The sequence below is a fragment of the Myripristis murdjan genome, chromosome 4 (genome assembly GCF_902150065.1).
Source record: "Myripristis murdjan chromosome 4, fMyrMur1.1, whole genome shotgun sequence".
NCBI classification, from domain to species: Eukaryota; Metazoa; Chordata; class Actinopteri; order Holocentriformes; family Holocentridae; genus Myripristis; species Myripristis murdjan.
Genome location: NC_043983.1, coordinates 33,851,884 through 33,923,972, shown reverse-complemented (window position 1 = coordinate 33,923,972; position 72,089 = coordinate 33,851,884). Strand labels below are relative to the sequence as shown.

At 43.1% G+C, this 72,089-nt stretch overlaps 1 long non-coding RNA gene across 1 annotated transcript; it reads left to right on the top strand.

Annotated features, from left to right (window-relative positions):
* Positions 1–31,934: 31,934 nt before the first annotated feature.
* On the top strand, positions 31,935–55,605 carry LOC115357510 (uncharacterized). Its single transcript, XR_003928119.1, has 3 exons — positions 31,935–31,945; positions 42,439–42,445; positions 55,499–55,605. It is a non-coding gene; the product is annotated as an uncharacterized LOC115357510 (long non-coding RNA).
* Positions 55,606–72,089: the final 16,484 nt, after the last annotated feature.

Sequence of the window (72,089 nt, the reverse complement as noted above, 5' to 3'; positions counted from 1 at the left end):
CGAGTTGAGAGAGCTGCTATAAACCTTTGATAATCCTTTTAATAGGAAAATATCAGCACCTAATAACCATGGAAACTCTTAATCTGATGGCTTCTCTCTGTTTGGAATAAATCTGTTCTTTCTTCCAAATTTCAAGGAGGGACAGAAACACGGCGACGCCAAAACAAAACCGGACTGCGGCTGATGACAACTTTTTTTGTTGTTGTTGTAAAGATTGAAATCTGTAAAGGATTGTTGAAAGGCTGGAAACCACGAGACGAACGAAGACAGAACTGCCAGCAAACCATCGAGCTAATCAAAAAGCTGCTGGAGAAGTCTGAAGGCTTCCTGTTACAAGAATAAAAGCCCAAACCAGCCGATCAGGTTGATGGGGGCGCCACCGCTGGCCCACATCACTCCGCCTGGATTATATTCACATTTCCAGTCTAGAGCTTTGCATGTAAACTCGCATCTGATCGGGTCGGTTTATTCAGCCTCCATGGAAACAGTGAAGCTGGAGGCTCCGATCAGAGAGATTCAGTCGATATGAGGAAACATCATCCATGAACAGATAACAATGTCAGGGTCAACAGTAAGAGATCCTCAACATATAAATGATATAATATACAGATAATATCATTATACTGGGCTTCAGTGGAGAGGGTTTAGTGTGATGATGATGATGGTGATGATGATGATGATGATGATGATGATGATGATGACGGTCTAAATGATGGTATTTTCCACCCTGAAAAATAAAACTCTGAGGAAAACTGGATTTTTTTTCCTCACCTCTGATACTGAGCACTGAGGTTTTTTTTTTTTTTTTTTTTTTTTTTTTTGTCTTGTGATGCCAATTATTTAAAAATATGTTTTAGTCCAATTTTCCTCTCTGGTCTCGATAATCCTCTTCTCTTTTCTTAGCCCACTTTCTCTGTCTTTCTATCTCCCTGTCTCATTCACTTTACCTCTCTCTCTCTCTCTCTCTCTCTCTCTCTCGCTCGCTCTCTGTCCGCTTGGTATGATGATGATGATGGGTGAGAAGGCGGATGCCGAGGAAACATTCCTGGTTTTCCAGCTGGGATCAGAGGCCGGGAACGTCGGGAGACAGCGGTTTTCCTGTTAATGTAAATGGAAGTCCACGAGTCCTGCGGATTTTAATTAGAGAGCAAATCTGGAGCACCGAGAAGAGAATGTATCATCAATAATTCATAAAAGCTCTTTATCCAACAAAACATGAACTCACACATGCCACTTGCCGACACACACACACACACACACATATACACACACGCATGCAGTGTTTCTCAAAGGCAATCAGCAAATTCACTGAAACATGTATAAGTGTGCTCAAGCTCACAATAACTTGCTCATACATACTCACATACTCATGGACGCACACACACACACACACACACACTCAGCACAACACTCAGACTGTCAAGCAGGCTGCTCCTCTCAGAGCTTTCTGTGACAGAGGAAACACAATCTTGGCAGGGCGCTGAATCAATTAGCTGTTATGCTGTGATTTTCATATCTGAATAAATCAGCAGGCGAGAGGCAGCAGCTCTGCATTTTCTCCTCCCCGCTACGGTGGATTTCCAGTCGGGGTGTGAGTGTGTGTGTGTGTGTGTGTGTGTGTTTGCTATACCTGCTGCTTCCTCAGACTCACACACTCAGGTACACTTTCGCTAAAGTTGCCATGTGACGGCAGTCTGCACATTTTCTGCTTGAGCAAAGAGTTTTCGTCTCGCTAAGGCTTTGTTTGCACCCGGCCCTCCTCGCTGCCACGGCGTCCAGCACCGCAGCGTGGCGTAAGATGGTGACGTAGAATAAAGAGTGAGAAAGGTGCGCAGAGGGAAGTGGTTGGGGTCGATGGTGGGCGTGTAAGAAACAGGACCTTCATTCAAGAAACTCAAATTCAAGTCCTGCTTCCAGCAAGACCGAGACTGTGCTCATTTCTGTTTTGCTGCCTAAACTGAACCGTTGACAAAGGATTAAAATACCTGGTGCTCACAGTTGTTGGGTGATAAACTCCAGGTGAGTGCAAGCTGCTCTGGAAGTCAAACAGGTGATCAGCTAGAGAGGAGGAGCCCCATGGCCTTCAGACACATCAAGCCAAGGATGTAAGTTAAAAAGCCTTTACTGGTTTGGGCCTGTCCTAGTTAAAATCACACAATGAAGATAAGGAGGACTGGGTTTTCCCCAGAGGAACATCTGGTCAGGCCCGGCCTTATATGGCCTGTATAAGGAATCACAGCGTCCCAGTCTGACTGACTCCCCTCTCCAGCCTCGTCCTGAGGAAGACGGAGCGCAGGTCTCAGTGCGAGTGTGCCCATGGAGCTCCTCTTCTCTAAACATAACCCTTCCCTAACCTTAACCAAGTGGTTTTGTTGCCTAAGCCTAACCATGTGACACTGTCATATAAGCGAGAAGGCCCACCTGGGACCTGGTGGACGACCTGGGAGTGTGAATGTGTTGGTTCACCGGACCTGTTAGGGGAGACCGGGGTAAGTTGAGCCAAAGGGTAAGTTGAGCCATCCCCTGTTGCTAGGAAACGATAAAAAACATTGATCATTTGACCAAATATTTAAGAGGAAGGCATCATTTCATGGAGTCTGTGAAGGTAAGAACCACATGGGTAAAGTGGTTAGACATTTATTTCATTTCATTTCCATTTTAGCTGTGGGGACTAAAAAAGCCAAAATGGTAGCTCTGGGGTAAGCTGAGCCATTTGGCCAGGGGTAAGTTGAGCCGGAGCCCCATACACTTAATAAGTGTATTTTGGCTGTAGCCTAAATGTCTTAAATATTAAGTAAATATGAAATATTAATTAAATAAATAAATAAATAAAATAATAAATATTAATTACTTATTAAGTGTATGGGGTAAGTGTATTTAGGTTCAGTGTTCATATGTTCATAACTGACCTTACTGTCAGCAAGGACACCAAGAAACTAGTTTTCTAGTGTTTTCTTTCCAAAAACACGGCTGTTAATGTTCCCTTCCCAAGCGCACTTTAAGGCATGTTAAAACAGCTGTTTATTGTACCTGTTGAAATGTGTTAAATAAATAAAAATACACATGAATGTGAAGAATGACTGTTATTAGGGAGGAAGAAGGTGGGGGGTGGGTGGGGGTGGGTATGGCTCAACTTACCCCGCTCCTATGCTCAACTTACCCCATACACAGAGTAAGTTGTGCCATGAGACCACTTTTTTTGGACATGCTATATTATGGAAACAGTTATGTTTACACTCGTTCTGTTTGTTTGAAGAGATGCACAACATCCTGAAATATATGCAGATATATTAGTTAGCGACAAAACTATGATTGCCTTGATGTTGTACCTAGATCTCTAGTGTGTTGTACTTAGATCTTATTCTTTATTTTTTATTTATTTAATCTGTAATCTGTGGATACTGCTGAAAAACTGCAAATTTCCTTTGGGATGAATAAAGTATCTATCTATCTAGTGATCCTAAATATGAAAAATGGCTCATCTTACCCCAGTCTCCCCTAGCACTGAGATTTTCTTGAGCATTAACAAATTTCAATTTCCCAAAAAATGACCCCATAAGACATACAAGCAGCTCACTGTGACCTCTAGTTACATTTTACAGTTAAGCGTTCTCATGTAAATAACAAGAACGTCGCCTGTCAGGAAGTGAGGCGACGTGTCGAAGTTTAACAAGCCAGAAAAAAATGTAGTGAGGCGGCCGGGTCTCAGTGCAGAGACCGGAGACCGAGTCCTGTGTGACCTGAGTCCCAGAGGTGGAAGTAACTAATTACATTTATTCATGACACTGTAACTGAGTAGCCTTTTTGTGGATTTATACTTTTTTGAGTATTTTTCAAAGTCAATAATTTAACTTTTACTTAAAGGCAGAATGAGTGGGATTTGTCGGCTGCAGTGTGGAAACACAACGTACAAAGTCGGACCCAGTTTTCGTCGCCATCCTAGGACAAATTTGGCCCCACCGGCACCAACCGGTCCAACAGGCCCACGGGGCATCGCTCTTCATCCTCCTCCTCTCCCTCAGTGCTCAGCAGATGAAAGCCAAACCCAGATTCCCTCTCGCTGTGGAACGAACTTTATCCACTCGCTTTTTCCCCGCGGTTCATGTCTGAGATTTTTGTCGCTTCCTATTGGTTGCGGTGCTGTCGATGTGACACCACGCTGCGCTGTGATTGGTCGAAGTCCCGGTCTCAGCACACATCGGCACCAACGCCTCCTCGTGCTGCTTGTGTTGACAGGAAACACAAGGAAATTAAATTAATACAGGAAAACTCAAAAAAAAAAAAAAAAAAGCTGAATGATAAGAATGCCACATGCAGGTGTGTTTAACTCGTCTGTGTGTGTGTGTGTGTGTGTGTGTGTGTGTTTAGCCTGATCCCAGTGAACTCTCCTCAACCCCGCGCCAGCCACCAGGATAATCCAGCATGACTGAATTATGCACCAGGCCATGTGCTGTTTACTGTAGCTAGTGTGTGTGTGTGTGTGTGTGTGTGTGTGTGTGCGTGTGTGTGTGTGTGTGCTCCTGTATCATTATCCCTGTGAGAACCAGTTTGAGTTTCAGACCTTCAGGATGTTTTGGTCGGCTCTCAGGTCTTCAAGCGATTAGCTGAGGAGGATTAGGACTTGGGTTTAGGGTTAACATCGGAATTAGGATTAGGATTAAGTTTAGGTTTGGGTTAAAAGAATATGGAAGTTTGTTAAAGCACTGCACATGTGTGGTTTTCTCAGCATAAACACAGAAAGTCATTCACATCAGTCACTTCTGTGGTCGCATTTTGATTTTTTTTTTTTTTTTTTTTTTAATTTCAGTTTCAGTTTCCCTCCGTTCAAACTGAGACTCAGAAACAAAAATTAAACCTGAAAATGCACTGCAAATGGTTTGCATAATAAAGTTGCAACTTTGTCTTTTTTTTTTTTTTTTAATTGTCATAAAAGTTGTATTTTTCCTTATTTCCTCATGCCTCTTCAAAATCTGTTGCTGCCATGTTTGATGCTGCAGTTTCCCAATTTGGGATCAATAAAATTCATCTATCTATCTATCTATCTATCTATCTTGTGCTAAACAAGGATGTAAAGTTGAACTCCAAGAGATTTTATTCTTGATTCCACTTTGATTCTTATTTTCTAAAAATAAACTGAACTGGATTCGGCTCCAACGACATCCTTGACTGCAAACCGGAAAACAGGAAAACAGTTTCACTAAAATGAGTTTATTTAAAAAACAAAACAAAACAAAAAAACCCACACATACTCACATTTACAACACGATATGAATATTTTTGCCTCGACGCTGAACTTTGAGTTGATTTCGATTTGACTCCCCTGCGAGGAGTCAGGAGCAGGTTTTGCTCCTCGTGTTCTGTTTGGTTCATTTTCTTATTCACGGCTTTGGATTATAGTCAAGGTTCATGGTTTTTTTTGCTTTCAGACATTTTGGCCCCGTATCGCCCTCACACCTCACTGCAAGGTGTCTACATTGCCTGAACAAATTCAGATTAGGACTAAAATTATAATTTCAAACAAACCCAGGCAGGTGAGCTCGCTGTTGATCACCTCAAACCCTCAGTGTGAGAAACACACCGCAGAGAACGAGGACAAACTGGAGGTGAGCGACAGAGACTTCCCGTGGCTTCACGACGTCCCGGCCGACGTGTCAGCAACATCCCTGGAGATTATATGCCCGCGGTGTGAGGGATTATGGTGAAGTCAGTCAGCTGCAGGTCCTCACACGGACGGCGATACAGAGGCTGGTGTTAATGTGGCCGCTCACATACTGTACATCACACAGCCAGCACGCCTGCTCTGATGTGTGTGTGTGTGTGTGTGTGTGTGTGTGTGTGTGCGTGTGTGTGTGTGTGTGTCAGGATGAAAGGATCCCAGGACACTGGGTGACATTAAGGCAGTGCAGCGATGCAGCTGCTGCATGCAAAATGAACGACGGTGTCGAAAGCAATCAGGCGTCCTCTCAGGTGGAGCGGCGGCACGAATACTGATGAGGCGCCGCCGATCGCTCCGCCGCCGAGCGTGTGAGCGCGCCGGCAGCCAACACATATTTACTCACACACACACACACACACACACACACACACACACACACACACGCAGAACCAGCCTCTCAGTGACAGGGGATGCATCGCCTGTCAACTGCATTTTATTAAAAAAAAAAAAAAAAAAAAAAGTTGAAAATACTGAAAAGTGGATTAGTGATATTTGCTGGGTTGAAGTGAAAAAACAAAACAAAACAAAAAACAATCAACCAAAAACTGGAGAGAGCCAAGAAGTGACTGGTATGGATCAGCGCTGCACACCGCCAAAGGAACGGTGAAATATTTAGTTTCTTATTTAGCATTTCTGCGGAGTTCAGTCTGCGTCGCCTGAAACATGTGAGAGCTGCTCAGAGTCACTTCCTGTGGTAAAACAGAGTTTAACTTCAGCTCCCCCTGCAGGCGTAAAGGTGCATTCACATCAAACACAACGTGAACTGTTGCATCGAGGACTTATGTGGCAAATACGGCCACAAATTATTCACTTGAGTTGAAAAATTTCGACTGATTCTATAACTAATAACATGTGAGCTAACAGCTAACATGTTAACCACTGGTTTCCTATAGCTAACAGCGTGTTAGCTACATACCTGTCAAGTATCCCGTTTTGGCCGGGATTTTCCAGTATTTTACCCTCCTTTCCCGGCCCCCTCCCGTATTAGTAATTTCCCGTAAATTTCCCATATTTAACCTGCATTCATTAAAAATAATAATAATACCCCGAGGCGAGCGGCCCATTCCCAGTCTGACCTCTGCCACCCGCTACAGTAACCTACTGCATGTACTGTACATGTCAGCTCATGTCTTCCTGGCTGCAGACTCGCTCGTTAAAACTCGAGGCGTTTCTCAATACCAAGTTCACCAAGTTCAGACTTGTGGACTTTTGAAGTTGGGACTTGTCGAGGTTGACTTGGAAGAACAGACTTGGAGGACGGACGGTCGCTTTGCAGCGACTCGATGACTTCTCCATCTCAACTGTCTTTTATATCTTTAATATGTCCTGCAGTGTTTATAATAAAAAAAGATTATAAACACTAGTCTGCCCGTTTTTTTTTTTTTAATAAATAAATTCCATTTAATTTAGCTAATTTAATTTAAATAAATTACAGCCTACAGCTCAGAGAGCTACTATTGATATATATTTGATTTCCCCGATTTGATTTGAACACTGAGCCGTGTTCTGTTTGGATGACTTCACTCACATGTGAAAATAAGTTTTGAATCCCCAGGTGAACAGCTGGTTTGACTCAGGAGGAATCAGCTGATGGAAAGGGACCTGAGGATGTTTTCTGCACTCACTGATACAAAAAAACAACATTTTAATGAAAAGGCACGTATTTGACTTTGCTGTCCCTTTAACTTTGACTTTGTTGTCCCTTTAAATTTAACTGTTGTCCTGTTTGTGGACGGTGATGAGGACCGAGGACAGCCGTGGATGCTGAGAAATGTGTGTGTGTGTGTGTGTGTGTGTGTGTTTGTGTGAGCGGGTGTAACAGAAACAGTGGCTGTGCGTGGCTGAGTGGCTGTGAGGAGGCAGCGATATTAGACGCAGATATCTCTATCTGTTTGTTTGTTCCGTCTGTTTCCTCCTCTGACAATACAAACTTTTCCCTGGGATGTAATTAATTAGGAGCGCGTGTTGTAATAATGTCGACGTCTAAATGTTTTATTCCGTGCATTATAATCAGCTTTATTATCCCGGCCCCTCATCACGGCTCCCCAATTCAATTTTACCCCTCGCTTCCCCCACCGCCAGCCCAAGGCCCCGAACAACGGCAGGATGAACGATTCCGCTTTGTGCGCCACGACTTCCTCATCAGGCGATAAGATTGCGCTGATTAAAGCGATTACTTCTGCCTGACGTGTCAGTAAATCTGCTTTATGGTTTGTGTTGTTGGAGACCGCGGAGCCGCACAAAGATTCTCTGAGCGATGGCCTTGTTTTGCTGTTGCTGTTTTTAGGCTGGCGGTGCGTACGTCATGAGGCCGGGGCCCGCCGCCGCGCCGCTGTCAGGCCTCAGGAGTTGTGGTTGGCCTCTCTCTCTCTCTCTCTCTGTCTCAGCCTGCCTCGCTCGCCCCTCTCTCCCCACTCTGTCTCGGTATATCTTTCTTTTTCTCCGGTGCTTTCCGAGGGCAGGAGCGACTTCCGAAGGCGAAAGCTCCTGGAGGAAACCGTCTGAGGCTGGAGAACTATGAGATGATCAGATCAGGTGACATCAGGCTGATCTGACCAATCAGAGGCGAGGGGCTGGGACCGATGGACATCAGGGATTTCATCTGAAAAAATAAGCAAAAGAAAAAAGAAACAGCCTCTACTAATTGTTACTGAAGAAAGCAAAATGACAGCATCAGCCTTTTTAATTATTTGTTTTATGATTTTTTTTTTTTTTTTTTTATCGATTTGCCAAAGATTCTCGTAGTCCAGTAATTTTAGCCCAAAATTGGGGTCAACCTAGGACAAATTGCAAGAGAAGCAAACTCAACTGATTTTGTATCCAAACCTTGAATTAAAAGGTTACTATATAACAGTGAATTAAAAGGTTACTATATATATAGTAACCTTTTAATTCACTGTTTAAATATCTGCTCTGGCATTTATTCCTTATATTCCTTATTAGCGCATATCAAATCAGATAATGTGTGATATGCATGTGTAAACAGAATAATTCAAAGAACTTGTAATTGACTTTTTTTTCTTGTCTTTGTGTGTGTAATCAACTTGTGAATTTTTATAGTGATATCTGAAAGTAAAATGTTGAACCCCTTTCCCCTGTGTGTTAAAAACAGTGTTTTTTGGTAATATGTGGTCATAAATAGGTGATTTTCAAAACTTTCCACCAATGGGATTTCTTGGGACTTTTTTTTTCCCCTCACTCAGGACAAACTGAGGATACAAAATCAGTTGAGTTTGCTTCTCTTGCAATTTGTCCTAGGTTTTTTCATAAAATGACTGGACTATGGCCACAAGATCCCCTCTAACCAGGGCCGCAAACCCAACTCCGCCTCTGGGGGGGTCAAGTCCTCAACTTTCAACTGAGAAATCAAAGCAGATGTGCAGAAAAACTTCTTTTTTTTTTTTTTTTACAGTGAACATGTGATTCATGGATCCTTTGTGTGTCATTCACTGATGACTGGCTGTTGTTTGATTCCTGGAGGCCACACATTCAGCAAATAAAAAACGGGTTCAAGCTCTGTTTTTCTATTGAATCTGGGGGGGGACATTATTTCCGGCATCTGTAGGTGCTTTATTATGTTTTCCATGGCCTCAGATACTGTGCAGCGCGGTGCATTCAAGTCTATCAGACAGCAGAGCTCCTCCTCATCAGAGCACCTTGAATACGCTCCAGTCACTTTGCACTGCAACAGTTTTATCTATCAGCCCAATACGGCTCTCGTCTTTTTCTTGATATAGCTCTTTAATAAAAAAAAAAAAAAAAAAAAAGTCGGAGTCCCTGAGGTCTGAACTGAATTTTTGCAGTTTATTCCGCTCATTCAACACGGAGTAAACTGCAGAATGAGTTGAGGCCGAGCGAGCCGCCGCGTTTCTACCGAGTTTATTCTGATAATGAAGCGTCGACGAGGAGCTGCCATGACTTTTTTATTTTTTATTTAAGCTGAAAAGGAAAAACAGCCTGCGACCCGGAGAAACTGCTGATTAGATGCTGGATTAGCAGACCGAGCAGAATTTTTAAGATTTTAATTTCTATAGGGAGCCTGGACAGGGTTTTACTTGCTTCTTTTTTCACATATATATTTAAATATTCTGCTGATTGTGTTTTAATCGTACGTGACTGACTGATTTTGAGTTTACTTTGACATTGGACATTTTTTTTTTTTTTTTTACACATCCTCGGTTTAAAACTTTCAACACGCTGCCTGCTTTCGCGGTGGTAATCTCAGTGGAATTAACCAGATTAAGTAAAGGTTAAATCAAAAATAATGCACACACACACACACTTCATATGCGTTCCCTGCCACACACTTACACATGCAAAATGCACAGCGCCGTGATGAAGAAAGGAAGGAGGGCGCCTTACTGATGAGTGTGATTGATCATGTGATTGATCATGTGACTGAGCGCGGTGAGGGATTACAGTCAGATTGTGCTATCAGCGATTTACGTGACCGGTTCCACGTCCAGTTCATCAAAGCTGCTTCCACCCGCCGCCCCCGACACCTGCTGTCAGTTTACGTTAGAGGGATGCTGAACCAAGATACGTGCTCTTTCATTAAAATGTTAAATGTCATGACCCGGTGGAGAGCAGATCATACAGCTGAGATAATCTGAAGCCCCTCTGTATGCAGAGAGAGGCCTGTCAGTCAGACCGGTGGGTTTGGAGGCAGCACAAAACCCGATCCGGTCAGGAGCCGTCGGGTCAAGCTCGGACAAAGATTTAGGGATTATGTTCAGCTTCAGGTCGGCGTGAAAAATCATAAATCTACTGTGTGTTTTGGGTAACGTCCTGTGTAAATGCTGGAGTTTATGTGATGACACTGAAGGCAACACGTCGGCTGTTTCCGGCGGTAAATTTATCCTAATGATGGAGGACGAGCAAAATGTGAGGCTCGGACACGAAAACAAAGAACGCCCGTCGGGTTCGGGTCGGGGCTCGGTCGAGTTCAGACAAAATGATGCGTCCCGATCTGCACTCCACAGCACAAGAGCTCATTTTTGTGCTGTTAATTATCTCTTTGCCTCCCTCGTTGCTTATAGCTAACCCCCGTTTCCTTGCGTCAGCACAGCCTGTCTCGAGCCTCTCTTCCTTCCTCAGCAGCAACAACTATTCTAGCCTTGGATTAAACTCCTTACATTCACCTGAGTCTCCGTTTGTCTGCATTTGGGTCCTCCAGTGAGCTCACCTGACAAGGCGAGGGCGAGCAAAGCGCTTCAGTCCTCTCTCTTCGCTCTTTCAGCTCTTAGGACCGAGACATTTTCTCTTTGGCCATAAGGACGTAAGGAAATTAGTGTCACTGTAATTTCTACAACAAAATTGAGTTTGGCGCTCTCATAAAAGCAGCAAGGCACAAGATTAAAAGATTACACACAACATAAGACAACTGGTAAAAGCGAAAGCAATAAATAAAATGCTATATATATGTGAAAAAAGTAAGTATAAGGCAGCATACAGTGCAGATTAAATAATTTCTCTTTGCTGGCCAGCTGGTTGGTCTCCTCGGTCCAGACGAGACTGCGAGGGGAACTCGTCCTGCTGGATGGGATTACTGCAGACTACACAGCCCCAAAACTTCATTTTCTTACAGCTGTTGACTTTTAAAATATCTCCAAACGTGCATGATGAGGATGAAATATTAAAAAAAGAAAATCACTTTGAACAGGGGATTACCATCCCTTCAGTGTTTTGTTTGGAATAAACAGAGTGCAGACCTGCATTTTTTCACTCTTCTGAGCTATGTGGGAAAAAAAAAAAAAAATCAAAGAGTTTAATTCATTATAACAAATGTTTTGCCCTCGTGGGTTTCATCAGTGTCAATGTAAAACAGAACGAAAGAGAAAAAAACAGAAGCTCTAAGTGGCCACAGGAGGCTCGCAGCTCGATCGCCAGCATCTGTGAGAGGAGGTTTCTATTCCTGAAACAAAACAGCAGATTTATATCTCAATTAAAACATGTCAAGAACATGAGAGGTAGAACATCATGTATAACACTGCAGATACACAAACACATGATCTGCAGGCTGAAGTGTTAAAGACGAACACATGTCAAGACAAAGTGTGTTACAGGTCTGATCAATGTGTGTGTTAGGAGTCGATCCTGTGGGAAACTCTTTTAGTCTCTTTTAAACTCTTTTTAATTTCCTAACCTCAACCATAACCTTTTCCTAACCTTAACCAAGTAGTGTTGGTGGCTAATGTTAGCTAACGATTAGTTAACAAGCTAAAGAGTGTAACATTCACACACGAAGCATCCTTCAAAAAGGAGATTTTGACAACTGAATTGAATTGAATGCCTTTATTGTCATTGTACATTACAATACAACAAGATTAAGAGTGCTACTCCACCATGGTACTCACCTACAATAAAAAAAGAAATAAATACAACAGTATGCAATAAATACAACACATGTACAATAAATAAAACAACTTAAAATGCAGAACAGGTGTTCATGTGCAAGAGGGCAACAGGTGGGGAGGGTTTATTATCTGTGTTCATTTAATGAGGTTATAGCGTATGGATAGAAACTGTTTGTGAATCTGGTGGTTTCTGTCTGGGCTCGAGGTTTTTTCAACAACAAGCCAGGTAGTTAGAAACAAATAAGACCAAATAGTAAAAAAAATAAAAAAAATCTCCATCTTCCATCAGGATGTCATACGGTCATGAAACACCTTAACCGTCAGTTTCAAGCAGGAACTTTATGGAAAATTATAATTTTGTAAAAGTTTCGCCAAACAAAATCAGACCAAATCAACTCTGGTAAAGATTTATCAATGAATCAACAAAAGTACATAAATAAATAAACAGATAACAGTGGGTGGAGCCCTTCAAGTCCCCATGAAATGACGTCACATGACCTCAAACAGAGCGTCTTAAACAGTGACATCATCATCCTGTTCTAGTGGCTGGACATTAAAATTTCAACCCATAAAACCTTCACAAATCTTTAAACATCCTCTCTCATCCACCTCATCCCTTCAAAATAAAATCAGGTTTCTCTCTCAAACTGAGATCCTGTTGATTTGCACTTGTGACTGAGGCTTCCCCAACCCTAACGTCCTGTTTCAAAGTAAGAGTCCCTTTCACGGGGTCTTCAAAGACTTTGCGTGCTTTCCAGTCCATGAGCCAGTTTGTCTCACTTTGGTTGAAAAAAAGTCAAAAATAGCTCATTTTACTTCTTTGAGTCCACGTTTTTGGTCAAACCGAATTCAGAAGGTGCTGGTTTATCAATAAAAAAAATGAATAAATACATAAATAAATCTGTTAGTCATTTGTCCTGGAGCATATATTGTATGCAGACTAACTTTGACAACACAGAATATTAAATACCTCTCCAGTTGCTTCTCTAAAAGTCGTTTGCTGTGGTTATGTAAATTCGGCTTATGAGAGAAGTCTTTGAGAGGCTTTACTAAAATAAATGCATGTACCCTGGTCTTTTGTTGCTCAGTGCTTCTCTTTATGACGAGAATTGACAGGAGGTCTCCAAAAACTGCTAATTGGACCGTCACGAATGTGTTTGACGACAGTGAAGCAGGTTGGGGGTCACGAACAACAACGCTCTCCAGAATTAAGTGGACAGGTTTGAATAGACATGAAACGAGTGTGAAGTCATCAAATTACCGCTTTGGCTGAGCTTTGTGTTGGTGAGAGGAAGGCGGAAAAAAAAAAAAAAGCTGTTGTGCAGCCTGCGAGGAAAACGCCAAAGTAAAAAAGGCTCAAAAGAGAGCAAGAACACCTCCTGTCACCCCGAGTTAACCTCGTCTGTCTGAAGAACGTTTTCGCCTAAAACAGAAGAGCAGCGCCGTTCTGGAGGCAAATCACAATCAATTAAACAAAACGTGACATTTTTGCCTCAGCCGCTCGTTCTCGGTGCTATAAAATAGACTTATGTTACAGCGAATGTCAAAAACTGACTGTCAGTTTGTTCATTTGGAAGAATCAGAATTTGCAGCAGCTGAAGATGGAGGAGGTGACTCGTCCTCTGCAGTCGGATGAAGGTAAGCGTCCTTTGGCTTTTGGCTTTTGGACGTCCCTCCCTGCCTCATGTCCCGTCCCAGCGTCCTGCTAGAAATTACAAAGTTTAATTATAGGAGGAAAGACTTTTACTATGTTCATTTCCACTTGGAATTTCTGATTTGTGAATTTCCAACTTGTGAAAACATCATGTTCATGATTTCAGCCACAAGAAGAAGAAACTCTGCATTTCCGTCATGGGGGAAACCAAAAGTGCACGTCGCAAATTTTGCTTAAGAAGTAAAAAAAAACATTCTTAAATGATGATGATGATGATGATGTCTGATGTCCCTTGAACTTATATATATCAGAGAACTTGTGATTTTTTTTTTTTTTCATAAGTCAGTGCTCATTTTTGATGACTTTTCTGTTTAAATGGACTTAGCATTTAGGTGTGACTCTGTTGGTGATATGGATACCATTCAGAACATGTGCATGCTTTCATTATATTTCTTAAAGGAATACTCCAACATTTTGGGCAAAATACCCTTTTTACAGCTTCCCCAGACTGAGACCAGATGTTGGACACCATTTTCTCCTCTGTACGTCCAGTGGTTCAGTTCCTGTGGTAGCATTTCCTGTTAGCTTAGCATAAAGACTTGAAGTCTTTGGGAGTCGTTAGCCTGGCTCTCTTAAAGTAAGAAAATAAACCTTACAGCAGCTCTGATTCTGTTTTATTTACACAGTGGATTGTGTGTATCTGAAATACAGTGTGTATCTGTACACCAACATCTGGCCTCAGTCTGGGGAAGATGGAAAAAGGGCATTTCACCCAAAACACGGGAGTATTCCTTTATAAGATACCAACTTCATCGAAACACACATAGTCCAGAATGCAGTCTACGTCCTGTCTGTCTAAAGTTTGTGCCACACTTTCAAACATGAGTCTGCTTATGATGTGTTATTTTGCATTTCAAATATTGTATTGTTTACATTCCAAATATAAATTTTTCTCAAATGAGTATACTTTACAAAATATTCCAGCAGATTATTTGAACCCAACCCCCCAACACACACACACACACACACACACACACACACTCAGCTAATTGTATTAAGTTGCATCGTGGAAACTGTGAAAGCTTACCGTACAAACGCCAGCTGCCTTGGCATCGAGGTCATGCCTCTTGCTGTTCTGAGGGCCTGGCTGCTCCGCCGTCACAGGCACATTAAAAAAACACTAAAATGATCAGAGGAAGCAGCATTAAGGTTAATGTTAAGGCCTTTATAAATAACCTTGTCGAAAGTGTGTGACTGTGCACGGATAATCCCGGTGGCATGTTATGAGAGATAGTGTCCGGCAGCCACAGAAATTGTTTTGCGTCTGGATTAACGGAGCAGTCAATATGAACACTGAAGCCGCCATATCATAATACACAAATCATAATACAGTCAGAGTGCAGGGAGATTATAGATAGCAGCTCAGCAAATTCATCCTGGAGGGCAATTTTATGTTTTGAGTGTGTGTGTGTGTGTGTGTGTGTGTGTGTGTGTGTGTGTGTGTGTGTGTGTGTGTGTGAGTGTGTGTGTGTGTGTGTGTGTGTGTGTGGTTAATGGAGAGAAGTAGGACAGAAGATTTATATTTCTGAACAACTGCACGGTGCTCAAAAGTTGCAAAATCTCCAAGAGAAATCATCTTACAGACAAAGTTATCAGCACAGAGCAGCCACTTCGCCTGTTTTCCAGTGTGTAGACAAAAAATAAAAAAACAAGTTTGCAAATGGGTATACAAGAATGGAAGAGACAGACTAAACAATTAATTTCACCTGGCTTGACTCTTGACCCTCTCACTCATGTTCTGCCAATCTTTTGGAAAGCTCAGATGTGATGAAGTTTGTCTGTTCTCTACTCTTTATGTGAAGATGGATTACCACATACAGATGAGACAAATTAAAGGAAAATTCAACCTAAAGTGTCTCAGTGAGGTGTTTGGCCACCAGAACAGCTTCAGTTCTCCAAGTCTCTGGAAGTCTCCTGGAGGGATGGAGCTCCATTCCTGCAGAGGATCCTGTAAACAAAGAGGGATGTTATAGCAGGGCTGCAGGGCATAAAGCCTCATTACAAAGACACAAATGCACGTTTGCAAGTTGAACGGCACTGGACTGCAGAGATGTGGAAAAAAAGTGATGAGTCACCAAGAGAGAGCTACAGGCCTGAGTGCTGGACACTGACACCGAGGGGTCCACTGGTTACGCTGTTGGGGGGCATTTTCCTTTTGTCTCGCTATGGCAACTACAGACTGTACACACTGTGCGACAGGGACCTAATAAACTTGATGTCAGGATACACTGAAATAGGGCGTAAATATGTTAGTGGGAGGTACAGTGTTAGAGGTGGAGCTAGGAGAAAAGGTGAGGCTGACATTCATTCATTCATTGCAGGTGCACCTCTGGTGCACACCTGGAAGATGCATGTTTTTGTTCTAGTTGCGCTCGGAGCCCGATGTGAGGCAGCAAGGTGATGCCCAGAAGCCTGAACCAGAGCCCGAGGTAGCTGGTGAAGATGTCACTAAATCCCCCACCCACCCCCACCCACCGTTTTTCAGTTTACAGTTTTCACACACATGCAAGTAAGCGAGGCTGACTTCTGACATGTAGCTCTGGTCACAGTGTAACACTTGGATACGACAGCAAGTTTGTATGTAGACTATGTGATTATCACACCGACCGAATCTGATTGGCTGCGACACACATCAATATACAGGACAACATCATCAGCGTACGTGATTCATCTGTGCTGCTGCAGTGGTAAACAGTGAAGCTAAACAAGAACCAAGCCTTGCAATAGTGCTGTTAGTGTTTTTGGACAAAAATCCAAAGGAGAAGAAGAGGAGGAGAATGTTGATCAGGTCATTTTTCTTCTTTGTTGGAATCCCAAACATTTCGTTTTACTTGTTTTACCTCCCACACCCACTGTGTTTAGTGCCAGTGTTGTGTGGGTCAGAGCGTCATTTCATGCTGTGTACCTGCTGGTTGGTTAGCAGACGTAGGCCAGAGCAGCGGTCACACTGTGAGATGGTTTTCCTAAATTTGTGACACAATTTATCACAGAATTTTGCCCTCAGATATCGTTGGTCACAAGACAGCCATCTTTGAACCTCTCTCACAGTGTGTCGTAGGACCGCCGTTTTGGAGCTGTGACCAAAGATATCACCACGTTTCTTCCACGTCGGTCATCTTTCATCTGGGACGCCCCAAAATCACTCGGTGTATAAAGTTATTCTGACTGAACACCTTTATCCTGTGATGAAACATTTCTATCCTGATGGGGGGCGTGGCATCTTCCAGGATGACCACGCCCCCCATCCACAGGGGCGTATGTAAATCACGATGCTGTGGCCTTCACATTCACCACATCTCAACCCAGCTAAATACCTCTGGGAGATTTTGTACTGTCCACCACCATCATCAAAACACCAAATGAGGAAAATCCTTTGGAGGAACGGAGCTCTGTTTCTCCGGGAGACTTCCAGAGACTCTGAGGTTCTCTGCCAGGGAGAACTGAAGGTGTTCTGTTGACCCAAAACCTCACTGAGGTTCATATTTGATTTGTCATCTGTCTGTAGATATTTAGAATGAAAATCAAGACCACTCACCTAAATTAGATATCTAGATAGACAGACAGATAGATGTACTTAATTGATTCCAAATTGGGATATTGTTGTGTTACAGCAACAGACATTTCAAAGGAACAATAGTAGACTACACAAAGTACATCTCGCAACACTAAAAAAGAAAAAAAAACTCTATATCTATCTATTTAGAAAAATAAAGACACCAAAAACAACATAAAGTAGTTCAATACCAAGAATCTAGGAAAAGAAACTATAACCCTATAACCCTATAAAAATAATAATAAAGAATAGAGAAAATCTATCTATTGAATATCTATAAACCTTTCACCTCTAAACATTATTTGCATAGACTATATATATACTATATAATGAAAAATGTCTGCAGATAAGGTCCAGGTAAATCGGTCGCTCTCACCGCCTGCTGTGTTCGGTCTGGTTCAACTGAATCCTGAAGCGTTTCGCCTTTTCTTTTCAGCGCAACATTTTCTCTCAACACATTTTCTCTTTCTTCTGTGTCCAGTAATAACCAAGCACATCCCTTTTGGTTCACATGTGAAGCTTTACTTTCATCTGAGCCCTGTGAAAGCCAACCGAGCCGAATGAAAAAAAAAGCGAGGACGCATCAAACGGCGGTCCAGACGAGGCGAACGGTCTGTTAGGTGTGAAAGTGACCTTTATTGTGGCAAATCTGTCCCGGCCGCCAGAAAAAAAAAATGTCAGAGTCACGCAAATTTGGCCTTGCTTGTCGGCGTGGAGGTAAGAGCATGTCATCAGCTTTTCTCCGGCTTACAGTAGAAGCAGCAGAGTGAATAAAGAAGAGGTAAAGAGGTGTCGACACATGTTAGGGGAAGATCACGCAGGCACATTTTAGGGGAGGAGGGATGTTTTGCAGTCGTTTGATGATGCCACTTGAAATCAAACGGCAGCGGTGATGCAGGGATGGTATAATTTATGTGGCAGACCTCGTGTGTGATGCCGTCTCTCCATCTCATCCCCATCAGCAGAGATGAAAGTAATCACTGCTTTATGTTTCTTGGCAACAGGGGAAAAAAAACACAGTTGTGTGACAGCGATGATTTGGGTGAATCACAGCCCACGAGCAGCAGAGCGACCGGTCAGACCCTGCGGCCGCGTACGGGCACCGCATAACGTTTTCCCACCAATCAGTGCCAAGTTTTTTCCATAAAACAAGCTGCTTTCATGCAGCTCGCTGGTATTTCTGGGAGTTGCACCCACATCCAAATTGCGGCCGCACACCTGAGAATGCATGCGTCTGTTCTTTTAAAGGGGCATTACAGTCAACTGAAAGTGAGGACCCTGTAGACTCAACTGGAAAATTGTGGAACAAGCATGTAATATGATGGTTGAGTCAACATGGTTCTCATTTCCAGGCAAGTTCAATGATTTTTTTCCACCTTTATTTTTTCTCCACACACACATTTTCCACCTTTTTTTTTTTTTTTTTTTTTTTTTTTTTTTGCTGGTTGAGTCTAAATGGTTCTTGCCTCCATTGACCATCAGCAGTTTTGCATCATGCAGCTTTTATTGTGAAATCTGGCAATGACAAACAATAGAACCGACAAAGTAAAAGCAGGTTGCTCTTCTCATCCTCTTGGCGTTAAATCATGGAACAATGCTGATGTGAACTTAAGAATGTGTAACTATTGTGCTTTTCAAAAGAATGGCTTGTAAAGCTGTTTTTAAACTTTTTTTTTTTTTTTTCTGGAAGGTTGCCTAAACAGTTAAGGATGTAGGACCACCACCACCATAATGCTTCTGCCTGAGCCTTTTCAGTCATTACTTAACTCTCACTTGGACATTTATGTATATACTAACATGTTTATACTGATGGTATTGTTTGTTGACTGAGTAATAATAGCACTGCTACTACAACTAAATACCAGTGTCCACCTGGTAATCAAAAAATCAGCAGTTTTCATGAACACTATGTGGACAAAAGTATTGTCCATTGTTGTGTGATTGGTCGCTCCACAGAACATGTTCCCACCGCTCCAGAGTCCGGCGGCGGTGTGCTTTACACCGCTCCGTCCGCCGCTCGGTGTCGTGCTCGGTGATGTGAGGCTGGCGTGCGGCCGCTCGGCGTCGTGCTCGGTGATGTGAGGCTGGCGTGCGGCCGCTCGGCGTCGTGCTCGGTGATGTGAGGCTGGCGTGCGGCCGCTCGGCCATGAAGCTCCCGGCGCTCAGTTTCTGTGCTGATGTTGATGCCAGAGGAGGTTTGGAGCTCTGCAGGTACTGAGGCGGCAGAGCGTCGGACACTTTTACGCACTATGAGCCTCGGCGCTCGGCGACCCCGCTCTGTAACTTTACGTGGTGCCGCCCCCTGGTGGCCGAGTCGCTGTGGTTCCTAAACGCTTCCACTTTGCAATAATCCCACTTCCAGCTGATGGTGGAATATCTAGGAGGGAAGAAGCTTCAGCAGCTGACTTGTTGCAGCGGTGGCTTCCTGTTCCATCACTATTCCAGCAGCACCTGGAACTCAGTGAGCTCTTTAGAACCAGACGCTCTGTCACTGATGTTGGTAAAGGCAGACTGCATGGCTGCTGCTGGAGGTTACACACCTGTGGGGACGGGACTGAGCCAAACACCTGAACTCACTGGCCCAGTACTTTTGTCCATATCGTGAATGTCAAAACAGGACCGGCTTGAATCTGAACAAGGCATGAATACTGGATTTCTACATAAAATATGATCTAGCATGGCTCTACGTTTCCCATCTTTGCATATCTCATCTTTATTTTCTTTGTGGAAATGAACAAAAATGGCCATAAAATCTCAGTTTTTATTTATTTATTTTTTCTAAATCATGACCCACATTCTACATTTGTAAAATAAGTTAAATTTGATTGATTTGTGGCCTCATAGTGCAGTGCTCTGGGTCTGTTAGGAGAAGAGCAGCTGTGAACTTTGACCTCAGCGCTGACCTCGTGGGTTAAGATTTGCACTCTGTTTATGGGTCTTAATATGGACACCTATTGTGTGTGTGGGTGTGTGTGTAGCTGGTAGATGGTTGTGTCTTTTAATTTTATCTAATACATGTGAGGACTTTGCCGTGGTTTAAAGTTTGGTGAAGGAGCAGTACCTAAGTTCATATTGAATCTAAAACAAAACAAAAACAAAACAAACAAACAAAAACACACCCACACACACACGCACACACACACTCTTGGCATCACATTAACCCTGCCACTGAGTTTTATGCATAACTCCCCATGTCTTTGCTTTATATGCCATTAGCTCTTCTCTTATAATAATCCTAAAAAGACTTGTGCTCTCTTGATGTTCCTAAATCCACTATTTGGTCAATTGAACTTGAACACAGGCTCGATAATCCGGGCGGCCATTAAATATTCAAGGTTTAATTAACATGTTGATATTCATTAGCCGTTACCTCGCTTATCGCTAAGAATAAAGCGGCAGTAATGTAGTTCCATTACAGTAATGACAGTGCCACTGAACTTATGAATAAATGGAAATTACAAGGTCATAGATTTTGAGCACTGCCATGCTGTTATCATTACATTTAATAAAAAATAGCTTTGGTCTGCTAAAGTTACCAGTTTCTATCACCACAACTATCAAAGTAATTTAATAAAATATTTTTTCCTGTAATTATATTTTAATAGTTTCGTGAAGATTAGCTAATGCTATGGATCATACTCCAACGTTAATTAATGAAATAACAGTTATATTTTTAAATTATATCATTGCCTGCCAAGAGCTTCATGGTTTTCACTCGGAAACAGGATCCTTTCATCTCAACACCTTTAAAATATTTTTAATTGGACCCGGAAAAAATGAAGGAGTTTGTGTTTGGATTACGTTACGCAATAAAATCCACCTTAAAAGTTCCATTTCTGTCATTTTAACGGGTCCCTCACTTAACTCCTGAAACAAATAATCAAGACTTCATGGTTTACCTTAATTTGTTAAATTTTGCTATATTATTCCTGAATTATATGCCTCAAAAAAAACATAAAAACCTGAATTTAGATCTTTAATGGAAGACATTTTAGTAAACGATTACTGTTTTAAACCGTTTTGAATATCCTTGAAAAGCTGTGTTGTCATGAAAACCGAGAGAGAGAGAGAGAGAGAGAGAGAGAGAGAGAGAGAAAGAGAGTCCCCTTCACAGCCAGACAGGTGGGCAACAGGTGAAGAGGACAGGAGGGATGAAGAGGACGAGGCAGATGAGCGTTATGAAGGCAGTAAGGAGAATGAAGAGGACCAAGAGGACAAAGAAGATGATGAGAACAAGCAGGATGAAGAGGATAAGAGGGATGAAGAAGATGAGGGGCATGAAGAGGAAATGATGAAGAGGATGAGGGGGAAGAGTGGAACGATGAAGATGAAGAGGATGAGGAAGATAAGGATGAGGAGGATTAACAGGATGAGGGGTTAGAGGACAATGAGGAGGATGAAGAGACAAAGAGGATGATGAGGAGGAGCAGGATGAAGAGGAGGACGAGGAGGATGAAGAGGACAGGAGGAATGACGAGGTTGAGCAGGATGAGGATGATGATGAGGAGGAGGACGAGGAAGGTGAAGAGGACAGGAGGAAAGAGGACGAGTGTGATAATGAGAACGTGGAGGATGAAGAGGACAAGGAGGATGAAGAGGAGGAGGAGGACACTGCTGAGAAATACTTTTATTTTGAAACGCAATTTATCTTCATTGACATGAAAAATCAAAAAAGCTGCTGTGGCGTGCGGCGTGTTGTCAGGGAAACGTTCAGATCAATGAGATCATTCAGGGTCTGGGGTTTGCAGCGTCATACAGAGGAAGAGGACGGACAGAAAACAAGGAGAGATGGAGGGGATTTTCTTTTTTTTGTCTTATTTATTTTGGAGTGAGCGATCAGAGGAAGTGCCTCAGCGGGAGGAGGAGGAGGAGGGCGGCGGCGTGCGCTCGCGGTGTAAACCTCGGCGAAGCGTCCTCCAGCTGCTTACTTAGCGATTAAGTCACATCTACAAGCACATCAGCGGCGGGTCCTCGGCTCTTAGCGTCGGCTTTAATTTAATTGGCGGCGTTGGCCCCAGGCAGCGCCGCCGCTCTTAAAACCCGTTTACGGTGTCGCCACCCCGGCTTGACCCCACCGCCGCGTTTCTCAGGATACGAGTCAACACATGCGAGCTGGATACTGACCAGGCATGTTTATGGATGCTGGAAAGAGGTGGAGAGAGAGAGGAAGAGGAATAATAATAATACTAATAAAAAAAACAACATTTACTGGGTGCTGGCTCAAAGCAGCGCTGATTACATAAGGCGGCGGCAGCGGCGGCGTGGCAGCCGGCCAGCGGTCCGGTTGGCCTGCGGCTCGCGGCGGTAAATTCAGCCCACAGAGCTCTGGGAGCGGGTGCACGAGGTTTATGTGGAGAAAACAGCAAGCAGAGAAATGTAAAGCGCCTTCCTGAGCGGCCGAGTCCAAACACAGAGCTGCTCACATTCACAACCATTTTCCTCAAGGACTAAAAAAGGACCCCTGGCCTGTTTACTGCAATGACCCCACATTTTAAGATTCAAGATTCAAGATTCAAGATTTATTCGTCACATGCATGAATGTACAGGTACAGCAGCAGTGAAATGTAATTGCAACAACTCCAGCACTGTGCAAGTAAAAAATAAAAATAAAAAATAAAATAATAATAAATAAATAAATAAATAAATAAATAAATAAAATAAAAATAAAGATAAAATTGAAAGAATATATGACATTCCTATATACAATGAACAACCTGTATACAATATACAACAATATACAAAAAGTACAAATAAGTAGGGGGGTAAGTACAAATGAGTAGAAGAACTGAGTTACACTGCAACAAACCATTTTGCAAATCATGCGTGGGTACAAAAAGAATGAGCTTGACTTCCTGTGCAACAGAGCAGCTTAAACAGTGACATCATCCTGCACCGGTGGCTGTGAATTAAAATTTGAACCCATAAAACGAGCTTCAACATCCTCTCTCATCCGCCTGGTCCCTCAAATAAAATCATGTTTCTCTCCCAAACTTTCCAGAATTTCCCTGGTTGGGATCAATAAAGTATATCTATCTATCTATCTATCTATCTAGATCCTGTTGGTTTGCGCTTGGAGAATGATCCTTCCCTGCACCGTGTCCCGCCCAAAGCAGCAAATAAAGAAAGTACGAGTCCATTTCATGGGATCTTAATTTACAACATGGCCCTTCAATCGTCAAATGCCAGTTTTTTGGTTGAAATGTTCTGCTTCTGTCAGTGTTTGTCTGTCTGCCCTGCGATGGACTGGCGACCTGTCCAGGGTGTTTCACTGCCTTCCGCCCTATGTGCGCTGGGATTGGCTCCAGCAACCCCCCGTGACCCTTGTGAGGATAAGCGATTTAGAAGATGAATGTTCTGCTTCTGTGGCAAACAAAGTCCTCAACATTCAGAAACCACACAGCTGATGACTGTGGAAAACAAAACGTTTCCACCGGGGACTATTTTCCCTGGCGGAGGAGGAGGAGGGAGTGTTAGAAAAATGTGCTGCCTATCTTATACTGAGTAAGAAAGAACGGAGTGCCAGTGCACAATGTCCGAACACAGCGTTCTCATGTATCTTCTTGTTGTTCATGGTCACTCTCACCATGGAATGTAGCATCTTGCACCGTGGCATCTTGTTTCCAACTTATTTCACTTCCTAGATGAGTCTCCATGGCAACAATGACGTGTATGACTGGCAACAATGTATGACTGGACAACAATCATGCACATAAAGGGACAATCCCATTTCTTATTTTCACCCCTACCCCTCTTTTTCGAGTGCCACTTGCCCCTTGCAACAAAGTTACAAGGGGTAGGGGTTGAAATACTCCCCTATGAAATGGGACAACCCTTCATCCCCGGATCATCATAATCAGTGACGTTGTAAACAGACACGACGATTTTTTTTTTGCCGGTAAATCTCAATCTCAAAATGACGTCTTCAGCGGTGGTAATCTCTCTTGCGTGGGCATCTTTTTGCGGTTGTCAATAGCGAATCGGAAGAATGTAAGGAGATGTCTCCGCTGCGCGTCGTGCCGCCAATAAGAACGCCCCTCAGCCGCTGTAAAATCACTGTAACCCACGTAGGCGGTGGGCCGACAGGAGTTTTCAATGATCCCCATCGCGGGAGGACCCACGTAACGGCTTCTCGGGGCTCATTGTTTAATTCGACGCCTGGGAGCGCCGGTGAATCAGCTTGAGGTGTGAATGATAGACCGTAAACAGGTTTTGTTGTAGTTAGCCCGACGTTAGCCACACAACATGCTAGCCAGCTGGTGTAGTGGTGTAATGTCAAACAAATAATCGTTGACTTTATTGATTTTTGTGTTAATTGTGTGAGAAGTGTGGGAGATTTCTCATAGCACTCGCTTTGGAGTGCGCCTCTGAATAAACTCCGTTTGGAGGGCTATACAGCCCTAGCACTCCACCCTCCCCCTCCGCCTCATCAAGAATTGGGACATCCCTACCCCTATGCGTGAACGCGCAAAACGGAGGGGTAGGGGCAAGTGGTAGGGTTAAGGGGTGAATTGGGATTGGCCCAAAGACTCACATGCTCAACTTTTTCTTCAGATAACTCTGTACTATTGTACTGACTTGCCTCCTTGCTGCAAGAGAAATAAACGCAACTGCTTTGACTTCGGCGACTCCGTGTTCATTTAAGAATTCTCCCAACAGGGAGCGCTTCGGTTTGAAAAAGAAAGTCCTGAAAACACAACAGTGCTGCTGCTTTTAGGAAAACTCATGTGGAGGACTTTATTGGGCTGATGGAAAACTGGAGTGAAGAAAGTGTGAAGGCTCTGAAAGTTCATGTTCATATCGTAGTGGAATGAATGGAAACCAGCGGCTGGAGGAAAGGGAGGAGGAGTGATGTGGCAGCTCTGAAACCCCACTGCTCGCTCTGGGAGGAGACTCTGGAGATACTGAACTCTGAACATGCAGAAAATCACTGGCACGGTCCTTTAAGTCGTACATTAGACATGTGACGCCGCATAATTAAACCTTGATGAGCTGACCGACAGATTTCATATGAACTCATATTAACTTAAAACCTAAAAACTCACTTGCTGTCATGCGTTTTGGGCCAGAGCTCTGATCTTTCAGGTGACATCATGTGAAAGGCGTGTTGTGGTTTTCATGGCTCTGACTCTGAGCACAGCCAAGTTGGTGTTACTCGAAAACGACTTACTGAAGATTAGGAGCAGGAACAGGCTGCATCTTTATTGTGTCGTTGCAGTCCAAACGTTTCTCGGTGCACGTGGTGAGACCAAGACGACGTGAACATGCAGAGTGTGTGTGTGTGTGTGTGTGTGCAGGAGTGTTTTCACTCTTCCTGAACACTGAAGCTATCTGAGCGGCCGACACCGAGCACCACAGCATGACAGGCTTCAGCAGAGCGCTTTGTTTGTGCTGCTCTCACTGAAGAGGAGAAGCTAAAAAAAAAAAAAAAAAAAAGTCCTTCATGGAGTGTAGCCTTTTTTTTCCCGCTTCTTAATAAATGAACACATTTTCAGAAACTAGACGATGTTGTCTTTTGTGCATTTTGGCATCACACTTTTTAATTTGGGTATGACGAAATAGGCAAAAAAAGGTTCAAGGGGTTAAATTTATGCTGGTGAAAACACTCAGAACTGCAATATTCTCTAAATCTCTAGTATATATTTAATTTTTTTGGACTATTGATGTCCATAACTTAAAGAATGTGTCTTGAAGTGCTTATTTCTGAGATATCTATTTTATTTTATTTATTTTATTTTTTGTATTACTTCTAAATTGCTCTGCAAAAGATATATTCCCTGGATTTCTGCATTTGAATCCTTAAACACGCTGCTTATAGTTTTGGTGTTGCGCTGCATTTTCTGTGAGCTGTGGGAGGAAGCCATGAAACTGAGTCCCTTGTTTGTGTAAATTTATGATAAAATGAATTCTGATTTTGATGATGGGACTGACACGGTGCGAAGGTTCCCACTGGAGCCACCCACCCACTACTGTAAATATGCATGTATTCATACTCAGATGTGATAATTATATTCAAGTCATAACTGAGTCAAACGCTAATCAGCGTTTTGTAGGCAGAGCGGCAGGTGATGCGTTGAAGAAACGTGTCTTGTCATGTGTATTTTTTTTCATGATGCAGCCGTATCCCGTGTCAGTGTCACGTGGTTAGGGTTGGACAACAAAACCACTCGGTTAAGGTTAGGGACAGATCAGGGTTAGGGAAATAAAAACAGAAAGGGAAAGGTTACAGACATTAAAATGGATATGAAGCCACTTTATGTCGCAGTTAAACAGAGAATTATTGACTACTGGAAGAGGCTGATAGAAGGGAAAGAAAGTAAATTCATTTGAAGGGGGGTGGTGGGTGTCCCGTCCCGTCCCGGTACCTCACCTGGTAGAGCGCGTACCACTTATCAAGGCCAAGTCCTAGTCCAGGACATTTGCTGCGTGTCTTTACTGTCTCTCTCTACTGTCACTACCAAATAAAGCAGAAATGCCAAAAAAAAAGTCTTTAAAATCAGTTGTATAATGTTCAGCGACTGGCTCAGACTTTATCAGAATCAGAATGCCTTTATTGTCTTTGCAAAAATAAAAAAATAAAATAAAATAAATAAATAAATAAAGCAGCGAAATTTGCAGTGCTGCAGCTATTTCAGTGCCCGGTTAAAAAGACAACGTTAAAAAGAAACATCACAGAAACATCAACAACATTCATGCTACTGAAGGTAAAGAAAGTAAATGGGGTGAGGTAGTTGTAGTTGTAGTTGTTTATGATTGAGGTGTGTGTGTGTGCGTCGACGTGGGTTTTGAAACAGAAGCAGATAGTGGACGGGTTTGGTTTGTCTTACATCATCAGCATGTGACGTATATTTAGAATTTAAACAAGTGAAGGGCTTAAACTGGGAAAAAGCGTCTGTTGCATGAAAAGCAGAAGTGCCGTCCGGTTATTTATAACTTTAGACTGAAAAACTCCAGAATTCCCAAGATCTCTGGGAGATAGAGAGGACGAGCACCACGTCTCGTTTGAATGTATGAAGCAGAATAAATTACAAAGGGATTTTTCCAAAGTGTTATTTAAACCGTCCATCTATGTTCAAATTAATTTTATTATTATAATCAGATGAGCTAAATGTGATTTGTAAACTAGGTGCCTGTTTGCAGAATATCTTATCATTTCGTTACTATTGTCTGTCTGGTTTTCTACTTTCCCCTCTGAGTTTATTGTTTCTATCTCCGCTCAGCGGCTCCCAGCACGAAGGTCCTGGTTCTCTTCCACTTTTCTTGTCCAACAGCGTTTATGAAATAACTCAAATGACCTCGCAGTCTGATGCAGTGAGTGAGTTTATTACATTAATCTGAATACAATAAACCAAGTTTGTAGTGTGTTCTCCTCCTGTTGTGGACGATGATCCCTCCTGCCTTTTTATTATTTTACAGCCAATATGAGCTTTTTATACCATTAAACTACCTGATCGACATTTGACTAAATTCTGATTCACATTAAAGCATCTGAGTCTCAGATTAACACTCTTCAGTAAAAAATAATAATGTTTGATAAAATGATCACACCTTGAGATTACATGTTGAGTATTCTGTCCCTGATACGCGTGTCAACAGACAGGATTCAGAGAAAGTCGAACACAGTTTCTCTTCTTTCCATTCTTTATGTAAAACTGAAATAAACACAAAGTTGCATCGCTTTAGTTACAAACATATGCAGCACAAATGGATTTACATTGCTTATGTGCACCTGCTACAACAAGAAGCTACATTCAGCTTGGCTTACATTTTTAACTTTAGCAAGCTTAGCAAATTAAATAATCACAGTGTAGTTCATTTTTGACTCAAACACAGAGGCGGTCCTGGTTAGTTTTGCGCCCTGGGCGAACCGTCCCGCACCCCCCACCCACACCACATCAGGCCTATCATTTGTTAACATCCTATTAACTAAGAATAACACACTAGAAATTACTCATAAAGCTATATCACATATAGCTTACAAAATGTCATGTCAGTGTATAGGAAGTTATTTAGGTTACCATAGACCGACGTATAGCAAAAAAAATTAAAAATTCCACAGTCAGGACGTATTGTTTACCAAATCCACAGACTAACAGGCCAATGTGAACTTGCACTTGTTGTGTTGCAAACACAAACTAGCCTATGGGTGAAATTAATTCCATGACATGATGCCTAAAAGTCTAATAGTTGCTAGTTCAGCAAAACTAAAAAAAAAAAAAAAAAAAAAAAAAAACACTTGTGGCTAAGCGGCAACATATTAGCAAGAGGCTAATAAATAGGGTATAGGCTACTGTTTCATTACATGCACAATTAACGTCACGCATAGAGACTTGCATACCTTTATCTTTTGAACGTTTCTCCTCTTCTTCTTTCCTTATCTTTCTGAACTGGGCACCTGATGTTTTTTTTTGGCCTTTTGTCCATGATACTCCATTGACTTTTTGTTGTTGTTGTTTGGCATTTTCACATAACCCAATAAATTACATGTAGCTATAAGGGGTCTATATTAATTTTATGAATGAAATACAATTTATTTGGAAGCAGCAGTTTGTGTTGTTTGGCCTGGGATCTTTCATATCAGAGGTTAGTCTATCCCCCGCCCCCCTCCCCTTTGCTTTTCCTGAGACTCACAACCTGCGCACAGCCTCTGCAGTCGCAAGTTGATCCCCCGCGCCCCCCTCCCCCTTGCCTTTTCTTCTGACACACACGACCTGTATACATGACTCTCAGCAGCAAGTTGACGTGATAGTAGGGGCGCCTTAGCGCCCACTGCACCAACTTGACATGGAAATGAGCGATATTAGTCTAGAAACGATTTTTTTTTTTTTTTTTTTTTCGGACGCACTTTTTTTTTTTGGACGGCGCTTGTGCACCCCCAAGTAGATTGCGCCCTGGGCGGTTGCCCACATTGCCCATAGCAAAAACCGTCCCTGCTCAAACACATGAATTTCAAATTGTGTGTATGCACATTTGCACAAAACTCTGAAAAAGTATGAACTTACAAGCAAAGAGTCTCCAAGGCACAAACGAGAAGGAAAAGAAGAGAGGAGCTCTCTGTCTGGCCGCATGGAAGGATTTTCACCTGAAGTTTCACTTTTCCTGGCTGACTTCTAACTTCTAGCCTATGAGTCATGTGATCTGAACTGACCACTCAGAAAACACTTAAAAGTCAATACTAAATATACCACAAACCGCCACCAGGTGGTGCAAGAAAGAATGAATTTGAGGCCACAGAATGTGTGCCATGACATTGAGTATTGTCTAAATAAGTACATACTTAAGTAAAAATATTTCCCACAGTCTCTTGATTTGAGAAGGCGTTCAAGTTTACTTTCACTGATCACATGACCGTGCTTACTGAGCAAATCAGCTGATCCACACCGGGACGCTGCGCTGGGAGCAGCTGAAAAACTACGATGACAGAATGTAAAATTTATTGCGAGAGAATCCAAAACACACTGCGAGGCCATGCGAAAGTTATTGTGAAGGAATGCACACACAAAAAAAAAAAAAAAACATCTCGCCATGACCCTTCAGGGGCTCCGTAGAATGGGTTGTACAAGCAGCCAATAGCAGCCCTGCTGGCGGTGTCAACACGTGAGAAAATCCAAGATGGAGGAGGTGATACTTCCTGCTGCGTCATCCAGGTGAACATCGACACAAATCAGCAGAGAGGAGCGGCTCGGCGTGTCGCCCCCAGACGGATGTAGACTGTAAATAATAATAATAATAATGATAAAGACTTAAATGTAATATTAATGACCCGTCACATCCTATTTTCACACCATAAACTGAGGAGAATTTGTTGGCTCCAAACAGATCTGACCGCCGCATGAACCTCTGAAAAAAAAAAAAAAAAAAAAAAAAAAAAAAAACAGCTGATTTTTGCAAAATGCAATGCAATGGTCAAAATACAATAATAAATAATAAATGAGTGATTCATCTAAGAATTTTGCCAATTAAAATCTCATTTAGGGATGTCTCCATTACACATCTTTGATCATGTACGTGCAGCATCTTCACTCCTATGACCTTTATTTGGCTTATGATTAAGGCGTTTATTTATTTCCATGCTGTGACCTCGCATGAGGATCGCCGCAATGATGAGCTGCTTTAGGCCGCTCTGATGTCGAGCAGCTTTCTGCAGGAGGGTCGACACGAGGCAACACACACACACACACACACACACACACATCCATAAAAGCTTCATTGATATGGTGACAGCGGCGGGGAGCTGCAGGGCAGAGCGGCTGTCGGTATTCCTGAGCGGGCCGAGCGCCGAGGTGATGAAACTCATCTATTCCACCTGAGAGCGACTTAAAGGTCCGTGGTCATCTACACATTGAGATGTGAAGGAATTTAAGGTGTGCATTATTAATTCATAGCAGCTGATGGCCATCTGCAATAAAATATTAACATGCTCTGTGTGTGATGTGCTGTGTGTGAGTGTGTGTGTGTGTGTGAGTGTGATGTTTTCGGCGGCGTGAGCCTGAGTTTAATCACAGTGTTTTTTGTGGCCGAGGCTCATGAATGTTTTAGGTGTGTTTTGATTGCAGCCGAGCAGTTTAATGGGCTTAACCAGAGAGGTGGCCCGCTCTGCCTTTTGTCTCCTTCTCACTCGGTAACGTCTGGCTCTCTCTCACATTTTCACGGCCATTTTTCTTCCTTTTCATGGAGAAAATAAAGACAAGATATTCAAAGATGAGAAATGTAGAGCCATGCTAGATCATATTTTATGTAGAAATCCAGTATTCATGCCTTGTTCAGATTCAAGCCTGTCCTGTTTAGACATACACGATATGGACAAAAGTATCAGGCCACAGCTCTTAATCAGTGAGTTCAGGTGTTTCCTTCAGTCCCGTCCCCACAGGTGTGTAACCTCCAGCAGCAGCCATGCAGTCTGCCTTTCCCAACATCAGTGACAGAGCGTCTGGTTCTAAAGAGCTCACTGAGTTCCAGGTGCTGCTGGAATAGTGATGGAACAGGAAGCCACCGCTGCAACAAGTCAGCTGCTCAACTTTCTTCCCTCCTAGATATTCCACCATCAGCTGGAAGTGGGATTACTGCAAAGTGGAAGTGTTTAGGAACCACAGCGACTCGGCCACCAGGGGGCGGCACCACGTAAAGTTACAGAGCGGGGTCGCCGAGCGCCGAGGCTCATAGTGCGTAAAAGAGTCTGACACTCTGCCGCCTCAGGACCTGCAGAGCTCCAAACCTCCTCTGGCATCAACATCAGCACAGAAACTGAGCGCCGGGAGCTTCATGGCCGAGCGGCCGCACGCCAGCCTCACATCACCGAGCATGACGCTGAGCGGCAGACGGAGCCGTGGAAAGCCACGCTGCCGCCGGACTCTGGAGCGGTGGAAACGTGTTCTGTGGAGCGACCAATCAGGCTCCTCTATGTGGCGGTCTGATGGACGAGTCTGGGTTTGGGGAACGCCAGGAGAACGTTCCCTGCCTCCAGGAGAACGTTCCCTGCCTGAGCGCATTGTGCCGACTGTGCAGTTTGCTGGAGGAGGGATCACGCTGTGGGCTGGTGTTTCTGGGCTCGGCCTCTTGCAGCTCCTGCAGGTGTGACGTGGAGGTGGACCAACACTTTAGTCCACACAGTGTAGCGTCACACAGCCAGACATGCGTATCTCCACACTTTGCTTTGTGCCAGCATCAGAGAAAGGTCAAGCTGGTCTTCAATCTGCTATAGGGGAAAATAATGCTGCAGCTTGTTTGTATTTCTTTAAATATGGATGGTCTGGATGGATCATGCAGATAATCCACATAAATTATTCATCCAGACAGATGATCTGGATGATGTTTCTAAAAAGTTAAGAGTGTTAGACTGGATGTATGGTGGTGTTAGGCTTATTAACCCTCTGATGCTGTTGTTCTGTCTCCTTGTTCTGCCGTCTTGCAGAATCTGCTCAGCTGCAGCCTGAGACCCACAGTCCTGTGAGTCAGACTGGCTCAGGTCATAAGTCGGTTTATTTATAAAGCACATTTCAGTACAATAAAGTGTTGCCCAAAGTGCCGCACGACGTCAGACAGACAAAACAGCAGAGCAAAAGTTCAGGCATTAAAATTAAAACAAGTTGCACAACATCAAATTAAAATAAAGACACTGGAGCCAAATAAAACAAGTTAAACACAAATTCAGCCATTAAAACGAGGTTAAACACAAATTCAGCCATGACATCAAATCAGGCCATCGGAGCAGATCAAGGCATTAAAACTGAATGTGATGTTAAAAATTGAAACCATCTCTAAAGCAGTGAGGAAAGGTCGGTTTGAAGACTTGGAGTGAATTTTCTCAAGAGGAGAGGCTGTGGTGAAGTTTAGGAGGTGACGGTGAGCAGGTCCTGCCTGCCACGCCGCCTCCAGGAGCTGCTAAACGCTGCTGCTCCAGTCACCTAAACTGTGTTTTATTGATGATTTTAACTTTGGAAAGGTGCGTCCCTCTACAGGGGCGTCCATCCCCAGTGCCTTAGCTGCATTTTAACAGACGATATGTTTTATAAAGTTTTTAAAACTTCCATAAACTGACTGTCTTCTGCTCCACGGCTAAACACTGAGACGTCCACCTCCAGCCACAACCTGACTCTGTCGTCATCTGTCTCTGTGGTCGCAGGTAGGAATCTCTCTGCACCTTCTCTCTGAGTTTCTGCTGCTCACCTGACAAGAGAGTCTTCTTACCGTTGAGAAAAATATGCTAGGATGCTCTCATATAGTACAGCGGCGTACTAAAGCCACTGTAAGGAGAAAAAAAAAAACCCCACTAATTTATGAGAACAAAACTTGGAAAAATACTAATAAAGAATATTTTTTGTCCTAAATTTGCGACTTTATAATTTACAAATTTTCAAGTTTTTTTCCAATGAATTTTTGAGTTTTTTTCTTGGAAATTTACCACTATAATCTCAGAGAATATTTAAGTTCTTTTCTCGTAAATTTACCACTTTAATATTGAAAATTCTGAGATTCCACCCTAGTACGCTGTTGTAGATATACAGACAATGCATTTCTTGATCAAGATACATATATTATGTGTGACATAACATATGAACTGAGACTGAATGAACCTCTTTGGATCATTCAGAAAAGGGACGGCAGCAATGGGAATTTACAAAAAATGCGTAGCAGCTGATTGGATCATCTGTCCATCATCAGCAAACTCATCCAGTCGAACAAATGAAGCATATCTGTTGCATGAAAGGTAAATAAACAGCAGCAGCTCCTGTGGTGAAAGTGAGTGAACGTATTAGTAAGCATATTCTTAGCTCAGTGGCATGTTTGGTACGTGATTGTCACCGGTGTTTAAAAATGAGAATGAGAAACGTTGAGGAACGCGTGTGGTGGAACCAGACGATGGAGACATTAATTTCCTTTTACCAAATTTATTTTGATTGTTAACTTGTAAGTGAGGAATTAACCAGTTGTTATAAACAAAGAGACTTGATGTGGGTGACCCCTGGTACCAGAAAAACAAGAATGGGCACGTACACATTTATACCTGAAAAGATGAAACCAGGGGAAAACGAATGAATGATCCCCGGGGGTTCTTCGAGGGAAACTCAAATGATAACACTGGAAGCTGGAGGAGATAAAGAAGGGAGAAAGGAGGTGAAGAATGCGTTCTTCCTCCACAGCTGTAGCTGCTGGACCAAGGCCAAAGCAAGCAAAAGACACAGGGCCGACTGCTTGATGCCCGGATGCAAAAAGGCACATCTGAACAATGTGCAAAGCTACAGTTATGCTCGTCTGCTTGTTTCTTCTGGAATCGGAAAAAAGAGTTGCAGCTTCATAATATCATGAAAACGAGCAGATAAAGTTACAAAAAAATAATCTCAAAAAACGTTAAAAAATGTCTGTGAGTGTGTTTCCTCCCCGCAGCCGTGGAGGCGTGTGGCCGACATGAACTCCTGTGTGCAACATCTGGTTTGTTGGACAGGAGAACGCTGGAACCAGGTTCTGCATAATGTCATGGCTGCCGACCAGGATCCAAATGAGGTGGCGCTCCCTCGACCGCAACGGCGCCCCCCGTCTGCCAGCCTCTACCTGCCTCCACGCCCCGAGATCTGAGGGGAAACGAGCGGCTGGTTCACTGCGGTGGTTTGTCACTGGATCCCGTTTCTCTCATAAATTAATTTTATTCAAAAGCTTTTTGAATGTCAGGCGGTGTCCAGAGCACAAGCAGTTCCAGCCTCGGTGAGAGCTCGGCCGCCTCGACAGGTGGGTCAGCAGATCCAAAACAGAAGCGAGTAACATTCAACTTGTGCACATCCAGACGTATGTGATGAGAGTTCACATTTAAAAACACCTGAACGTGGCCAAAATCAGGAAGAGGGACTGGAAACTGGTAGAAAAATCTTCCTCTTCGGGTCTGTGGCGCTGTGTGACTGCAGCGACCGGGATCAGATCCAACCCAGGGCCGTTAAATCAGTCAGCTGCACTTCATTAAGTCAGCACATTTTGTACAATCAAACATGTTTTACAGTAAAATGGAACAAACGAGCGGGAAAAATAATAAAACATAAGCGCAGCATAGCAACAAATTCCCTTAAACAGCAACCTACATTATGCTGAAATGAAAAATCAGTTCAGTTTGGTCCATCAAAGGAACAGACTTCTAAGTATTCAGTGTTCAAAAATGTATATAATTTAAAATAAATAAATAAATAAATACATACATACATTCATAATTTCCATAAAAACTAAAGAAAGAGCTAAGCTGAATTAAAAAGTAATAAAAAAAAATTAGACAATAAATGAAGTAAAGATTAAAATGAAAAAAAGAATAAAAAACTGAATAAAAATTAAAAAAAAAAAGCTGAATTAAAATACGATTATAATAAAGTGATAAAAATTAAAATGTTCATAAAAATAAGCAGAACGCTGCAGTATATAATGATAATTATCACTGCATCGCTCACGGGCCGTCACATGTTCACTGGTACCTCATGCGGGCTGGTAGCAGCTGCTGCGCTGCACTAATGCAGACTGGATGAGGTTTAAAGGAGCATTACGTAAGGTTTTTACTGGCCCGCAGCTCACCTCGCAGGCTCTACACGGTGACTCGGCGTTTTCTTTACAAGCTGCACCGACTCCCGGCTTTCAAAATTAACTTTACGGCCTGAGCTGTTTTGGACAGCTACAGAGCCGCAAAGGTTAAAAAGCCTCCCGGTCGAGCCAAAACTGTAAATGACAAACAGGGTTTATGATTCTGAGCGTTCTGCACGGTGATGTGCGAGGAGATCGATGATTTCTGCAGGGAAGTCCAGCTGGCAGGATCCTGCTCTCACACGACAGCAAAAACAAAAATAAAGGGAACGCTGTCCTATAGAAAACACTGTCGCAGTATTTACATCAGCTTTAAAGGGATAAGACGGTAAAACAGATCAGTGTTTACTGCTCCCGCCCCCGTTTGATTGATAGCCTCCTGCTGCAGCCGTCTTCCTCTCCTCTCAGGACAAAAATCCACCGTTTCTCCCAGATTATTTCACCGAGCTATCGTCCTGTCAGAGGAGGTGTGGGCCGTCCAAGGGGGTTAGAAAGAGAGAGGAAAAAAGAGAGAAAAAAAGGACATAATTATAATTATAATTAAGGGAAAAGGTAAAATAAAGTTGTAGTTTTTTTTTTTACCTCTTCTTCCACCTTATTCCTTTTTTCCCTTTCTGCTCCCATTTTTTACCCCCCATAGATTTGACTTGTCCTAAGGTTATTTCTTTATTTTACTCCACCATAGCTCTCTCTCTCTCTCTCTCTCTCTCTCTCACACACACACACACACACAAATTCCTTAACAGACTGTCCCTCCCCTTTCCGAATCCATAAAATATTTTACCTGTCCAGTCGTCCACATACACGATGCTTGTCTGTGTCGTGTTTCAGTCTGTCTGCTTGTCTCACCTGTTCTGTATTCCTTCACTAAATACAAAAAAAAACAAAAAAAAAAACCAAAGAAAATCTGAATTTAGAAAAGAAGAGGAAGAATCCAGATTAATTCAGATCAGAGCGACTGAAATGTTCAGGATAATCTGATGGCTGGAAAAGACTAAAATGTCAACAAATTTCTTTGACTAAAACTGTATGAAAATACTTAGTAAAAATAAGAACATCCAGATTTTAGTCAACTAAAACGTGACTTAAAAAAAAAAAAAAAAAAAAAAAAAAAAAACGAAGTTGACTAACAAACAGCGATGTTTGACAGGACTAAGACTAAATAAAACATAAATTAACAAAAAGAACACCACGTAAACAGCCCGTGAACAGCTGATTAGTTTCAGTGTTAGGGGACGTAAGAGCACAGGAAGTGCACGTCCAGTTTTGCAGCAGCAGCCACAGCCTGTGGATGTTTGTGGCTGCAAACAGAGGCGACAAAAATCAATATTTAAGGTCGGAACAACTTGTCTCTCAGTGTTTTCTGTCAGTGAAAAGAGCTTCTCTGAAACTGCCGGCTGTTAAACTTGAACTCACTCACAAATTCAATCAGGACGACAAAACAAAGCCTAAAAACATCTATCTACTCAGTATGACGACGCCAGAACTTCCTTATTTATTTAGTTTATATTAACATTTTCAAGTGGAACCCTTGAGTTACAAGTGGGCTCCAATTTAGAGATTTCATTGCGATGCAGATTGCAGTTTACCTGTATCAACAAACAGTGGTTTTCTGAAAGCAGCATAAGTGCACTTATCAGCTGCTGAAATAAAGCAAGTTAAATTTCAGCTAAAACGATTCAGTCAGAGTCAGCAGCTCACCGAGGAAATCACTGCTGTGAGGTTAAAAAACCTGTTAACTCCAACATTTTATTTATTTCCTTTCTGTCTTTCTTTTGCAAAACACACTTTTACACACCGAGTACACTCCAGGCAAGCAGGGGACAACACACATTCGGGTGTCGGTTACAAAAAGAAAAAGAAAAACTGCCATTTTGGGAATGAGGTGCCGTCATGTGGTGGTAAGAGAATCTGGCTTTGGATACGTGTGGGAAAAACCTTGTGATGGTGTTGGAAGGTGTCCGTCTGCCGCTCTAACAGGCCTGTAATCCAACTACCTGCAGACCGAGGCGGCGGCGGCGTCTGTCCATCGATCTGAGCACAAATTCAATCTGTGTGATCGAGTGCTGCGCTGGAAAAGCTGCTCTACTGTACAAGCAGGGAGCATCACGGCCTGTCTGCTGAAATCAGTGGTTTTATATGACAGCTGCTACACAGCGCCCCCTGGTGGAGCACGACGCAGGTACCAGGCCCTGCTCTCTCTCTCCTGCCCTTTCTGTCTCTCTCTGGAGACTGATGGACGGATGGTCAGGGTGGAACGGTTCACAGAATTCACAGTTCAGTTTGATACGACACACAGATATCATGGTTTGGTGCGTTTTCGATACAGCAAAGAAGTATAAATGCCAGAGAAATTTCCTCGATTTTTTATAAATTTAATTCATTAAAACATAATTAAGCATGATCTTTTTTGTTTGTTTGTTTGGACAGTGATGGAGCTACACCTGACCCATCCTCTGAGCAGCATCATCATCATAAAGTCGGATCTATTTGATGATGATGATGATGAAGAAGACTCTGTCAGTGACGTCCCAGTTTTTTAGGCTGATGGGGTCGGTCAAAGCTGCGTTTCCCACCACAGAGTCGCCTCTCATGTCCACCGCTGTAAACATCCCGGTTGCCGCGGTGATTTCTTTTGCCCTGTTTTCAGTTCCACCTGTTGGCACAGCGGGGTGTCGTCGGCGTAAATGATTCGTCATATTTGAAGTTTTCCTGCTCTTGTGCAGCAGATGACACATGGCATTGTTTTTTTTTTTATTATTATTTTTGATCCACCGCTCTCTCACCATCGCCTCATATTTGGGTGTTCCTGTTGAAGCAGCCATGCTCCAAATCCTCAACCCTCTTCTTACTTGGTTCTTAGTCTCCTGGTTTCATACTAACTCTCCTTATCTATACAATCTATACAATCATGCATATACTTCAGCGCCATCTGTATATTGTCATACTCATTCCATATGTATATTTTCACATCTCGTATCTCCTTTCCTTAGGTTAGCCCTTATTGTATTTTTTGAGTCTTTAGTCTTTATAGTCTCTATTGTATATTTTTAGCCTTTATTCTTTTTTTAGTTAACTTTATTGTATGTTTCTACTGTTGCTGCTGGAACACCAGAATTTCCCTGGTTGGGATCAATAAAGTATATCTATCTATCTATCTATCTATCTATTATTTATTTATTTATTCATTTACTTACTTACTTTCTTACTTGGCCGTTTCATTAATACTACAACTCTAACTGTAGTAAGTGACTCACAATCAGTTGCAAAAAAAAAAAAAAAAAAAAAAGCCTGAGAACCCTGCAGTCAAAACAGCAAGTACAGGAGAGTTGTTGCTATGGAAACGATACACACCAAAGGCAAACTTAACCTGACCTACACATGTTCGCACCGCGGAGACAAACTGACACGGCCTCGGTGAAAACATGAAAACTCTACGCAGAGACGACCAGATCGGAGATTTACATCCAGAAAGTTCCTGCTCTGAGGTGACGGTGTGAGCCGCTGATCAGCCGCCAGCCGGTTAAAACCTTGTTAAAGTGACGGCACTCGAGGCCTCAGGTTTATCTGGCGAGTGGCGGTTTCCTCTTCCAGCTCCACAAAGACAAGACACACTTTTATTGGGCTTGGAACCGCCGCCACATTTTCTTCCCACGGAGTCTGTAAAACCCAGCAATTAAATCAGGAAGGCTGTCTTTATCTACTTTACCTGTCTGTCTCGTCTGGATACTGTTTGTTAGCCTGTTTTTTTTTTTCATAAGACTAAAATAGTTTCCTCTTCCCTCCTCCTACATGCACGCAGCCTCGCTGTCGCCTCAAAGCAACAATGAGCCTGTTTTCATTATTTTCTCTTTTTTCTTTTACATCAGAGCAGCAGAGCTATACTTTCAAATTCCAGTGAAATGTCCATAATTCAGGCTTCGTGCCGGGTTTTGAATCCTCATCGTTTGATCCAAAATTGGTTGCAAGTTACATTTATTGAATGAATGGAGCAATCGCATGATGATGCATGACTTAAACAAACTCAAGATACTGTCAGAGCAAGCTGTGTGTTTGTGGACAGTCTGTCTTAAAGATCTGATCTGAGAAACAAATCTGATTTGCCTGCAGTCTCTCTCTGTGTGTGTGCACGTTGGATAGAAAGATCTACCTGAACAACCAACTTGACATCAGTTTGATAAAAATGCATTTGGAAGCGATGACCTTAAGGCTAAACTCCCCCCAAAAATCGATGTAGTTCTTTATATTTTATAGTTGTTTGGGATTCATTATCGGTGCTGTTTTCCAGCCGACTGGAGGAACTACTTTCTTTGAGTAAACAGACGGACAACGCCGAGGGGAACTGAGGCGTAGCGACACAGAAACATTGTTGTTCCAGCTACGGCTGCAAAACAGCGACAGTACTGAATCCCAAACAAACGTTTTTTTTTTTTGTCCTGTTGTTTGCTGTTCCGGATCGTCTTCATTCATGTTGGAGAGAAACCGTCCCGGTGCAGCGCTCACTCTAGCTGCAGGGAAAAAGCTGACCGGTCAAACTTGTAGAATCGATTACAAGAAATACCACTATGAGGGGAAAACTAAAATTATTAACTCCAACAAAGACTGAAAAAGTACAGCCTGCAAAAAGCCACACAGCTGCACTAATGAGAGTAAATTGATTCATTTTTCCTCCCTTGGAAGGGAGGAAAAATGAATCAGGAAGTCCTGGTGAACGTGATTTGACCCGCCTGGCCTCGCTCCACATCCAGCCTCCGCTCCTGATGAATAATTAGCCCGGCCGCTCCTCTCCGCCTCGCCGGGAAGGCGGCCTCCCCTCGGCACCGCAGCACCTCCTCAGCGGCGAGGAGGGATGTCTTCTCCGTCCTCTGCCGGAGATGAAAGCGGCTGTGGGCTAACAGGAGCCCTGCAGGAGCCCGAGACCCACCACAAGAAACCCAGACTGAACAAACACAAGACAACAAACCACAGGAGCAGAAAAAACACCGGCACCAGCTGAGGCAGCATCACCTTTCTTAGCCCTCTTCTGTCGTCCTCCCTCCCTGCATCCATCCCTCTCTCCGTCTCTTTCTCATCTCTCCATCCCTCTCTCCGTCTCTTTCTCATCTCAGACACTCTCAAGGCTTTGAAGGCCAGGACTTATGACAGAATTCACACTGAATGTTTTTTTTTCTCCAAAACTGTTCACATGGTTACCCTTTCTATTTGTTTGTTTCTGTGCCCACTCCATTTTGTGGCATGTTTAATATTATAAGTATAATAGTATGGAATATTATTGTGATGATTACTATTATTACACTGGCTGCTACTACTACTACTACTACTACTACTATTATTATCATCATTATTATTATTATTAGGTCTGTACTATTACTGTTGTCACTATCAGTATTATTATTATTATTATTATTTGTTTTTTGTTATGTTTACCCTCCTCCACCAGGTCCTGTTTCCCGATATCACACAGCAATGTAACGTCTTCATGTCTTTACGTCTGTAAAAAGTAATTAAAAAAAAAAAAAGATATTCAGACTGAAGCTGCTGATATTTTGCGGCAGTATTCGATATCTTTATGGTTGACCCGTACAAACATTGAACTGTTTGCCGTGGTCGTCTGACGAGGTCAAATGGAAATGGCGACTGTTGTTGGTTGCCATAGTGACAACACAAGGCAGTGCGGCCAGTAAAGTGTCACATTCACTCATTTGAGCACGCTGTCCACAGTAAAGGCCTTTGCAAACCAAGCACTTATTTTTCGTACGCGTCTTTTTAATCTATGATCTAATCGAAATCGTTATGCACAGAAACCTTGCACACTGAGGCCAATACCTTTAATATGCTACTACCAAAATTTGCAATACGAGACAAAACAATGAATAAATTAATAAAACACTGGTTCCATCTCATGCTGAGAATGCGTCGAGCACCCTGAGGAGGTTGAGAGGCGATCCGGACCGAGCCATGGGAAAACCAGCTGATCAGTTTCCGTGGTGATCACAGGTCATCACAGCTCAGCCTCCAGACCCTGCAGCCCCGTGCAGAGCAGATCCTGCGTCTCACTGTTTTAACGCTGCATCCCAGCAGGTCCAGTCGTGTGTCGTGGCTGAGCTGCCAGTGGTGTGTGTGTGTTCACACCTTCTGGAGAGTTCACAACATTGTTTCATCAGTTTATTAGCTTGCAGCCCAAAAAATGTGAAAATCAAACCTGTTCTGAAAACTTTGATGATGGACAAAGCATCCCAGTCGGTGTGTGAACTTGGTTGACAGCATGAGGTCATAATTATTTTAAACATGAAACCAGTTTGGATCAAAAATAGAGACTTTAAAAGGCCTTCAGCCGGCGTTTTCCTTTTGTCTGTCTCTTGTTAGTCTTCATCATGTAGCCTGGGCCTTTCATCACAAACTTATCACTGAGTTTACTTCTGAGAAACCATAAAACCAGCAACACTCGCCCACCTCCTTTATAAATGTCCTTTTTGAAAACAGGAACCTCACAGCACAGTCGAGTCACAGCTGAGGCTGCTGCTTTCACTGACCTTCCTCAAGAGTCAGACCTTAAAAACTGCGTCTTCCACATCTGCGACTTGTGATCTGATGCGGTTCACAGAGTGAAATCTGAAAAATGTGATGCTCTCAAGAGGAAAGCACCCTGAATTTTCCTCTCTGCAGCGTACCAAGGAAGAGAGCGTCCATGTCTTTAGCTGGCAACACAAATGCCATCTTGCTGAGATTTTTGTAACTGATACTTTGATTTCTGCTTTCCAGTGAACGCACCACAGGCAGAGTTTTGTTTTCACCGATTATTAACCAAATGAAAAACTATTCTTTTATGTAACAGTCACTCAAATTCTGTCTCTCCATGCTCCATATAACTCCACTGCTTGTTTGGTCGTTACTCCAAAATATACACAGGTTTTATACACAGTTTATACACAGGTTAATATGGAAGTTAGATTAGATTAGATTAGATTCAACTTTATTGTCATACTTTAACAATGAAATGAAGTGTAGCATCCAATCCAAAGTGCAAAACAGCCACATACAGTAAGTGCAGGATGTGTGTATACAGCATACGCATACTCATATATGTTATTAAACTATACAGAATATATTATATGAAAAATAGAATAACCCAGAATGAGGAATTACAAAAGTTAGCCCGTTAGAGCGCTCACAGCTCTTTGAAATGTCAGCAGTTCAGATAAAAACGGCCCAGTCTGTGTCTATGGGTCGACCACTTGCATGCCTAAAAAGGTGCAAGCACACAATTTTATGCTTTTCAGGCTGGAAAACAGAATGCAGACCTGAACCTGATCATTTCCACAGCACAGACAGAAGATAGCAACGCTGTCTTCTCACTCAGCGAGGTCTGGACATTTGCAAATTTGAAAGGATTCAAATAGAAACTGCTGGAGTTTTGCATTCACAAATTGAAAGTTTAGGTCTGATGGTGGCGCTAGAGGACAGGTCATGCCGTCACTGAACTCAGTCTTCCTCTAGGGGTCATGAATGTGCACAATAAATTAGAAAAGACTCAAATAAAGGATATTTGAGTCCTCGTTTGGGTCCTTGTTGTTCGATTCAATGAGAGCCATATAGACTCAACCTTAAAATTCTGTGCTTATTTCACTTTTTTTTGTCAGTTGAGTCTAAAGGGTCCTCACTCTGATACAATTTAAAGGGATAGTTCACATTTTTGGACAGGAAGTTGTATGAAATCCTCCCCGGCAGTGTGGTGCATGAAAAGGTTTTTTTGTTTGTTTTTAATTTATGCAAGGTGTCCCCTGGGCAAAGTTGTGGCCTCCTGAAGTATTGAGACAGGTGCTTGTGGCTAGTTTGCTGGGGTTACAAAGATAAAAAGTTTTGCTTCTCAAAACAGCATGCTTTCCAGAGAGTAATAAATTTCCATCACAAAACCAACTCCAGGAAAAAAAACTCCATTTTTGCTCCATCAGTATCAGCACATACGAGCAGGCTAGCACCTTAACTAACAAAAAAAAAAAAAAAAAAAAAAAAAAAAACTTGACATGCACCACATTGCCGGGGAGGATTTCATACAACTTCATGTCCAAACATGCGAACTATCCCTTTAATTCAGCACAGCTCAGAATCAGCTGAGTCTAAAGGGTCCCAGCTAAATGGACATTTGGCAATTGTGCGGAGTGTACCTTTAACTGAATGACACTATCAGCATGAGTTATCAGTCCCCTCACACACACACACACACACACACACACACACACACACACACACACACTTAACACACACTTGAACACATCCTTGATAAGTGTGCATGTGTTTAACCAACAGATAAGTAGGCCATGTCCTTGGATGAATGTGAGCGTGTGAATGAGCGTGTGAGTGCTCGCACACACACACACACACACACACACACACACACACACACAGTCTCTTATCCGTGTGTGTGTGTGTTCTTAAGTGCACACGCCAGTCTCCAGCTGTAAACACACAGGCTGTCTCAGTCTATAGAAACTGTATTACAGGTGCGTTCCAGCAGCTCAAGTCGAGGTTTTAGCGAAGCCGTCTGTCAGCTATAAGCTTGAAAATGTAATACACCCCCCCCCCCACCACACACACACACACACACACACACAAACACACACACCACCCCCCCGCTGCAAGTCCATCCCCATATAATGGAGCACTTACACACCCCTGCTGCAAAGCAAAATCTCCAGTTACCACCAGCAGACAGCCAAAGCACATTACCATACATCATAAAGCTCACACACACACACACACACACACACACCACAAAGTACAGAACATAAGCAGCCCGCAGCGCTGTGAGTGAGCCGTCTGCTCTCAAGAAAAAAGTGTTGGGTGTGTTTGGAGGCGATAGAGGAGCTGTTAGGAACCCGGGCATCTCAGCCGGGTATCTGAAAGGCGCTCTGATCCGCTTCAGATCAGCGAGTTTACAGACCGATAAGGACTGCAGGAGAGGCTCGGCGCTCAGAGAGAGGTGGGAAAGAAAAAGAAAAAAAAGTTTCTAGTGTCTGCACTGACAGGAGGATCCTGCAGAGTGAGAGCTGCTGTCTCTGGGTCTGATGCCTTGTTTAGGGCGGGGGGGTGGGGGGCGGGGGGGGCCCCCTTCAGCGGTTCTTGGCGGAGGGACACCAAAAGTGATGTCGGCCTGTCGGCGTTTGGCTCATCACCGAAATCACTGACCTCACAGCCCAAGAGGAGCAAGAACGAGAAGAACTCTGACTTATTCCACCAGAACCACAAATAAATCATGACTATTTAAGTGAAGTGACTGATTTTGGTATTAAAAAATCTTTTATACCAAATGCCATCAGCATTCTTAATTCAACAAAGTGACCAATCCACAGACACTGATATGAACTGCTACATGTCTATTTTCATTTTTCTTTTTGTTTATTTCACCAAGTGTGTTTATGCAATCTTTGTATGTTGTTGTTGTGTTTTATAGAGCGGTCTGTCTTACATGGCAAGGCAAGGCAAGGCAAGTTTATTTGGAGAGCACATTTCAGCGATAAGGCAATTCAAAGTGCTTTACATAGAGCATAAAGGCATTAAAACAACATAAAAGCAACACAAGAAAACATACATAAAAACAATTAATAAAAAGAAGCTAAAAGGAGAATAAGATCGAACAGGAAGTTAAAAGTTACATGTTGGTGAGCCAAAGACAATTTTCCACCTTGGTGGACAATAAAGATTTATTCTATTCTATTCTATTCTATCTTTATCATTAAACAGTGTATTTATTATCTGAAAACAGGTGAAGAAGTGAGGGTGGTTTGAACTGCGGTCTCCATAAACATCAGGGGGGCGGAGCTTCAGCGGCAGGCGGGAAAGCAGGTTTCCAGTTAACGAAGTGACAAACTGCAGCCGGTAAACGAGTTTTTTTATTCGACAGAAGAAACACATCTGACACCTCGTTTTTTTTTTGTTTTTTTTTTTTTAAAGTTCTGTCTCTGAAGAGGGAAACTATAAAAAAAAAAATGTAACTACAGGTTGTAATTAGCCTCTTGCTCTTTCAACCCCACCACCACCTCCCAGCATGCACCTGTAGGCTCTGGCTGTGCGTGCGTGTGTGTGTGTGTGTGTGTGTGTGTGTGTGTTACTCATCGCTCATCCCCAGTATCTCTCAGTAAACACATCTGCGGGGAGCGATGAGGTCGGAGCCTCGACGCCAAACTGTGTTCTGCTGCTGTAATAAACGTTTTAAACACGAGCCTGTCTGAGTGAACCGCATTAGAACAATCTAATAAAACGGTAATCCACGACAGAGACTGCAGAGAGAGAGAGGGAGAGAGAGAGAGAGAGAGAGAGAGAGAGAGAGAGAGGCTTTCTCAGGAGCACAGTTAATTAGATCAGATGCCAGTGCTCGTTTCCAGAACTTTCCTGAATCATTCAAATGTCGTTTCCTCGACTCCGGTGGGCTAATCTGCCTCTTTCTGCCTTGTTTCAACAAATCTACACTTCATATACTTACATATTTACCCAGAAACAAGTCAAACTGCTTTGGAGACGAGTGGGATTATCTCCCCGGTTTGAAGAAAAACAACACTGCAACACTGACGATGACGCCGTGTTAAAATGCAGATTATTTTCACTTTGCAGTCAATCTACTGAAATGTGTACTTGGATTTGGGAGTAAAAATACACTCCTTGTAACTCCTTGAGTGTATTCAGATTATACTCTGACTTCTTTAGTGTGTGACTAATTAGAGTTCACATCAGCAGATTGGACGGGATTACGGTGTGTGAGCGCCGCAGCACACCGGGCTCGCTTTGACTGACAGCATGTGTGTGTGTGAGGGATTACCGGCGGGTTACCGGGCCGACAGCCGCCGGTTTCAACGCCGGCACACCGCGGCACCATCGCAGGCGTGCGCTCGGACGCACACACACACGTGGCGTGTTGCAGCGGTGGGCGGTGTGTGTGTGTGTGTGTAATGAGTCCTGACAGGCGGCATGTGTGGGAGGCAGAGATGCTAATTGAGGTGGAGCTGCTGATTGCCGCCTGTGCACAGAGAGAGAGACGGAGAGCGCGTGATGATCGACAACTCTGAGCGCCGCACGCCAACAACACCGAAAGGTTACACCCGCCGCTTTGGCAGCCTCGCTTCCCGTTTGATAGCTGACAGCGGAGGGAGAGGAATGACGGCAAAGACAGACAGGGAGAGAGAGAGAGAGAGAGAGAGAGAGAGAGAGAGAGGGAAAGAGATGATATGTGACATAATTTTCAAGGCTGGATCTACGGAAAGCCAGGAGGGTCAAACCGGCTGTATCACTGGTTAATTATCCAGTAAAAGTTGGACTGTCACTTTGAGGGACATTTTTCACAGGAGCTCCTTTAACAGCCACTGCAGTGTCTTCAGTGTCAGGGAGCAGTGCACTCTGGGTAGATATGACCCCCCCATTTACACCTGGCATTAAAATATTTCATGAGAAGGCGTATCATAAAATATACTCATAATGAATAATAATAAGCACTTCAAGATTTTTATTTGTCACATGCATGAATGTACAAGTACAGCAGTAGTGAAATGTGATGGCAACAACTCCAGCACTGTGCAAGTGAAATAAGATAAAAATAAAAATAAAACAGAAAAGTATATATACACTCCTATGTACAATTATGAACATTAAGTGTGCTGTAATATAATAAATAGGAAATAAGAACATGGAAATAAGAAAATGAATGGATGAATAGGAAATGAATGGGATGTGGGACTTTTTTTGGACTATAAGCTCCCCGATGTGCTGCCCACAACTCAGCATCTTATTGAAAAGACTTTTCAAATTAGAAATTAAATGACTATATGATTCAAATACAATACAGTTTAGAAAATATACCTCAAAACTCCCAACGCCTCTCGAGTTTAGCTGCATGTGTTTTTTTATACACACACACTAAAGACCCACAAAGACTGGGCAGATGTCCGCTGATGTATGAAACAGTGACTTCTGTTTTGCACGTCATTTTTTACAGTCGTAAAGCCTCAGGCTGTCTGAGCTATTTTAACCCCACCAGCTTCAGCGTCGTGTGCAGAGGACCGCAGATTTGGAATGAGCTTGATGCCACATTAAAAATGCCACATCATGTCTCCACCTTTAAGGAAAAAAAAAAAAAAAAAAAAAAAAAACAACTGTCTACATTTGATTAATTACATGTTTGTGTGAAGATTATTGTTTACAGATGAGATGGTTGATCATCCGATGTTATTTTCCTGGGATCGTCTGTTGTGTGTCTGCCTGTACTTTACTACAACCATGGATGTTGGCCAGTATCCTGTTTGTCATTGCTCTGATTATATGAAATTAGGGCCCCTCTTAAAGGCTTTAAATAGCTTCCTTGGGGTGACCCTTTCACACATCAGGCTGTTGTGTGTCCTATTCATACATCGTATCCATAATGGTGAGATAGAAGAGGAATATATGAGCTTCTTAAGGTTTTTTTTTTTTTTTTTTTTTTTTTTTTTTTTAATGTTATAGGGGAGAGTGGGGTAAATAGTGCCAATTTTTACTTAAAGTGCCTTTAAAGCGAGGGGATTACAGTAATGCCTCCAACTAAAATATGCACATATAGTTTGATGTTGAGCATCCCTGGGAACAATCGCTTTGGATCTTATACAAACTGTTTGAGAAATATAGCTTTAAAAAAAAAAAAAAAGTGGTTTTGTGGCACAACTTGCCCCCGGTGCCTGGTAAATTGTGCCATTAGAGAGAATAGACTGGGGTAAATTGTGCCATTGATAATTGAAGTAAAACAGATCATTTTAATCTCACAAATGATAATGCTATATAAAAGCAAAACAAATTCAATACAAAATTATTTATTTAACATTGATTTATTATTTTAACAAGATCACAGGCCACTTTTCTATAACAAGGCCTAGCGCCACATGAACACATACCCAGAACAAAATAAAAATTCCAAAATGAACACCTGCAAATCATCTTCATCTGAATCTGAATAGTTTTAGTGATCAAAGGTAAGAAACTAATGTACAATAACAATAAAATACAATAAAGTAATATATAGTATATAATCACAAGCTGTGCCACTGGCACAACTTACCCCAAGGCCCTTTGGCACAAATTACCCCAAGCCCACCATTTTGAAAAAAATGCATCCCCCAGCTGTTTTGAGCTAACATCATGCTAACTGTATAGACTCATGGTGTAGCTTACTAAAGTACTAAAACCTGTGTGAACTGTTTTCAAAGTTTTCTATAATTGTTCAAACACAGCAATCAAAAAACCTTGATCATGGAAATTTTACTTTGGAGGGCAAAAAAATGTTTTTTGAACTTAAATGTGCTTACCTCTCAAGCCATGTGTCTCCCTTCTTTGCAGGATGAGTGAAATGGATGCCTCTTCAAAAATATGTGGTCACATGACCAACTTCTTCTATGGTTTTCTAGGGGTGGCACTACTTGCCCCTTGGCACAAATTACCCCACTCTCCCCTATATCCTGTATATAGAGAATGCTTTCACATGTCAGAATATAATCATTAACTTACAGACAACAACTATATAGGCCAATGTGTATATGTTCCATTTTAGCCATTTAGTTTACACTCTTATTCAAACATCAACAGAGTGAGGCTTGCCCCTTGGCACAAATTACCCCACTCTCCCCTACTTGTGAATATGTTGCCTTGTTTTGTTATGGATCCTTGACGCCTGTCTGTACACTACAGCAAATGGTAAACACTTTAAAAAAAAAAAAAAACTTTTTACAGTGTTGTTTTCCTGGACGTCTGCTCTGTGTTCGGTTGTTTTTCTTGTCTTCGGTGTGTAACCTCGACCAAAGAAGTGCAATTCGTCCTGGATAGGATGAAAAAACGAGCGAGCGACACGGTGAACGAGGTGAGAGAGCAGTGTAGCACAAATATGATGAGAGAGAGGTGAGAGAGCAGCGGTGGTCGAGCAAAGTAGCTAGATACATATCAGTTAGCATCGTTAAAAGTGACCGATATATTTGCACATGAAGGGCTCTAGTTTCCCGGCGCAGCGCAGGGTGGCGCAGTGAGGCGAACCCCGCGCAGAGCTAGTTTCGACCGGCGAAACGGCAGAGGCGGACAGTGTCCAAGTTTCGCAGGCGGAGGTTCGCCGAGATGGGAGTGGCGGCGCAGCGGGGGGAGGTGCCGACAGATTCGGCTTGGCGCAGTGACAGTTTCGTGCCAAAAGGCTTCGCCGAGGTGCGCCAAAAGCTCGCCATCTGAAACCACGTCTACTTTCCGCGCAAGGCGGAGCGGAGCTGGCGCAGTGGAAGTTTGGCTGCCTGGCGCACATCACCAAAACCTCACAATCAGCACAAACAGTGCCAATCTCCTTTGATCTGACATCAGCTGTGACGGGACAGTTGATATGGAGATATATGTATGTGCTGATTGTGATCGTAGCATTGAATAGTGTTTTTTTCGGTATTTATTGCATCGTTCATGTGTCTGACATCCCGGAAGCCTGCCTGTGAGGTTTTGGTGACGTGTCCGCACTGCTCGCCGGTCTCCGCTCCGCGCCTGTCTCCTGGGCTCTGCTCCGCCTGCGGCAATAGACCTCCATATCAGCTGTGTAAACTTTCATTACGCCTTCACGCAGCGCATTTTAAAGGCAAGGGCAGGGGTTCATTTGATTGGTTACATGTGAATCGGCTGTGTCAAACCCACTCCACACCTTCTCTCCTCCCTTGCGCCGGTAGGAGGGACGGCGGAGTACTTGCGCCACCGAGAACGGCGTGCCAAACTTGGAAAATCCGCCTGGCCACACCCAGTTGGCGAAGCGCATCTGCGCTACGCCCCCGCCTTGCCTGGTCTGCGAAACTAGAGCCCGAAGAGTCATTAGTAATATGGCTAATTTTACCACGTTCACACTTTCACCACGTTATTCTGTTCCACCCAAATGACAACAGCAAACAGTGGAGTGACGGTTGGGCTCCGTTCAGGTTCTCCAAGCCGCACACAGGAAGGATGCTAAAAAATTTGGATCCCATTCAGAGAAAGAACGAGCACATGCACCTTGGGAATCAACATCATGGAGCGGTGGAAACGTGTTCTGTGGAGCGACCAATCAGGCTCCTCTATGTGGCGTCTGATGGACGAGTCTGGGTTTGGGGAACGCCAGGAGAACGTTCCCTGCCTGAGCGCATTGTGCCGACTGTGCAGTTTGCTGGAGGAGGGGTCACGCTGTGGGCTGGTGTTTCTGGGCTCGGCCTCGGCCCCTCAGCTCCACTGAAGGGAAATCTGAACGCTTCAGTTCACCGACACATTTTGGACAATTCTCTGCTTCCAGCTTTGTGGGACCAGTTTGGGGAAGGAAGGCCCTTTCCTGTCCCAGCATGACTGAGCCCCAGTGCACAGAGCAGCTCCATAAAGGCGTGGCCGGCTGAGTTTGGGGTGGAAGAAGTTGAGCGGCCCGCACAGAGCCCCGACCTCAACCCCATCCAACACCTTTGGGATCAACTAGAACGCAGACTGGGAGCCGGGCCCTCTGGTCCAACATCAGAGTCTGAGCTCACAAAGGCTCTTCTGGATGAACGGGCACAAACTCCCACAGACACTCCAACATCTGGGAGAAACTCCCACAGACACTCCAACATTTGGCAGAAAGCGTCCCAGAGGAGTGGAAGCTGTGGATCCATATGAGCTACCAAACAAAGAGTGACCTGCTACATGTTTGGTGTGAGTGTGCACACTTGGCAACCGTTTAAACATGTCAACTCACATGCAGTTTACAGACAGATGGATGCACAACCTGTGAGTCAGCTCTGTCCACCATCGACTGACGGCAGAATTCAAACCGCGGTGCGACACGCGGTGAAGACGTGTTCCCAAACTCCACTGCAACAGAAAGTGCAGTCCGGCTACTGAGGACACATTTAATTAAAAAATACAAAATATAAAGGGGATGAATCACATCTGGAGGTCACATGGACTGAACATGAGGGGTTTTTTGTACTACAAATACATATTGAGTGATTTATTGAATGAATAAACTCAGAGGATCAGAATAATGAAGTTGGATTTTACATGTTTTTATATTTCACTGCTTTGCATGACGTAGTTCATGATTAGCAAAACTTTGAGGGTCACAAATGACCCTTTTGCATAATAAAATACCTAATACATAAATCTCATTGTGACCCTGAAAAAAAAGAAAAAAGAAAAAAAAAGAAACCTCTGTGAAGGTTATTTTAAGAATATAATGAGACACTCATTGCCGGGTTGGTAGGAACAGCGAATATAAAAGGTTTCATGAATCGCTGCCATGTGCCTGTAATGCAGGGCAGTATAATAGGCAATTATTCAAATAAAATTATCACAAATTATGACTAAAATTGTCAGAATTGTCAGGAATCAGTAACAATCCACAGGAATACTCAAACTAAAAGTGGCGTAATTAGATTACTTTTCATTGTTTTTGAGATACTTAATTTATTAATTATTAGTGTTATCACCTATTGTTATTTATTCTTTACGGTCTGTGTGTGTGTGTATGTGTGTGTGTGTGTGTGTGTGTGTGTGAATTACAGACTGCAAGGTGAAACGTTTATTCATTAGCTACACAGCTACACAGTATTATTTTAATCTGCATATTTCACAGTAATTAATTATTACTGATTTAAAGTTACCAGTTTCTGTTTCCAGATCACAGCATAACGCGTTCTCCTCATGACGGGTGTGAAGTAGAACATACTGTGGTGAGACTGAGAGGAAAAGAAAAAAAAAAAAACAGAATAAGTAGAGTACATCAAAAAAGAAAGAAGAGAAAAAGAAATGTATGCAGTGTGGGGGAGAAAAATATAGGATGTGGATTTCCTGCATACATGCATGAAAATGTGCAGTATGCTCTCATCGGCAGCTCTGCAGAAGACTATATGGCACACACACACACGCACACACACACACACACACACACACACACAGACACACACACACACACACAAGACTGAATTCAGATTTCAGAATAAATTGAGGGATGCGGCGAGCGGAGCTGCTGGCACGCAGGCGGACGTGTTGGCAGGCTAATGCGATGCTCTTCCTCCTGACCCGGGCCCTCAGCACCGCTGACCCCCTACGCCTTGATGTCTGAATCCCTTAGCCGAGGAAGAGGCAGGATGGAAACTCCTTAACCTCACTCACCCCCGACGCCGCCGCGTGATGTGCCGACTCAGCAGAATGCCCAACACGCCGGTGTGAGACAGGGGAGAGGGACAGCATGTCGACGGCGAGTCACACACTGAGCCTCATGCAAAGATCGGCGCTTGAACAGCTGATAAATATGCGCATATTTTTGTCCGAGCCCGACCTGAACCCGACAGGCGCTCTTGTGTTTGCGCCTGAACCTGAGCCTGAGATTTTGCTCATCTTCGATCTCTAGGTTACATTCACCGCCTGAAACAGCCTCCGTGTGGCCTTCAGTGTCGTCATGGCGACACGGCCGAACCCGACCCAAACCCAAACCCTAAGTTTTTGTCTGAAGCTGGTCGGATCCCTTGGGTCTCCACACTCTAACGTGGGAGCTGTCAGCCTCCTGATTGGTCAGGATCAGGGAAGATGTGGCTAAGTAACAGTTTTTTTCTTTCTTACTTTATTGTACTTGTACTACTATTTTGTACTTTTGTACTATTTTCTTGGTAATTTGTGTCTCGCTCATAGAGGAAATGAACGCAGAGATTAAATAGACTGAGGAACTCCTTTATTCCTCAATCGTTTAAAATGTTGAATCAGTTGGGCCAGTCAGGGCACTGAATTATTGTTATTATTATTGTTGTGTAAGGATATGGAGGCACATTATGGAGCCTATAGCACATTATTATATGTCTGATGGATGTCTTATGTTATATGTTATATGTGTGTGTGTATTTTATTTGGTATTTGTTGTTTTGCCATGAAGAACAAGTGTCTCGGACGCAAGAAAAATTTCAGAAGAGATTCTGACAATAAAAAAGTACCCAACTCAGTTACTCAACTCAGAACGTACAGAAGGCTGCCTCTGTATCCGTATCCATATTATATATGTGTATATATATATGTCGAGCATAAATGAGCCTAAAGTCAGAAATAAAGCTTACACTGAATAAATTGTGGCTAGGATTATCTCATGACTTGTGGCTGAAATTTTAAAGACATCACTGTATCTTCTAGTATTCCGCTTTTTTTTTTGCACGTGTGTGTTTTGGTATAGTTATGACTGTAGATAGATAGATTCTTTATTTCTGTGTCATGCACCAGGAGGTGCCCGGCCCACATGGACTTATAGGACACAACATGTGAATCATTCCATCGTTGCATAAATTTACAGTATAAAAATAAAAGCAGGAAATAAAAGCAAGAACTCTGTTTTCCAAACTCCACTTCAAACATATAGAGCATTCTGTCTCTTTTCCCAAGCTTTATTCACAAAATCTGCCAACCAGAAAATACATTTACTGAAACACAATTCAAGGCTGACATAATCATTTAACCGAAAAGAGTTAACACAAATAGACGGCATTTTACAAAATAACTGGTGTCTTAATTCATCATATAATGGGCAGTAAAACAAAAAATGAAGCTCACTTTCAATTTCCTCCAAATCACACAATAAACAAATTCTGTCCTCCTCAGGAGTACCAATGAATCAACCTGTTTCTAAAGCTAATGGTAAGGTCCCAGAATGTAACTGTATATTCACCAGTATCCTGTATCCCGTCATATGATTTCTATAGAGCCCTTGGCAACTTCATGTTTTGCTATCACGACGTGCACAGCACTTTGTAATTCTGTTTTAAAAAAGTGCCGTACAAACAAAGTTTATTAGTATTAGTATTACATCAGCGTCGGTGGGTGCTGGGAGTGTGTGTATGTGTAATTAATTGCCTCAATGAATAATGTGGCTAGGCGCTCTTCCTCCGTGTTTATGAAATGTGAATCCGCAGCTTCATTAGGACGAGACTCCTCGGCCTCGTTAGGAGAGCCTGGACGCCGAGACCCTGACCTCTGGAAACGCTCTCATCAGCCACGTTTTATTGGATCTTCAACTCTGCTATTAAATACACAGTTTTTCAATATTGCCAACCAACTTTCCAGAGGTTTTAACAGAATGATCTGAGTAAGTCTGCTGCTGAATGTGGCTGTTGACATTGCGCTCCAACAGCAATTATCTTTGCATTGAAATCAGTTTGACTTAGACTTTAGTGTGGCTGCTGTGAGGAGAGTTCAGCAAAAACCTCACAGCGTCAATACCGGCGAGTCATTTCCAACGCGAGAACATTACTGATGACTCTGCGCCACAGCAGCCGTTTGTCCCCGTGTCAGAAAACTGTGGAAGTCGTAGGAACAATTTGTTCCTTCACACAATTTACAGTTGACAACAATGTTCTCGTCATCGTCTGGCTCGGAGGAGGGCGGCTTTTCTGCAATTTCTCACTGACGCCGTGGGAATACTTTGATCCAGAGAAAGTCAACTTTTCTAGCATTTCACAGAGGACGACGACTGAATACCAAAGAGTGGAGTGAAATATGAAGAAAATGAATCAGTGGACGACAGTTTTTGATGGCCTAAACGTAAACATGATAGTAAGTAGACAGGATGATTACACAATAACTTTAGGCGGAGGTGTAACGAAACCCTAATCCATAATTCGTTAATCTGTTACCTGTTAACTTTCTAAAGTTAATGGGTAATATATTACTGTCTACTCAACATGGCCATATCAGGCTGTTTGGTCCATTAACGAGCCATTAGAGGCGCCCGGTGGTGGTGACAGTGGAGGTTTGTGCTCGAGGCCCAGGCGGCTCTGGGTAATTGGCTCGATTAGCCAGGCAGCCAGTCAATGCAGCAACACTCAGCATGGCACAATAATAGATCAATAACAGAGTGTGAGGCTGGTGGGAGGCTGGGGGAGGCTGCCTGTCTGCCTGCCTTGCTGACTGACTGACTGACTGGGTGGGTGGCTAAAGCTCGGTTCATGCTTCCAGCCGATGTGGACGTGACCGTGGGCGCATGCCACGCTTCTGCAAACGTCAAAGAGCCAGAGCCACGATCCCTCTGTCCCTTACAAACTGATTCAGCTCATCACACCGTGTTATTCTCCACTGTGTTCCTTTTGCTCTAACCTAAGGCATTGGAGTAAAGGCCCATTTATGCTCCGTTTACGTACGAAAATGTATACGTCCGTTTCAAACGATGTTACCGTCACTGCCCACGTACTTCCATGCGTCCTTTACGTTGGCATGGATGTTAACCAATACATCCACCAGGGTGCAGCGCAGAATCAAAAGTTTTTTAACAACAAATTCATGAACAAACATGGCGACTGTGGAGGAGATATTGATAACGTACCTCTTGCGTTAAAGACAAAAACCGAGGCGACGTTGTAGGAGGCGGTGGTCGGTGAGGCCGGTAAAGACATCGCGACTAGAGGACGGAGAATTCTTTTCTCTGGTGCTGCCGATGAGAGGAACTGACGTAACATCATAGAGATGTTTATAAAATCTAATTTCTAACCAACTCACAGCCTTTCCTCAAAAAGTTCTGCCAGTTCTTATTTCTTCTTTGTGTCTCACTAGAGCTACATATCGGGTAGCTGCCCCCACGGTTTCCGGTGGTACTGCTCCGTTTGGGCCGTATCCGTAAGCTTTATGGAAACGTGCGGAAATCGGACGAAATGAACGCGGAGCACGGACAGAAGGGCTCCGTCCGGATCCGGATCCGTATTTAACGTTGAGCATAAATGGGCCTTAAGAGTAAGAGCCCAGGAGGTCAACAGCTTGGCGGTAATTTAGTTTTGGCTGTCGTATCCAATGTATCTCGCTTACTGTAGTACAGGTAGGTAGATGGTGTTCCTCTGCCTGCTGCACTTCCTCCACTGCCCACTGGGTCAGCTGCAGGGTCATCAGCTGGTGCCGCCGTTCACGGATGTCTCGCCACCTTACCAGTACATCTCCCGGTGGGGGGTTGGGCCGTGGCAGCATGGGGACGTCTCCCCTGCCCTCATTGGGGTGTCGGACCCCATGAACCGTCCCTCCTCCGTAGCCACAACCAACAGCTGGCTTTCTCCGCCTCCTCTGCTAACTCCTCGACAGCCTTCTGCAGGTTTTTGCCAGCCGGTCCGGCCGCATGGAGAAGCTGGACTGCAGATCTGCCCGCGAAGCCGCTGCACCCGATCTGCATGGTTCCTTTGGCGAATCGCTAATCAGACCCCTGTTGGCGGCTTTTTGACCCACCTGGGCATTCTGAGTCGATCAAAAAGCCCCGTGACCGACGACACCAGCTCCATCCGCAACGCCTCATCTGCCATATTCTGGATTAGGAGGAGCTGGATTACCAAACCATCTGTGGTGAGCGAGAGTCGTGTGCAAACGGTCCGTCCCTGTCTCCTCTAGTTTCCCTTTTCTGAATGACTAATACAGACCACCGCCACCTGCTGGTGTGGAGAGTTGTTTCCTCTCAGGCAGGTGCAGAGTTGGCTGCTGGCCAGTGTTGCCAGGTGGGAAATGTAGGATTATCGTACCAGAGTCTCAAAATTATCATATTTTGGGGGAAATTATCGTACACCTGTGATCACCAAAATAAGACGCCCAGTGATACGCTATCGTCAAATATAGTCACGTCCTGCAGGCACTCACGACTTTGTGGCGTCAGTACGGAATGGATTAAGGGCACCACATCAGCAGCCCCAATTCACAGTTGCGTTAGACTAATGTGTCCCCCACAAACAAATGACAGGTGGGAACTAATGAGCAAAGTCATGAGGCCTGGAAGCCACCTACTGTTGGGGAACAGACACAGCAAGTTTACTTTTTTTGTCATAGAGAAACAGTATTCATAATAACTGACAAGAAAATAAAGAGTAATCTGGCTTCACTTAGTGCAATTTATTTTGCAGAACAATGCTATCTCACCTCATTTAGTGCCTTTGTGCGGCCAAGAGACATGTTCTGTGCCGTTTTTGAATCCTTAAATGTGTCCTTGATAACATCCACCATATGGTCTGTGGCCCTCATTGCGATGTTGTGCTCTGCTAAAAACCCTGCCAGCTCGACCTCTGCTGTTTTCACTGCTGTTTCTAGCTTTTCCCTTTCCGACGTTTTCTACAGGCACTGTGTTATTGACCTTTGTGTTGGCGCTAGATTTTTTTTCTTTTTCATTGTGTCTTTTAGACTTGCTGTGGTTTTTTAAAACTGTTATTTCGGCTACCAGCTCTATGTTGCAACAACGACAGAAGGCTTTACCGTCAGCGCCTGCAACAGGTTTCAGCCGTCCGGCAAAAATGTGCTGGCTTTCCCCCTCTTTGCGATATGTTTGTGGGCGATGATGTGGACGTTTCCTCTGCTCCAAAGCCGTCCTCCTCGCCGCTCGTCCCTCCTCACCGTCCCCTTCAGCGGCACTCATTTTCCTCGCTTGCTTCTTCTACACTCTTTCCTCTGCTCTGCTTCTGTTTTGAATCGCGCCCGCTCACGTGGGGCGGGCGCAGCTGACCATTCAGCCAATCATGCTCGTTGTTCTGAGACAAACGCAAAGACGTCACTCGTGTCTCACGCTCAGCAAAGCCTGACTGGCTGGAAACATGTCACATGGGCATAGATGCCTTCAGGGTATAAAAAAAAAACTCTCCGGCATACAGTTGCGGCAGGCAATAATTTGAAATGGTCAAATTATGGTAGATTTGGCCTTTTGGGGGATTATTGATCGTACATCATACAGAGGGCCAAATTATCGTACACCTGGCATAACTGCTGCTGGCTGTAGTCTTTGCGGTGAGTTCAGGTGCCACTTTTTGGCTCCGACACAGGCGACACAAGGCGATGCTGCTTTTGTCGCCGCTGGTTCTTGGTGTCTGGGCCTTAATGGTCGGTTATTCATAAATGATGGATTGCAGAATACTTTAAATGACAAACAATCAAGTAATTAACAAACCCCCTGTAAGAAATGGTTTTAATGCGTACCTCAACAGTCAGTGTTCACACAGAGCACGGTGTGAAGGGCCTGTCAATGCCCATCCCTTTGACTTCAATAGTAGAGACGCTGCAGAGGAAAGATGCCACTGTGACTCACTGTGCCTCGTTCCTTACAGCCTGGCTATCTGATGGCCAGCTAACCGCTTTCTTACCGACCAGGCAAAAATCTGACTGACTGGCTGGCTGTTTGTTTGGCTGACTGGCTGGCTGGCTGACTGACTGACTGACTGACTGACTGACTGACTGACTGACTGCTTGGTGCGCTGACTGGGCAGTTTATGATTTATTGAGTGACTGGTCAGCAGACAGGCTGACTGACTGGTTAACTGGCTGGAACCTGAGCGGGACAGGCACAAATAGCAGGAGACTGATGGATTTTGTGTGTGTGTGTGTATGTGTGTGTGTGTGTGTGTGTGTGTGTCTGCGTGTGTGTGTGTGTGTGTGTGTGTGTGTGTGTGTGTGTGTGTGTGCGCGCAATTGTGGTCAGTCTACCTTAACTGTCCACAGGGAGAATGCATATATTTTAGCCTAAAATAGGTTATCAGAGTCTAGCTTCATACTGACCTCTCTCTCTCTCTCTCTCTCTCTCTCTCTCTCTCTCTCTCTCTCTCTCTCTCTCTCTCCCTCTCCTCTCTCTCTCTCTCTCTCTCTCTCTCTCTCTCTCTCTCTCTGTATTGAGTGAGATTGATGAACAGCTTGTCTTTGTCTGGCCTGTTGGCTCCAGACAGACTCTGGCTGGGAACATTGTTGTGTGTGCTAGAGAGTGTGTGTGTGTGTAGGTGTGTGTGTTTATGTGTGTGATTCCAACGTGTGTGTGTGTGTGTGTGTGTGTGTGTGTGGTCAGACTCGATGTGTTTCTATAGCCATTACTCATCATGTCCATGCCTCAGTGGGGATGACTGCTGCATAAGCAGGGCTGAGGGAGGGTGTTCTGCTATCTGTCTGCCACTGACTGATGGTTGGCCTTTGTCAAACACACTCTCTCTCTCTCTCACTCACACACACACACACACACACACACACACTCTCTCTCTCTCTCTCTCTCTCTTTCTCTCTCTTTCTTTTGCCAGGGCTGAACAACAATATAAAAAAGAAATTGTGGACTTACTAGACTTCTTTCAGGCTGTTGGCTGGCACCCATACCTCAAATGTCTTTAGGCCACCTGTTGGACGAGCAGCAGCAGCAGCAGCCAATCAGGAGCGAGCGTGTGCTTTAAAGGCGTAAAAGGTCAAATCGGGCAGCTGGGGCTCGGCAAATAACAATGTAACAGCTAAAATCATCAGAGCGAACACGTAACAAAGACGTGTTAATGATGCAGGTTCATGGAGATGAAGCCAAACTTAAAGAGCCACAAGTCGACTACAAATCCCACAGTGCATCGCTTCAAGAAACAGCCAATCACAGAGCTTCAAACTCTGCCGCCGCCGGAGAAGTGGAGTCGACTTCATGCACACATTCTTCCATCATTTCTCCAACGGTTTAATATCGACACCTGTTGTGATATTGAATGTGCTGGAACAATTTCACAGCCTTAGCAGGCGTCGTCGCTATAGTAACAGCCGAAAAGGCTCATGGGTAGTGTAGTATTTAGTTCCAAGTGACATATGGAGCTGACGGAAAAATGCTGTGTCTCATTTCAAACTGAGGAGCCGTATCATAACTCTGGGAGACGTGGACAGTGGATGAGTGACTTTCAATTAAACAACTTTAATCTTGAGCCTGTTTTTATTTTATGTTATTGTATTTTAAGATAAGATAAGATAAGATATTCCTTTATTAGTCCCACGGTGGGGAAATTTCAAGCATTACAGCAGCAAAGTGGATAGCAAAATATGAAGCATAATTTACATTATAAACAGTATAAACAGATAATAAATAGCAATATAAACATTATAAACAAGGAATATAGAAAAAAATAGAAATATGAACAATATATGTATCATCACTATCATTCTCAATTTCTATTTCCCTTTTTAACTAACTGTTTTTATTGTTTTAAATTGTGTCTTGTTGCTTTTAATGTCTCTGTAAAGCACTTTCAATTACCTTGTGTTGAACTGTGCTGTACAAATAAACTTACCTCGCCTTAATCAGCAACTGTTTGTGTTTGGGGCTAAAAATAAACTGATGTCCAGGGTATATCTTTGGATTCGCAATACATTTTTTACACAGTGACGAATAAACATGCTCCCCTTAGCAGAGGTATAATGTAACTGTCCATATCCAGTCCAAACAATAACGTTTCCATTCATCAACTCAAACATGAGAGCAAAAACTCCATGCACCTCCCTCATTAACCCTATAAAGCCGCACGTGTCATATTTAAGACATGATCGTTTTCAGCCTTGTACATCAACTGCACAGCATTTGTGCAGCAAATTTTTACTGAAACATCGATAGGAAAAATGACTGAGTTGATGCAATGTGAAATTACTGAACATTTCATAATGTTTTTGTTTGTAAAACCGTGCTGAAAACGGCTGTATCAAATTTGAAACAACAGGTATATTGAGGTCATTTTCACCAAATTGGTCAAAATAATAAAAAGATCATGCTAAATAATGGAAAAAGTGTTATTTTCTGTGTTTGGAAGGAAAAATGTTCTTTTATATGTTTGGAATTACCAATGTGTTAAAGAATTTTTGTGTTTTATGATGTTTTTGTTTGTTAAAAATACTAAAAAAAAAAAATCAAGCACAGTTGCCTGATGTGCCAGATATGACACAAATTGAAACTCATAGTTGGGAATTGATATTTGATTTTTTTTTTTTTTTTTTTAGCTGTTTAGTTGGACCAATAATGGCTCCAGTTTCAAAGAATTGGAATTTTCAGTCAATTATTTGATGGCTCAGGCTTTACAGGGTTAACTGCCCCCCTAGTTTCCCCTTGGGGATTAATAAAGTATTTCTGATTTCCGATTCAGTGTCACAACTGCATATAGTCTGTGTTTCAGATGGATAAAGGATGATAAAATAAATAAAAACTGCATTAGTAGTGCTGAGCAGTCTCTGGCGTTGCCTCCTGATTAGCACAGTTAATTAGCATTAATAGTCGCAAGTCATGTTTTAATATTTAACATCTGTATCCTGATGCTTGTCGAGCCATAACTCACGGTAAAATATGGAAATCTACCTCATCACGCTTTTCACTTTTACTCGAGCGTCACTGAATGGACAGACTCTTGCACCGTCATATTTTTTTCGTGTGTGTGTGTCTCGTTCTTGTCGGGTTGTTTTATTAATCCATGAATTGCATGGAGCCGGTCCTCAGATGAACCTCCATGATGGAGCCAGATGAGGTTGCTAAGAGATTTGTGATGCAGCTGCAAAGTCCCCACCACCCAGGCTGCTGCCTCTCATTAACATCATTTTTTTTTTTTTTTTTAAATTTAGATTTATTTCTGTGATCTGCCATGATGCACTGTGCTGAGGGCTGTCTTGTGAATGTTTTTTCTTTTTTTATACTTTATTATGTCAGGAAATTCAGACATTACATCCAGATCTTATCATTTTGTACATATTTCATGTATCCTTTTTTGTTCTTAATGGACAAAACATCAACACTTTTTTTGGTGCATTTGTGCTTTTATACCCTTCACCCACACAGAAAAAGAAAAAAAAGAAAAAAAATAATAGTAGTAATAAAATAAAGTAAATATAACTGCTAATCCATCTCCTCCTTCATGTGATCACATGCAAACAATTATGACTACAATAATAATAATAATAATAATAATAATAAATGCAGTAAAAAAATAAAGTTATTAATTGTAAAAAAAAAAAAAAAAAAAAACAATATTAAATTAGATCATATTTGGTTTTGGTCCTTCTCACAGTTCATCATAAAGGAAACAGTTTCCATTTGTTTAAAATAAAGAAAGCCCATCTTTTTTCTAATATCTTGTCCTTACCATTAATCTTATGGGTCACCTTCTCCAAAAAATAAATATCCTCCACTTTTTCCAGCCACCTATCTGCCCCGGGTACTTCCAAGCCCTTCCAGCATCTTGTTATTTGTTTGAGGGCTGTGACTCTCAGAATCCAAAAGAGACTCCACTCCTCCCTCAGCAAGCTTTGGGGTCGTGTTCCCAACAATATATTGTGTTGTTCCAAATGAACCACTCTCCCAGAAATCTGTTCTATTGTACGTGAAAAATTTATCCAAAACTTTTGTATTTTGGGGCATGTAAGGAAAACATGCTTACGGCCATACCATCCTGAGCAAGTCTTGTGAATGTCAAAACAAATAAATCAATAAAGATTTAGTGCTGCCAGTCACTGAAAGCATCAGCAGCCATAACTCTCTGCGCCCACGACAGCATTATGTTCTCAGTGTGTGCTGCACAGCGCCTCTGCTGGCCGGGGTGGGGAACAGCCTGCAGGAGGGACACCTCTGAGCCTCGCCTCTGCTCCGTCCGACGGGCACTGACACGGACGCCTCTCGCCATCTCCTCCCCCTCTTGTGGATTTCATTAAGGTGCCGGTCACCGCTGATGTGCGCACGTGTCACCGGTTCGTTTGAATCGAGATAGAAAAAAATTGCCATAGTTACCGGCAAGATAAAAAAAAAAAGAGAGAGAGAGAGAGAGACGCTGTCTATTAATTGCTGGGGAAATAATCTTTGGTGCCTCTCTAATCGTTAGCCGTGAGGAAGAAAAAAAAAAAAAAAACATGGTGATAAGAGCGACGTCCAGGGGCTGCAGACTCCATCGAGCTGCATAAGGAGGGAGCGTGCAGCAAAGTCGGTGTGTTTTCCTTTTACTGGCCTCTTTAAGCCCAGCTGGTTCAGGACCCACCAGGACCCATTCAGCGTTCGTCCAGCCGCCCCATCCTGCTCTGCTCCGGGCCCCCCCCCCCCCCCCCCCCCCCCCCCTTCTGCCCCTTTATCAGCCCATCCATCCAATTACAGAGCAGCCACCTGATTCCTACCTGGCTGGATAAATCTATACACAGGAGGTCCTTGAGATTCCCAGGAGAGACACGCGGCACGCCGGTGAATTCAGCCAATTAACACTTGCTAATTACACGACCGCTACAGTCACTAAAACACACACACACACACACACACACACACGCACACTCCTGAGGTACTCTGCGGCGCACGTTTGCACTAATGCCTCTTCTTTTAATTGGCCCTTGGGGAAAGGTAAAGTTTTTTGTGCTGAAGTGAAGTGAAAGCGCTCCTCTCTGGTGTCCAACAGCGCCCCCTGTCCCACCCAGTGTCACCATGTGAAACTGGAAAGGCATTTCTCAAAGTTACATCAACATCCAAGGTTATTATAGGTTTGCATTTTTCATTCATTTTATTTTTAGTTCATTTTGACTTTATGTTTTCAATTACAGTTTAGTTTTAATTCATTTTTTTTTTTGAGCAGGTTTGCTAATGTAATTTAGTTTTTATTTCTTGAAAATGCTTAGTTTTAATTCAATTCAATTCAATTCAATTTTTATTACATTCAGTGTTCGTTTTTTTTTTTTTTTTTGTCATATGGGGTATTTGTGACATTCAAAATCATCATAAGTAAGTTGTGTTAAAACTCAACAAAACATCATACCATTTTGAAAAAAAGGACAGATGAAATGAACTGACAGACACAAAAACTAAAGACATTTTCTCCATAATTGTAGTTTGAAAAGCCTCGTTTCCATTTTTTTTACTGAAAACACTTTCATTATTTCGTTTCTTGTTAACAATAATAACCAGTTTACCACCCGAAAGCTTCAGCTCATAAGTTTACTTCTCTGTATTTAAAAAAAAAAAAAAAAAAAAAAGGAATTGATCCATAGTCGTCTCTGCACAATATTCAGGCACTTTTGTGTGTAAAAGAGGCGTCACATGATCGTCCAGGTGGCGAGGAAGAAGGTAGACCACCTCCTTGTATGGGTAACACACCCACGCTGATAACACACACAGACACACACACACACACACACAGCCTCTGCCTTGTGGGTGTAAGTTGTAACTGGGACAACAGGATTACCTGTGACGGGCCACCTGAGTCAGAGCCCAGTGGGTCAGCCACCTGGTGTGTGTGTGTGTGTGTGTGTGTGTGTGTAAAACATGCCATGCACATACGGCTGCCTCTCTTCCCTCACGCTGTGCAGCTCGCTCACGGGGCTGCACGCCATCTAACCACCGTGCTAACAACCTCGCTCAATATTGATATCAATACGTTTTCAGATTGAGAGCACTTAAAAGTTAAGAGATATCGATTTTCATTGTGCAACTCTCTAGAAGTTTAAAACGGCATGAAAGAAATGTCAGTAGACAGAGAGGGAGAGAAAGAGAGTGAGAGAGAGAGAGAGAGAGAGAGAGAGAAGGAAAAGCAGAGGGGAGAATTCTTCAAAGGCTGAATATATTAGCGCCGGCCTGCCGTTTGGCTGTGCAGGGCACGTTTAGGCCTTTGTAATAAAATGCTCCAGGTATTTTACATTTTGCTGCACAAATGCTTCAACATCGCTCAAAAAAAAAAAAAAAAAAAAATAACCGTTTCAACCAATTTGTCCTCTCAAAATTGCCATACTTTTCTGTAGATTGCTGCCATGAAACTGCAGTGAAAAGTAGCATCAGCAAACACAGGAGCCGCTTGGGAAAACACTCCACCGCCTCAGGACGCAGCGCAAAAATCATTTTTTGTCTTGTAGTCAACAAGCAAAAGATTCTTAATTGATTGCATGAGGATCACTCAGTGCAGTTACATGTTTCCTCAACCTGCCTGAAATCTCTCTGATTTGAGGTTCCAGCTTCACTGTTTCCATGGACGGAAAATAAAAAGATCTGATAAGACGTGAGTTTACCTGCCGCAAAGCTTTTTAATCAGAATAAAACTATTTCTGACCTGTGCAAAGCGGCTCCGCCTGCTGGGAAGAGTCTAATCTGTCGGAATAATCCAGGCTGAGTGATGTTGGTCGGTGGTGGCGCCCCCATCAGGTCGTCCGTCAGACTGTAAAAATGAAACCTGACCGGCTGGTTTGGGCTTTTATTCTTGTAACAGGAAGCCAAACTTTTCTAACAACTTGTTTGAATGACTCTCCAGCCTTTCAGCCACGGAGCCGCTCAACAATCCTTTACAGATTTTAATCTTTACAACAAAAAAACAGCTGTTATCAGCCACAGTCCAGTTTTTGTGTTTGGCTGCCACCGCGCACATTTCAGCAAACCAGAAAACAATAAAACCGTTTGCCTTGGGGTCATGTGGCGGCAGACGTCTCTCCTGTAAGGTCAGGAGTATAGAGACGTAGCTGTATGAAACCCTCCGTGGCGTACAGTGCACGGCGTCACGCCCATCACCAGTTTCAGAGGACGCTGACATCCGCTGAGACGTCGGTGTAATTACGGCAGACCTCAGATCAGATAAGACGGAGCCCGCCAGCCAGGCCTCTGAGCCGCAGCCCTCCAATCAGATTGCAGGGTAAATAACCCACAGCGCCTGCCTCGTGGTGGCTATCAGATCTATCACCGCCGGAGGTAATCTGAGAACACACACACACACACACACACACTTACAAGCGTACATACAAGCTCGTGCATAACATCAGAGGCAGTGCTCCTATAGATACAGGTACAGCTGGGACAGGAGCAAATGTACATACTGCTGTGTGTGTGTGTGTGTGTGTGGAGGATGCATCAGGGAAGCATCAGTTTCTGTCGGCGTACCTGAGGCGGGGTGCGATACACAGACTTGTTGTATGATTCGCTTCATCGATCAGCTGTTGACTCGCTGCTGCTGCTGAACTTCCCCGACTATCTTCCCCCTGCAAACTCCCTCTCATCAGCCGTGCTTCTCCTCTTAACTGTGTGCCTGCATCTGCCTTTGACTGATATGGGTTTCTGAAGCCTGATACCAACACAGATATATATATATATTTTTTTTTTTCTTCTAACTGATAGCCCATCATTTCTGCTGACGTTCAATATCACAAACTTGACCAGAAAACCTCCAAACTGCGAGCAGCTGCAGAAATCTATTTACGTTCCATATGCGCCGCCATGCATCACTGTCACATTAACCGCGCTACTGTGATATAATGACCGCGCAATAAATGAGACCATAATTAGGCGTGTCGCTCTCACACAATGATCTTGTTACGGCCGGTATTTCACAAAAATTAAGACGACATTTTTCAAAAGCTGCTGCTTCCCGACGTGGGAAAAAAAAAAAGATGTTCACACATGCAGAAACAAAAATAACACAGAGTGCAGCTGCAGAAGGCCAGAGGTGGGGTTCACAGGCAATATCTGTGAGCTAAGAAGTCTATATATGATGCATATGTTGGGAAAAACTAGAGTGGATCAACTTTGCATGAGAAATAGCACAAAACAGATGCAGGACGTGACTGATCAACATCAGAATTGAAATAAAAGGCAGCACTGAAACACGTCTTTGAATGCATCATGTTTGCATGTGCAGTGTGTCGAGGCTCTGCATGTGGACAGACTTTAACCCTCCTGCTATGTTCAACTTTACGAACATCTTTTATGTCTGACTCCAGCAGTTTAAACCTCCACAAAATTATTATAACTAAAATTGTTACCAAAGTTTATGTGTCAGGTACTTTATGTTTCTTTGTTGACAACCTAAATAGCCCTTTAAATAAAACACACACACACACACACTTATACATCCAGTATTCCTATTACGCCACTATGGAAAAATATGCAAATCACCATAAAATCTCACTGATTGACCTTAAAATTGGAAAGAAATATTAACTGTTGGTGTTTTAATGGCTCTATATTATTTCTAAATACAGATTTTTGTTATTTATAACCAATGTGTTACAATCATTGATGGCACAGGTGAGAACTGGCATCCTCCCTCTGAACATAGAGGTTGGACGCTTCCAGGGCATCCCCGAGGAAGGTCGACTGTGTGAAATGTGTGATCTTAATGAAATAGAGAGTGAATCTCATTTTTTGCTACATTGCTCCTGTTATGATGATTTAAGAACAATATGGTTCCATCGTATTCTATTAAAAAATCCTGAGGTATTCTGGTATTCGGACTACATTAAACTAGAGTGGCTGTTCACCTATGACCCTTTTGGCTGTGCTATCTATGTGTCAAGGGCTTGGAGGAGAAGACAAGATGCTTTGTTTGATCGATAATCTTCTGTTTATCCTAACTATATTTTCTTGATGGTCTTGATTGTCTGACCTCCTTTTAGTTTTTCTTTCCCTTTTTTTTTTTTTTTTGGTGTGTTTATTACCTGACCGTGAAATTTGAATAACGCCAGATATGGTGTCCTGTAAGCCCATGCGGGCTGGGCTATGTTAATTAGCATGACACCAAAATAAAAAATTCATTCATTCATTCAAATTCAAATTCATTCATACAAAGTGTGTACAGGACACTGAAAACATATCATCATGTGAATTTCATGTTTACCCGGTAGTACCCATTACATTAGGAAAACTCATTAAATATGAAGCAAAAAAAAAAAAAAAAAAATGATGTTAATCGTTTATTTAGAGACGTTAAACACTGAATGGGGTCAAATTGACTCATGCCTCAGCCTGTCCTGCATGAAGGGACGGCGTAGCGACAGGGAAGTTTTGGGAGCGAGTTTAAACTGAGGACGTGGGTGGAGGAGTTAGTTCTGTGACTCACAGTCCTGCAGCTAATACACACTATCTCTGAAACTTTTTTCTTTTTCTTTTTTCTTTTTTTTTTTTCTTCCTCCTCCATTGCCACACTCAGCACATCTCACGCAGGCTGCAGTGGGCTGATATTGGCTTGTCCCCTCCACATGCTACACCGCTGGCTTAGCTCCATTCTGAGCCCTAAATACAGAGCTTCACTTTGACGTGAGGCAGCAAAACAGCCGGGCGGCGTGTTCGCGCTAAGCCGCCGGAAGCGCCACAGCGGCTGGAGTGAAGTAAAATCCACCGTCGGATACTCTTACACTGCCAGATAGCATCAGCTCCATGTGTTCCCTGTTATTTTGTGATGAAGTGTTGTAATTGAATTTTTTTTTGGGTGTATCCACTTTTCCCTCGAGCTGTCTCGTCTAATTCGGCTTCACTTAATGATTTCCCGGAATGACTTTTGACAACTTCCATAGAAAGGGGGGGCATGAACTTGTTAAATTCAGCTGTGGGTTTTTGTCTGTGAACGTGGAGAAAGAAATGGGAATCTCCCGGAGAGAAGACCTCGTTCCTCTACACTCTGTCCACACTAAGCCGAGCTAAATTGGAAAGTGAGTCTTTTTTTATTTTGTCCTCCTGTCCACGCGAACCCGCTGCATTCATTCAGCCGCCAAAAATGGATCTGCTCAAATTCACCCTCCAAAGGACGGTGAGTCAGAGGACCGGCCCCTCAGCCCACGTCCTCGATTTAAACCCAAACTTTTCTGTTCGGGAACACACACCAAAAGTTGGTCGTGGTGAATTTACATCATCGGGAAAATCGGAAATGGGAACAAAAGCTGCCTCGCTCGCTAATGCACAGTGTCGATTTCACGATTTATTTTAAATAGCCACAAGGGGGCGCCTGCAGCTTTCCAGCCATTATATCTTTACGTTCCTCACACTGGACTGTACAGATGGGAAGGTCATTCATGTTTTAGTGCCTTTCTAAGTGTTTTATTAAGCACATTCTGATGATTATCGGGGTAACATTGTGAGTGAGTTGTTTTGCCTGATTGTGACATGAAATTTTCACATCACATGCTTCAAACGATTTTAATTTGTTAAAAATGCAGAAATTCGATAAACGCTTACGTGTGATGTCATGTGATCACATTCAGGCGGTAGCTAACGGTAACTCGTACTCGAGAAAAAAGCAGTTCTGTTTAAATGTTCAACCAGACAAATTAGTCTTGTTTTTGTCCGTTTTATGATTTTGAACTTTCTCTGGGATTCGCTCCCTGATCACTTGAACTTTAGGAAAAACTTCATCACTTTCACAAGAGCTACCAAATCCTGATTAATTCATCAATATCAACCTCTACTTATGTCTAGTTTCTCTTTTGTCTTCATCTTTTCAACTATGGCCTTTTCTAATTCTCTGTGGTTATGTTACTGCTAAATGTGTGTTTTATTGTATCCTGCTCTAATCAATTTACTGTTTATTCTTTTTCATTTTAACCTCATATTTGTACAAAAGCACCTGTTCTTTCTGGGTCAGATGTTGCAAATTAGAAACATGATGGTACTTGCACTGGGTCGCTGTGTGTCTGAGTGCTTTGTGTCGGTCCCTGTCAGATAAACCATAAATAACTGAGCCATAAATAAAGTGTACCTGCTTGTAGTGAGCGGGCTCTACTTTATTTTTGTTATAATGCTTCATAAACAGTAGAAACAGAAGAAACATCGTGTAGGTCCAACAGAGCCGGTGTGACTTTGTGTTTCGTCGAGTTTATCACCACGAACAGGAAACTTCATGAAAACAGCCGAATGTGGACGGAAAACAAAAGACACAAAAGCTGTTTTTTGTTTTTTGTTTTTTGGCTTTTTTTAGTGTGAACACAAATCTGAAGTTATACAGAGAGATGAAAATATCCACACTCCATCACTGCTGCCGGAAATATCTTGCAGCGACATCACAGAGTCAACATTTGGCCAGAAATCCAGAGAAATAAGAAAAAAACACAGCATCAAGCAGGAAAATGGGCTGCGAGATGCAGGCCACGCCGCGGCGTCGCGTTTCAGGGGCGGCTGAAAGCTGCTCTGTGAGTTTTGTTTTCCTCTTGGCGGCTCCAAATGGCAGCAAAATGATTGAATTTTCAGAACCTAGTACCCAGAAATCCTTTAATGCCTCACACCAAAGGACACCGAAGGGATGAGAGAGGCGAAAAGATGTAATGCCGCCGTTTCTGGAGACACTTTCTGGAGTTCGCTCTTGAATTGTAATTTGTCACTTTTTCCGTGTGGAGATTTCCCCACCGGTGAACACGCTGACGCCAGCATTTCATCGGGGCAAGCAGGCAGAGGCGGTGATATTTCAGTTTGCAGGGGGCGGGATGGCTCGTCAGGCTCGTGAGCTGAGGTTGGACTTTTTATTTTATTATTATTATTATTTTTTTTTTTACAGGAAATCTGGCCCGCTGCAGCTTTAATTACACACAGGACGCCGCGTACACACTGACACAGTAAATGGCACTCGCAGCGCACACTGTTTAGATGATTATCTTATTGTTAAATTATGCATGGGCTCCGCCAGAGGAGGCCGGGGGGACGGAGGAGGCCCACGGCGCCGAGGGGGACGGAGGCACGTCTGCTTCACTGTCTGTGAGGAAGAGGAACATCTGCCCAGCGCCGGCCCGCTCACATCCAGACCCACAATGCACCTCACACCCACGATGCAGTTACCGCTACGTTTCCGGCTCGAGGACGAGACTCTTCAGCGACGTGAGGACTAGGGTTGTACCCGAACCCGAACCCGATATTCGGAAGTGCTTCGGCACACTTCCCCCTCCCCCCCGAACTTTGTTTGTATGTACCTGTGTGTTTCTGTTTGCTTGCTTGCAAAACCAATTGCCCTACGGGGACACTGACAATAAACTTGAACTTGAACTTGAAGTCCACAAATAATGCTTTGATCCCAAATAGTTTTTTTGTCCCAAGTTTCTCCTCATTATTCGGGAGCTTTTTTCTAAAGAAAAAAAAAAATGTTTGGATGCGTGTTTTGAGCCAATTACAAGAGATTAAAACAAAACGTAACAAAAACATGTTGGTGCGTGTTTTGAGCCAATCACATCCATCTGAGACGCTGCCACACTTTGGTTTTGGTGAGAGCCCTCAGGCTCAGTCCCTCACATCATCACAGAGGAGCAGCAGCACACGAGCAGGCAGCGCTGCAGCGACACAAAAAGCATTTTTCTCAGAGACGATAATGGGAAAAGAAGCGGCTATAAAAGCGGTGGATACATGTTTTTGAGTGTCACAGCCCCCACGAAACGACGTGTTTCACCAGCAGAATTTGATCCATTCAGTCCGATTCCGTTTGGAAAGTCTAGAAGAGCCACGTGATTTAATTATTTTATTCCCGTTCTAGTTCGCCGAGAGCTAAACCGGAAGTTAGCCGGCGAGCTCGGTGGAAGTCTCTCGTGCGCCCACTTCCGGTTTCTTCCCGAATCCGAATAACGAATCCAAAGGTTTTTTTTTTTTAAAAAAAAGCCTGAATCCGAACCCGAATACAAATAGTGCAATGGTTGTACACTGCAAATAGTGCAATGGCTGTACAAATGGCAAATAGTGCAATGGCTGTACACTGCAAAAACGGCAAAATTTGCCAGTGGAAAAAGTGAAAATTCACTTGAAATAAGTGAAAATTAACTAGAAACAAGAAACAAATTTTGCCAATGAAACAAGCAAATTTTCACTTGTTTCAAGCAAATTTTCACTTGAAACGAGACAATTGTCTAAAAACAAGTTACTTCTGAGGTGATCATGTCTTATTTTAAGTGTAATGAGATATTTTGACTAGTAATAAGACATTTTTGACTTGAAATAAGACAAATAATCTTGGTAAGATTTTGAGTTTTTGCAGTGTACACCCCTAGTGAGGACCCACAGAATAATCTGACGCACCGCCCGGCCTCAGACTGTAATCCCACGGCGGACGTTGTTGTCATTTTCACTGCTTCCCGACTGATGAATGACTGAAAAAACAACAGAGAGAGAAGACATCCGCTCATATTTCAAAATAAAACAACATACATGATCAGCTCTTAGCCAACAGATAACGTTAGCATTCAGCTGCTTCCCGGCTAATGTTACCGTTTGATAGCATCACATGACACAATGGGAAGGACGGA